Genomic DNA, 72,089 nt, shown 5'->3' with positions numbered 1-72,089 from the left:
CTAGAATTGTATGGTAATCTAAAATTAGAAAATAAAAAATTGAAGATAGAAATTGAAAACTTAAAAAAGACCATGCATGCTTGAATTGTGCATATGGTAGTAGTGCTTACCGTAGGGGATCGGTGGTCAACTAGAATGGGGAGTTGGATAGTTAGGTCACCCCCAATTCACTTTATTCTCTACACGGTTAGTTTGTGCAAGTAAAAATAAAACTAAAACAATGAAAGCAATAAGTAAGAACACAAAGCTAACACGATTCCTTTATGTGGTTCAGAGATTACTTGCTCCTACTCCACGACGTATCCTTGAGGTGGACGAACCCTTGATCCTTCGATGGATCAGTCCTCGGTAATCTCTGGCTAGAGCTTTCTCCTTCTCGGTGGAGTAGACCTCTCACAAAAGATCTCTTCCTCTTTACAAGATGAAGATTAGGTTTGGGAGGAAGATAGTAGGCTTTGGAAGCTTTGAGTAATGACTAAGGAGTTATTCAACAAGTATCAGTAACCTCCTTTATACCCCAAAGCTTCCTATAAATAAGAGGAAAGAGTTGATCATCATATCAATTCATCTCGGCACCAATCAATTGGTGCTACCGTTGGAGGTAGCCAACGACTATTTCACAGTGCCAACAATTTACCAATGGCTACTTACCAATCGACTGGTTGCTACTGGCTGAGCGAACAGAATACTTCTATTCACTTTCAGTCAACTGCATAATCGACTGGATTAGTAGACTGTCACTTCTAGCAGTCGACTGGTCCCGGTTACATACTCACACTCATCCTCTCCTGAGTTACCCTTGAAACCCTCCTCCTCGACCTTCGTGTTGGGACCAAATATGTAGCTAGAGGGGGGGTGAATAGCTCGTCGTGCTCCTCATGCTCTTCGTTGCTTATTTCTTCAATGATATGCAGCGGAAATACAAGAAACAAAATATACAACGCTAACACAAAGGATTTACTTGGTATCTGTTAGGACCGAAAAGTAGCTAGAGGGGGGGTGAATAGCTCGTCGCGTGCTCGTGGTTGGCATTGCTTGTTTCTTCAAAGATGTGCAGCGGAAATATACAAGAAACAAACTCACACAACGCTAACAAGGATGGTTTACTTGGTATCCACCTCACAAGAGGTGACTAGTCCAAGGATCCACACCTACTCACGGACCCTCCACTATGAATAACACTCCTTTATGGTAACTACCAAAGGCGGAGAAGCCCTACAATACTCTCAATACAAGAAGAAGAAAGGAAAATACAATATAAGCAAAAGCTTACAAGATGTACAATAAAAACCCTAACCCTAACTTCTTCTTCTTGCTTTTGATCCGCCTCTTGACTTGGAAGAGCCTAGAAGAATCTTCAAGAACTGGCGATCTGGAGCTTGGAGAGAGCTGTAGAGGTGCTGGAGAGTATCGGGAGTGAACAGTGCAAGCAAATCCCGAAGGAAACAAACGTCTGCGGCTTTAATCGACGCTAACAGTCGGATCCCGATCGATTGGATTGCTCCCAATCGATCAGGGAGGCTTTGGATCGATCAACGGATCGATCCAGAGCGCCTCTGTGCTCTAGGAATTTGCCTGGATCGATCGGTTGATCGATCCAGGGCTTACCGCGATAAAACGCACCTTCCCAATCGATCCACTGATAGATTGGGACCTTTGGATCGATCAGCTGATCGATCTAGAGGCGTTCTGTGCGCTCGCGACTTCCTCCCAATCGATCCACTGATCAATTTGGACGAAGGCTTCTCGCGGGGACACCCCAATCGATCGGCCGATCGATTGGGCTCCAGCCAATCGATCGCCTGATCGATCCAACTGCTGACTTTTGCCCAAAATCAAGTCCCAAAGCCCCCAAACCAACATCCGGCCAAACCATGACCTGTTGGTTCATCATGCCTAACATCCGATCACCCTTTATCTACTAGGACTCCCTCACCAAGTGTCCGGTCAATCCCTTTGGCCCACTTAGACTTTTCTTCATCATGCCAAGTATCCGGTCAATCCTTTTGACCTACTCGGACTTTCACCAGATGTCTGGTCAACCTTGACCCATCTGAATTTCCCTGTACCTGGTTTCACTCACCAGGACTTCCCTTCTGCCTAGCTTCACTCACTAGGACTTCTCTTCTGCCTGGCCTCACTCACCAGGTCTTTCATTCTGCCTAGCTTCACTCACCAGGTCTTTCACCTAGCTTCACTCACTATAATTTTCACCTGGCTTCACTCACCAGGACTTTCGCCTGGCTTCACTCACTAGGACTTTCTCACTGCCTAACATCCCAGTTAGGACTTCCCAGTCAAGTATCTGGTCAACCTTGACCTACTTGACTCTTCTTCAACCAAAACTGATCAGACCCTGATCAGAGGGGAATTTCATCAAACAATCTCCCCAAATGAACAACTACATTATCAAACATCGAAACCCAAACCAAGACTCAAGCTTGGTCAACTAGGTCAACCTTGACCTGAGGGATATTGCACCAACAATCTCCCCCTTTTTGATGTTTGACAATACCGTATTTAAGTTAGGCTAATCCCATAGCCTTAACCTCCTTCATGCCACTAGGTAATGAAGGCATAAGTTAAACCCTTCATTCTCCCCCTAAGAGGGCAAACTCCTTCTAGGTAATGAAGTCCTAACTTAATCCCTTCATTCTCCCCCTATTGACACACATCAACAAATGCCCCATCTTTGGGCACACATCAACAAATTCACTTGTTGAAAACTCTCCCCCTGAAGAGTTGCTCATCATTGTTCACAACTTCATTCGTTGTGAGCAACATGATAATGAAAGTCTCATACCATTCATTATCCTTAACCCTACATTCTCCCATTAATGTAGTCAAATGCTCATCCTTGAGCATTTTTAACTTAAACCACTTGAACAATGAGGATATCCACTTCCCATTAAAGTTCAAACGCTCAACCTTGAGCATGTTCTGAAAAGAAGGTTAACCACTTTCCAAGGTTCATGAAAAAATAGTTTTCATGTCTTTAAAGAGTCCCTCCCCCTAAAGACATGGTGGTAACTTCTGTCATTGCACCAACAATGACTTGGAATCCCTAAACCTTTAGGAAACCCAAATTTAGAAGTTTTGAGGTTTAAATATTCAATATTTGAAGCAAACCTCAACCTAAACTTCTACTTAGTCTCCCTTAACCAATCCATCCTTGTTTTCAATATGAAAACACCCTTTTTATGTATACAAATGTATTTTTAAGGGTTTGGAATGGATACCTTGACTAACCATGGTTCAAAAATACTGAAATCAGGCTTTACCAGCCAAAATCAACAACTTCGATCGATTAGAGTTGGGTCCCAATCGATCGGACCATGCTGAATCGATCCACTGATCAATTCAGGAGGGCTGGATCGATCGGTGGATCGATCCAGACGGCTTCTGTTCACGAGAAGCCTGTTCTCAATCGATCACCCGATCGATTGAGACCCTTCAATCGATCTGTTGATCGATTGAGGTCTGATAGTTGTTGAAATTTTATTTCAGTCAACTTCAGAAATCCCTAGAAAATTCTACAAAATTCCAAAAATCGTGAAAATTTGTATAGACATTATTTAGGACATATATTTTCAAGGAAAAATAGTTTTCTAAGAAAATACATCATATTTTCAAAGATTGACACAAACTTAAAAACTTACAAAAACTTTAGTGTTTTCTTCAAGTTTGTGTCTAACTATTCAATGATGAGTACTATCAAAAGATAGCTTTCACCAAGGTTTTCCAAAATCATTTTAAAACCATTTTCAAAACCAATATCCCACCATGTTCCTTGGGCTTAATGCACACGACTTGTACATTAGCTTTCCCAATGATGGGAACACACATACTATGTGTTTTGATGAACTTAAAAACTCAAAAGAATGCACTAAATCAACATCTTGAGTTTTGTTCATCATCCTAACATTTCACTTGTATCTAATGTGCACTAAAACACATACAAGTCATCTTATAGGTCTTTGTGAGATGTAAAATTTGGTTTTGCCCTACTCTAGGGATCATGCATATCTATCTAGGTATTTTTAGTGGTAAACATCCACCAAGGATGTTACTTGTTGATTCCACTTGTTTATAAATGCCTATAAATGCCTTTTGTCCTTAATTTTAAGGAAATAAACATAATGCATGACAATGTTATGGAGTACATCAAAATGAAATAGCTTTCAAAAGAAATATTCCTATAACTACATGATGTATGTATGACATGACATGATTTTTTTTTTCATAATAAAAGATGAATGCAAAATACAAAACTAAATATGATGTCATGGCATATAGTGAGCAAGCAATCATGGCAAGGTTTAGCATAAATAAAATACCTAGATTACCTATCTAAGTATCCTTAAACCTTAGCTAAATTAAAAATTAAACCTAGATTTCCCTCTAAATGCTCTAAGAAAATGCCAAAACCTAAATTGGCATTTCTAATTCTCTTGATTAATTTATGCCAATTGAAATTAAGCATATTCCTCAAGTGTTGGCATATTTTATTTTGCCACAGGAGTAGCACTTTAAATTAAGGCTCAAATTGCCTTTAATTTCCTAAGAACATACCAAAATCCCAACTTGATAGTTCTTATTATTTTCCCAATATGTGCCATTTTAAAATAAAATCAATACTTCTCAAATTTGGCACATTTTACTCTTTCAAAGAGTAACTCGATAAATCCATTTCATTTTCAAAGGTTAATAATAACCTTGAAAATGCTCCTTGAGTGTCAATTTCTTCAAAGTTGGGTTAACTGCCCTTCTTCTTAGAGTTGACACTCTCTAACCCATCTATGGGGTAGAGAAGATGCTCCTAGGAACCCAAAACCTATTGGTGCTCCTTGGATGCTCTAGGTATTCACTAGGGATAACTTCCCTAGATACCTTCCTAGTGACCTTGTTTAGCTTCTTAGAAGCCTTGGTCACATTTTCTAAGTCAACCCTAGGGATTGCTTCCCTTGTGACTTTCTTTGTGACTTTCTTAGACTTCTTAGAAGTCTTAGTCACATTTGTTGCAAAAATACCCTTATGGATGACTTCCCTAGTAATTTTAACTTGCCCACTAGGCCTAGGGTTGGTTCCATAGCCATATGGAACCTTATGGTAAGAAATTACATCCTTCTTGGTTTTAGGTTTGTATCCCAAACCCTTATGACCATTGGATAACTTTGATACTTCTTAACCTAGGTTTTGACTCTTGGACCCTTGTGTCATATTTGTGATTTTTCTAAGGGTACTATCTAATTTATCAAGTCTTGACTTAAAGACTTGATTTTCCTTCCATAATTCTTCAACCTTGGGTTTTTCACTAAAACTTTGAGTTTTCTTCTTCTTAGGCACATACCTAGAATCCTTAGGGATCTTGCCTAAGTTCCTATCCACCTTTCTAAACCTAGGTTGAGAGGTCTTAGCATGATAAGCTACATGATTTTCTTTAATTTTATCATGCCTCCTATTTTCATGGTAAATAAAATTAAGATGATATAAGTTAGAACTAGCATGCTTTTTACCATAATTTAAAGGGGTAGGCTCAATAAAGGTTACCTTTCTTTTTACCTTGGATGCTCCCCCTTGAATTGAGCTTCCTCCTTGAGCCTTGACCACCTTCTTCCCTTTAGGGCATTGACTTCGGTAATGCCCCTTTTGATTGCACAAGAAGCATACAATGTGCTCTTTGCTCTTCTTTGTTCCGGGGATGGTCTCCTTGGGCTTCTCCTTGCCCTTGGGTGCCACTTGGCCCTTCTTCTTGGCCAAGTTGGGATACTTGCTCTTGTAGTGCCCATTCTCCCTACACTCAAAACATATAATGTGATTTTTATTTTCAATTGAATTGTTTATACCTTCACATGTAGGGATGGCACTTGGTCCTCCATGTGATGTGGATGTAGAGGCTTCCTCTTGATCCGATAGTGATGCTCCTCCATTTGGTTTAGCTTGACTTGTGAAGGTGGAAGCTTCTTCATCCTCTTCTCTTCTTGACCCAGATGTGGAGACTTCTTCTTGCTCCGGGGTCACCAAAAATTGCTCCCCCTCAATCCTAGAGGTGGAGGCTTCATCTTCTTGTACATGGAACAAGGAGTATGCTACCTCCTTGTTCCCTTCATTGCATTCCCTCGAAGATGAAGCTTCTTCTTCTTGAACTTCTTCTTCGGAAGTTGAGCATCTCTCAACTTCAGAGTCCTCCTCTTGGTCTTGCTCCAATGAGTCACCCTCTTTAGATTCGTCTTGGATTGGTGCAGTGGAGGGGATCTCATGCATTGATGTCAATTTGCTCCATAGCTCCTTGGCATCCTTGAACTCTCCAATTTTGCATAGAATTGTGCTAGGCAATAAATTAACCAATAATTTGGTTACCTTGTCATTTGCTCCGCACCTTTGAACTTGCTCCGGGCTCCATTTGCTCCTCTTGAGAACTTTTCCCTTTAAATTCATTGGAGCTTTGAAGCCTTCCATAAGGGCAAACCATTGCTCTATTTCCACCATTAAGAAGTTGTCGATCCTTGATTTCCAAAGATCGAAGCTTGTAGATGTGTACGGTGGAGCCACCCTTGTGTCAAATCCAAGTCCATCTTGGAATTGCATCTTGAAGTTGAGCTTCTTGAATTCTTTGACTTGATGAATTTGCTCCAACTTCTTCACCCTCTAGCTTTGCTTGTTTTGTTTGCCCCTTCCGGCGATGATTCCGGTGAAGAGTGACCTCGCTCTGATACCACTTGTTGGGATCGAAAAGTAGCTAGAGGGGGGGGGGGGTGAATAGCTCGTCGCGTGCTCGTGGTCGGCGTTGCTTGTTTCTTCAAAGATGTGCAGCGGAAATATACAAGAAACAAACTCACACAACGCTAACAAGGATGGTTTACTTGGTATCCACCTCACAAGAGGTGACTAGTCCAAGGATCCACACCTACTCACGGACCCTCCACTATGAATAACACTCCTTTATGGTAACTACCAAAGGCGGAGAAGCCCTACAACACTCTCAATACAAGAAGAAGAAAGGGAAATACAAGATAAGCAAAAGCTTACAAGATGTACAATAAAAACCCTAACCCTAACTTCTTCTTCTTGCTTTTGATCCGCCTCTTGACTTGGAAGAGCCTCCAAGAATCTTCAAGAACTGGCGATCTGGAGCTTGGAGAGAGCTGTAGAGGTGCTGGAGAGTATCGGGAGTGAACAGTGCAAGCAAATCCCGAAGGAAACAAACGTCTGCGGCTTAAATCAACGCTAACAGTCGGATCCCGATCGATTGGATTGCTCCCAATCGATCAGGGAGGCTTTGGATCGATCAACGGATCGATCCAGAGCACCTCTGTGCTCTAGGAATTTGCCTGGATCGATCGGTTGATCGATCCAGGGCTTACCGCGATAAAACGCACCTTCCCAATCGATCCACTGATAGATTGGGACCTTTGGATCGATCAGCTGATCGATCTAGAGGCGTTCTGTGCGCTCGCGACTTCCTCCCAATCGATCCACTGATCAATTTGGATGAAGGCTTCTCGCGGGGACACCCCAATCGATCGGCCGATCGATTGGGCTCCAGCCAATCGATCGCCTGATCGATCCAACTGCTGACTTTTGCCCAAAATCAAGTCCCAAAGCCCCCAAACCAACATCCGGCCAAACCATGACCTGTTGGTTCATCATGCCTAACATCCGATCACCCTTTATCTACTAGGACTCCCTCACCAAGTGTCCGGTCAATCCCTTTGGCCCACTTAGACTTTTCTTCATCATGCCAAGTATCCGGTCAATCCTTTTGACCTACTCGGACTTTCACCAGATGTCTGGTCAACCTTGACCCATCTGAATTTCCCTGTACCTGGCTTCACTCACCAGGACTTCCCTTCTGCCTAACTTCACTCACTAGGACTTCTCTTCTGCCTGGCTTCACTCACCAGGTCTTTCATTCTGCCTAGCTTCACTCACCAGGTCTTTCACCTAGCTTCACTCACTAGGATTTTCACCTGGCTTCACTCACCAGGATTTTCCTCTGCCTGGCTTCACTCACCGGGACTTTCCCCTAGCTTCACTCACCAGGACTTTCTCACTGCCTAACATCCCAGTTAGGACTTCCCAGTCAAGTATCTGGTCAACCTTGACCTACTTGACTCTTCTTCAACCAAAACTGATCAGACCCTGATCAGAGGGGAATTTCACCAGACAATCTCCCCAAATGAACAACTGCATTGTCAAACATCGAAACCCAAACCAAGACTCAAGCTTGTTCAACTAGGTCAACCTTGACCTGAGGGATATTGCACCAACAGTATCCACCTCAAGATGAGGTGACTAATCCAAGGATCCACACACACGAGCACTCTCCACTATGAAAGCACTCCTTTACGGTAACTATCAAAGGCGGAGAAGCCTTTACAAACTCACACAACAAACAAGAAGAGAAAAAGAAGCAAATACAAGTAAATCTTACAAGATTGTGTACAATAAACCCTAGCTAGCTTCTTCCTCTTGCTTGGGATGCCTCTTGACCTTGGAAACGCTGCTCCAAGAAGCTTCAAGAACTGGCGGTGAGCTCTGGAGAAGAACCCTCGAAGATCACTATGCAGATTGGGAGTGAACAGTGCGAGCAATAGCGAAGGAATCGCACGCCAACGGCTTTATCCAGCGCCAACGGTCGGATCCCGATCGATTGGATTGCTCCCAATCGATCGGGGAGGCTTTGGATCGATCATTCAATCGACCCAGAGCGCCTTTGTGCTCTCGGGAATTGCCTGGATCGATCCAGGGCTTATCGTGCGAAATCGCACCTCCCAATCTATCGCCCGATCGATTGGAGGCTCCCAATCGATCGGTTGATCGATTGGGAGGCTTTCTGTTCACGCGACACTTCTACCCAATCGATCCACTGATCGATTGGGAGGAGGCTTGTCGCGGGGACTCCCCCAATCGATCGGCTGATCGATTGAGCATGAGCCAATCGATCGGCTGATCGATCCAGCTCATGATTTCTCCTAAAATCAAGTCCAAAGTCCCCTAGACCAACATTCGGTCATCCATGACTTGCTGGTCCATCATGCTTAGCATTCGGTCACCCTTGACCTGCTAAGACTCCCTTACTAAGTGTCCGGTCAATCCCTTTGACCCACTTGGACTTTTCTCCCCGTGCCAAGTGTCTGGTCATCCTTGACCCACTTGGACTCATCTTTATCAGGTGTCCGATCAACCTAGATCCACCTGGATTTCCCGTGCCAAGTATCTGTTCAATCCCTTTGACCTACTTGGACTTCCCAACACTAGATGTCTGATCAAACTTGATCCATCTGGATTTCCTGTGCCTGGCTTCACTCACCAGGACTTTCACATAGCTTCACTCACTAGGATTTTCCTTCTGCTTAGCTTCACTCACTAGGACTTCTTATTTGCCTGGCTTCACTCACCAGGACTTTCACCTAGCTTCACTCACTAAGATTTCCCTTCTGCCTAGCTTCACTCACTGGGACTTCTCATTTGCCTGGCTTCACTCACCAGAATTTTGCATATTGCCTAACTTCACTCACTAGATCTTTCACCTGGCTTCACTCACCAGGATTTTCCTTTTGCCTAGCTTCACTCACTAGGTCTTTCCTTCTGCCTGGCTTCACTCACCGGGACTTTCACCTAGCTTCACTCACTAGGATTTTCCTTCTGCCTTGTTGGTGCGGTTAGCACTAACGATTTAACCCAAGTTTTGATGAATGACAAATAGGTTAAGTTAGGTTTGTCGTTATCTAATACTTTGATCGAGTATGCAGGTTAAGTCCAGACAGGTCGAGGGGCTGACCGGATGTCTGGAACGAAGTCCAAGCGGGTTGACGGGCTGACCGGACGCTTGGCGAGAAGTCTAGCTAGGTCGACGGGTTGACCAGATAGCTGGCACGAAGTCCAAGCAAGTCGACGGGCTGACAGGACGCTTGGCACGAAGTCCAGCTAGGTCGACGGGCTGACCGGATAGTTGGCACAAAGTCCAGACGGGTCGAAGGGCTGACCGAACGTCTGGCAGGTAAGTAAAGGTAAGTCACTGGAGGAGAGTGACTGTGAGGACGCATCCCAGTTAAGGGACAGTAGGTGTCGGTTCAGTTTAGGTCCATTTTGGATCCCTAAATTGAGACCCTAACTAGGTTCTGGTCTCGGGAAGACAGGACCTAACTCATAAATCTATATAAAATGTCTATACATATATTTTTCTAACTCTATTTTGTAGATACAAATGTAGAGCTTCAAATTCTGCACGCGTAGCAACTGATAGAGCTTGATTCTGAGTTCGGAGTCAAAAGTTATGACCTTTGGAAGATGACTGTGTCAAACAAGTAGTTGGAGACGACTCGGATCAGCCAGATTCGAACTCTCCTCATCTGATCCGAATTTTTGGGATCTGATAAGCTCTGGAGACCCCTCTAAAGGGCTATAAAAGGAGGGGGTGAGCAAGCTTCAAGAATACAACTCTCAGAATGAAGAATTTGCTTCCTTGTGCTTCTGCTGCGCTGCGATTTCCGACAAGCTTTTCCTTTCTGTTCTAAGTCTTTTTATTGTCGGTAATTTTTCCTTATTAGCAATATTGTACTTAACTTGTAATCGATATTTCGAATTGCTAGTGAATTTCCCAACGAAAGTACTCACGGAGTACGGGCCTTCGAGTAGGAGTCGTCACAGGCTCCGAACGAAGTAAATCCACTGTGTTCAATTTTCTTATTCCGCTGCGTTTATACTCGTTGTTTTTCGAATTGATATTCACCCCCCCTCTATCGACGTTTCACGATCCAACAAGTGGTATCAGAGCAGGTACCGCTCTGATTTGGAGCAACCACCAATCAGACAGGGGGAGAAACATTTCTTTTAATTTTTTTTCGGCTTTCAGTTTTTCGCATAACTCCAAACTGGTATTATTACCTTTTTGAATTTTTTTTTCGTAATTAAAACTAAATTGGTGCAACACTGATTTAGCTCTTTTTCATTACTCTTCTTTCTTCCCGCACTGCTAATCCAAGACAAAGTCTTGGCACCACTTTTTAGTTTTCCATCTTCAACATTCAATGACTCTTCTAGAAGGACGGAACCCTCACGAACCACCACCATACGATCAAGATTTCAACTACTGGAAGCGATTAATGGAATGCTTCTTAGGAAGCTTAGATTTCGATTATGTGCTAATATTGAGAAAACCCTCTCAGGACTCGGAACTGAACAAAAATGTAAGTAAAATTATTTGCAGTGTTTTACCTAACAATGTTTTATGCAGACTAGAAAAGTGCAAGAATGCGTGTGAGCTTTGGACCCAATTGATCAAGCTTCACGAGAAGCCGTTGGAGTCAGACGATCAAGCCAAAATTGAATCCGAAGTCGAGTCAGATCCAACGGAGAAGCCTGCTGAATTAGGGGTTGCGCTCAAGGTTAGTAATATATACCAAAACACCCTTGCTAGTAGTAGTTTAAAATATGTGCATGTTAATTTGGATATGTCTGAAAGTATATGTGAAAATAGTGTACATGACAATACCTGCAAAAATACCCCTACGATATTTTCTGATAAAACAAATATAATTAATTTAGAAAATGTAAAAAATCTAAAAAAAATTAATAAATCTAAAAATTCGAATTTAAACCTAAAAAAATTTGAAAATTCAAACAAAAAAGATGACAAGGTCAATATTGATCTAGATAAAATTAATAAATTATTTAATCTAGACAATATTAATCTGGAAAGTCTTATTCAAACTCGAGATAATCTAATTAACAAAAAATCAAATATTAAAGATAAAACTTATTTAATAAATTCCACTAATTATATCAACTTAAAAGGTAAAGAAAATATAAGGATAAACTCAAACACTCTGATAAAATCAAAAATAAATTTAACAAATTTAAAATTAAATGTTAAAGATAATATATTAAACAAAGATAATCTGAAAATTTTAAAATTAACGATTAATAAAATATTAAAAGATAAACCTTTAAAGAAATATAATTTAATTAATTCAAATTTAAAAATTAATAAAAACTCAATCGTTAACGATAATCCATTAAATAAAGACAATTCAATTAATTTAATAAAATTAAAATTGAAAGAAAATTTAAATATTAAATACACTCTCTTAAAGAAGGATAATTTTACCAATTTAATTAATTCAAAATTAAAAACTTAAATCTAAATTACAAATTAAAACTAAAACAAAAAAAATCTTAAAAGGAAAATCAATAATTTAGGGGAGGCTCCAGAATAGCTGGCACATCCAAAACTAACTTACCCGACAGGGTAACAAATAACTAATGTACCTGGCAGGGTAATTAGGACTAGTTCAAAAGAGATAATAGTTTAACTTGATCAACGGTACTGGTGAAGTCTTGGATGATAGTACGTTAGGGAAGCTTAGTCTATGCATGTCTAGGAAGATATGACTTCGACCTGGTGCATTTGACTAAGTGGAACTGACCGAAGCTACCCTTTATGGATCCTAACCAGTTAGACCAAGGTTTTGTACTAAGTCCAGTGGATAGAACTATTTGGAAAACCTCGAAGGCATGGTTACTCTAATGATGTCCAAGTGACTCACCATAGCCCAGAAGTTTATCCAAATAATGTTTATTTGTTAGATCCAAAGCTAAACCTGAATCTAATACAAAGTTAAACCAAACCCTAAAATGGAATCTAATTCATCTCACAAAATAACAGGATTCCCTGATTGATAATTTAGATAAGGTGAGATGACTAAGGACTTAAAATTAAATTAAACTTAGAGAAAATTAAATTTAAATTAAAATTACAATTAATTTAAAATTAAAGTAAAATTAAAATTAAAATTAAAATTAAGTTAAAATTAAAATTAAAATTATTTTAAAAATATTTTTAATAAAAAATTAGTTTTAAAAAAAATTAACTTAAAAGAAATTATTTTCTTTAAAAAAAATCATTTTACAAACCTTTTAAAAACCCTTTTAAAACTATTTTTAAAATCATTTAAAAAATCCTTTTAAAAATTATTTTTTTTTAAAAAAAATCTTTTAAAAATTCTTTTTGAAAAAAACTATTTTAAAAATCCTTTTAAAATACTTTTAAAAACTATTTTTGAAATTATTTTAAAAATCTTTTTAAAAAAAACAATTTTAAAAATCCTTTTAAAAACTATTTTAAAATTATTTTAAAAATCTTTTTAAAAAAACTATATTAAAAATCCTTTTAAAAATACTTTTAAAAACTATTTTAAAAATCTTTTTTAAAAAAACTATTTTAAAAATCCTTTTAAAAAAATACTTCTAAAAACTATTTTAAAAATTATTTTAAAAATCTTTTTTAAAAATTTAAAAATAGTTTTAAAAATCCTTTTAAAAATAGTTTTAAAAAGTATTTAAAAATTATTTTAAAAATCTTTTTGAAAACTATTTTAAAAAACCTTTTAAAAATTCTTTTAAAAAAATACTTTTAAAAATTCTTTCAAAAATTATTTTAAAAATAAATTCTTTTAAAAATCTTTTTCAAAACTATTTTAAAAATCTTTTTAAAAACTCTTTTAAAAATCCTTTTAAACATCCTTTTAGAAACTATTTTAAAAATTATTTTAAAAATCTTTTTAAAAATCCTTTAAAATCCTTTAAAAAATTATTTTAAAATTATTTTAAAAATTATTTTAAAAAACTCATATAAAAATCATTATAAAAACTCTTAAAAATTATTTTAAAAAACTCTTTTAAAATCATTTTTAAAAATTATTTAAAAACTCTTTTAGAAATTATTTAAAAACTCTTTTAAAAATCCTTTTAAAAATTATTTTAAATTTTTTTCTAAAAATTATTTAAAACTCTTTTAAAAATTATTTTAATTTTTTTAAAAATTTATTTTAAAACTCTTTTAAAAATTATTTTAAAAATTATTTAAAAAACTCTTCTAAAAATCATTTTAAAAATTATTTAAAAATTACTTTTAAACTCTTTCAAAAATCAGTTAAAAAAAGAAGAAGTCTTTTAAAATTAAATCTTTTTTAAATCATTTTGAAAAATTCTTCTTAATATTATTTTTCATTTTAATAAAATTTTGTTAACTTAAAAAAAAATTATTCTTATTGATTATTTAAACTTTAAAAATTATTATTTAGATTTTAAACTTTTTTTACCTTAAACATTATTTTAATCTTAAAATTATTTTTAAACTTAATTTAACCTAACTGAAAATTAAAACTTAATATTGAAATTACAATTAAAATTTAAAATTTTAACTTAAAACTTAAAACGTAAACCTAAATTAATCACTGATATTAATTTAAATCTAAAATCAAAATTGAATTGAACGTATGTTAATTGCCATTAAATATTTTTAAAAATCATTTTAAAATCCTTTTAAACACTATTTTAGAAATCCTGTTAGAAATCCCTTAAAAATAATAATAATAATAATTCTTTTAAATCCATTTAAAACATAGACACCTAACTTAAAAACTTAAATTCCGTTAACTTTAACTTTAAACTTAATTATATAATTAATAAGTAGAACTTAACTGTTTAAGTTTAACTTCATTTGAGAACTAAAATTGACTTGAATTAAACCTTATTTAACTGTGTCTAATAATTTTGACTTCATGCTAACTTCAAACTAAATTAATCCCACTTAAAAGGAAGTAAAAAAAAATAATAATTATAACTAACACTTTCATTGACAACTCAATCAATTAATATGAAATTTAAATTATTTTATTAAGTATTAAATTATTAAATCAAGTAAAAATTAATCAATAAATTATTGATAATGGCCAACTGTTTTTGATTTAATAAAGTTTATCTTATTAAACCTTAAACTGAAGCTTAAGCACCTGAATCTAATATTAATTATTGATTAATCAAACTCAAATAAACAATTATATCAAGGATACAGAGATAAATATGTAAATAATATAAGTGTTACCAAATCCCCTATAACACTTAGGTAGACAAATGTGTTAGGGCTTGAAATTTAGCACACTCAAACTTTAGCATTATATTAAGGGGGAGTAATAAATAAGGAGGATTAATAAATTAAAGGAGTATCAAATTCAGGGGGAGGTTTATTTTTTTAATTATCTCCTTAAGTGTTATTTTTTAATCTTCTCTTTAAAATCTCTCTAGAAAATTCTACCTCATTTTTTTTTTAAAAAAAATTCTACTTTGAATATTTTTAGCGAATATTTTTAAAATTTTATGTCAGGTTCAGGGGAGGATTTAATTAAAATTTTCCCTTTATTTAAAATATTTTAAAATTTGTGTTTGAAAAATGTTTTCTTAAAAATTTCTTAAACCTATTTTTGAAAACTAACTCTTATAAAACTAAGTTGTTTTTAAGAATTAGGTTTTACTTTTTATTGAAAATTGATTTTGAAAATTAGATTTAACTTAGTTTTGAAAATTGAATTTAAAAATCTAGTTCTTAAATTTTGATTTTACTTAATTTTGACAATTTGATTTGAAAGTTAAATTTTACAAAAATTAGTTTTCAAAATTGCTTTGTTATTGAAAATTATGGAAATTAGATTTTTCAAAACTTAAGTTTACAAACTAAGCTTCTCAAAATCATTTTCCTTAATTTTGAAAATTGAATCTTTTACAAACTTAGTGTTGAAAAATAAATTTCAATCAGTTTTGAAAAATAGATTTTTGAAACTTAGTTTTGGAATTTTGATTTTGAAAACTTATGTTTGAAAACTTGAATTTTTAACTTTGACCTTAAAAACTATACTTGAAAAATTAGCTATCTTTTAAAATTACAAAGTTATAAATCAGCTATCTTTCAAGACTTAGTTTTTTTTTTCAAAGATTTAAGAAATAAAAGCAAAATAATCTATGTTTTAAACTCCCCCAGATTAACTTGACATTATTTCTTACTTTGTCTGAAGTCTGTATTTATGCTTACTTAATCCATGCTTACTTTTAATGAATGCCAAAGGGGGAGGGTTAGGTGGTTAAGTTAGCTAAACCAAACTGAAAATACAAACTAACTTAAAAACCACATAAATACATGTTGTTACTTGTTTTTTGTTTTTTCTTGCATATGTTTTCACTAACTTAACCAGGTTGTCATTCCATCAAAAAGGGGAAGATTGTTGGTGCGGTTAGCACTAACGATTTAACCCAAGTTTTGATGAATGACAAATAGGTTAAGTTAGGTTTGTCGTTATCTAATGCTTTGATCGAGTATGCAGGTTAAGTCCAGACAGGTCGACGGGCTGACCAGATGTCTGGCACGAAGTCCAAGCGGGTTGACGGGCTGACCGGATGCTTGGCGAGAAGTCCAGCTAGGTCGACGGGCTGACCAGATAGCTGGCACAAAGTCCAAGCAAGTCGACGGGCTGACCGGACGCTTGGCACGAAGTCCAGCTAGGTCGACGGGTTGACCGGATAGCTGGCACAAAGTCTAGACGGGTCGAAGGGCTGACCGAACGTCTGGAAGGTAAGTAAAGATAAGTCACTGGAGGAGAGTGACTGTGAGGACGCATCCCAGTTAAGGGACAATAGGCGTCGGTCCAGTTTAGGTCCATTTTGGATCCCTAAATTAAGACCCTGACTAGGTTCTGGTCTCGAGAAGACAGGACCTAACTCATAAATCTATATAAAATGTCTATACATATATTTTTCTAACTCTATTTTGTAGATACAAATGTAGAGATTCAAATTCTGCACGCGTAGCAACTGATAGAGCTTGATTCCGAGTTCGAAGTCAAAAGTTATGACCTTTGGAAGATGACTGTGTCAAACAAGTAGTTGGAGACGACTCGGATCAGCCAGATTCGAACTCTCCTCATCTGATCCGAATTTTTGGGATCTGATAAGCTCTAGAGACCCCTCCAAAGGGCTATAAAAGGAGGGGGTGAGCAAGCTTCAAGAATACAACTCTCAGAACGAAGAATCTGCTTCCTTGTGGTCCTACTGCGCTGCGATCTCCGACAAGCTTTTCCTTTTTGTTCTAAGTCTTTTTATTGTCGGTAATTTTTCCTTATTAGCAATATTGTACTTAACTTGTAATCGATATTTCGAATTGCTAGTGAATTTCCCAACGAAAGTACTCACGGAGTACGAGCCTTCGAGTAGGAGTCGTCACAGGCTCCGAACGAAGTAAATTCACTGTGTTCAATTTTCTTATTCCGCTGCGTTTATACTCGTTGTTTTTCGAATCGATATTCACCCCCCCCTCTATCGACGTTTCACGATCCAACATGCCTAACCTCCCAGTTAGGACTTTCACCTGGCTTCACTCACTAGGATTTTCCAGTCAACCTTGACCTACTTGACTCTCCTTCACAATCTCACCACACGAACAATTGCACCTGCAATCTCCATGTCTTGTCTTCATGTATTGTCAAACATTGAAACCCAAACATCAAGACTCGAGCTTGACCCAATTCAAGCTCAGTCAACCAGGTCAACCTTGACCTAGGGAATATTGCACCAACAATCTCCTCCTTTTTGATATTTGACAATACCACTTGTAAGTTAGGCTAATCCCATAACCTCAACTTCCTTCATGCCAATATGAGAATGATGGTTTCCTTCGTTCTTCTCCTTTCCTAGAGGACACCTAGAGGGCAAACTTTCTCTTTAGGTAATGAATGCCTAACTTAACCACACATTCTCCCCCTATTGGCACACATCAAAAACTCTCCCCCTGAAGAGTTACCCAACGTTGTTGACAATTTCACTCGTTGTTCACAACACAATAACGAAGGTTCCATACCCCTCATTATTCTAAACGCTCATCCTTGAGCATATACCACTTGGTATATTCACACACGATTCAAATGAAGGTCCCATACCCTTCATTTTCATCAAATTCTCATCTGTGAGCAAACACCACATCAATAATGAAGATATCCACTCTTCATTACATTTAAACGCCCAACCTTGAGCATTTTCGCTAAAGAAGGTTAATCACCTTCCAAGGTGTATGAAAAATAAATTTTCATGTCCTTAAAGAGGAACTCCCCCTAAAGACATGCACGTAACTTCTGTCATTGCACCAACAATGACTTGGAAACCCTAAACCTTTAGGAAACCCAAATTTCAAAGTTTTGAGGTTCAAAAATTCAATATTGAAACCAAACCTCAACCTAACTTCTACTTAGTCTTCATTAACCAATCCATCCTTGTTCTCATCATGAAAACTCCCCTTAAATGTGTATAAATATGTTTTGAGAGGTTAGGAATGGTTACCTAGACTAAAGATGGTCCAAAATGCTGAAATCAGGCTTTACTAGCCAAAATCAACATTCCCAATCGATTGGAGTTGGGTCTCAATCGATTGAACCTGCTTGAATCGATCCTGTAACGCCCGAAAATTCTCAAACTTGCATTAGAATTATTCTATGATTTTTCTGGAATTTTTAGATATTTTTCCGGAATTTTCCGAGTAGCGGAAGTAGCAAAAATAATTAGACGAATAAAAAGGCTTAAGCGGGAATCGAACCCGGAACCTCTCGGGTCCGCTAAACCCTTAGTTAGCTTTAGTAACCGGTGAACCCAGCAGGGCCGTGCTGAAAGAAAGGAGAATCAAATAAATTTATGTTAGAGTTGGGTTCAATTGAACCACTTAATATAAATTAGAAATATAAGTTGGGTTGGTTTTATTGGTTCGGCAGCCCCTCCTCACAAAGAAAACCTCACGCAACTCTCCTTCTCCCGTTTCTTTCTCTCGGCGCCACCAACAAAGCAAAGGAGACCTAGGGTTCCTTCCCTAGGATCGTGTGTTCACTTTCCGGCGACAACACCAGCATGAAGTCGGTTCTTCTCTACGAGAGGAACGCGAGGACGTAAGCGGTTCGTCGGACGGAGCAGTTTTCCGGAAAACCTAGCGGTTAGAATCGTAAGAAAACCTTGCGATTGAGGTACGAAACTCCTCACCTGCAGTATAATTGCTCTCGCTTGTTAGTTTTGCCGTTAGTTCAGTAGTTCTATAGTTTTCAGTTTTAGGGTGTGCTTTTAGTGCACACCAAGCATTCGGTAGAATGCCCAGTTCAGAAGGATGCACCAGTAGGCGTCCTAACAGCATGTAAAATATATTAGAAACATTTTATTCAGCTTGTTACCAGTTATTACAGCTATATGGATCAGATATCCATTGGGTGGGCTCCCACAGTAGCCTCTAGGTCCAGATAACCTAGCTCTAGATTTAGATAACCTAGAACAGCAAAGTAAAATAAAACAGTATTCAGTATTTTACTTTTATTCAGTTGGCACTGTACTTCGATCAGATATCCATGGGCTGGACTCCCACAGTCGTCCCTAGGTTCAGATAACCTAGTAATCCTGCTGGATTCGGAACTTGCAATCCCGGGTCTCGTAGGGATGCGCGCACAGTAAGTACAGTTGCCAGGGCCCCAGCAGCATGTTTAGTATTTTCATCTATTATTATATATAGTTTTCCAAATATGTAATCAGTGATGGAAACACTAACTTAGTTCAGTTTCAGTTAATTATCTCAGTTAAGTTTCATGATTTGAGTTCATGACCAGTTAGATGTATATGCATGATCAGTTCAGTATTCATGCTTAGTTTCAGATATAGTATGCTATGCTCAGCTTGTTTGTATGCCATGAACAATTCAGTACATGTTTGTATGCCATGCCATGTTGCCATGCTCAGTTCAGTTTTCAAACAGCATGTTTTAAAAACATAATCGCATCGTTGCATGTTTTTGTGAGGTAGATGGTTTCTTACTAAGCTCTTTAGCTTACAGGTACTACTTTTCTTATACTGCAGATACAGGTAAAAGAAAAGTGGACTAGCGGAGGCTGGAGGACAATGCTATGGAGGTGTGTGTGTGCAAGGGGTTTGGAATAAAGATCCTAGGGGTCTAAACAGCTTAATTCCAGCATTTACGTTGTTAGATTACTTATGGTTTAGTCCTTAGCTTGTTAAATGTTTTAATCCAGTAAAACTATGCACTATTCAGTTTGTCCAGTTTAGGACGCATGTAGGTTAATGTTAGAATGTTTTTCATGTATCTAGAACCTATCTCTGTGAGTTGTGGCACGTTCCAGTGCCTGAAAGTTCTGAAATCAGGAACTCTGATTTCATATCAGAGTTGGATCGGTCTGCCGACCGATCCGTTGCAGTATCAGGGTCCTGGATCGGTCAGCCGACCGATCCAGAGGCATACAGTATCTCCCTGGATCGGTCGTCCGATCGATCCAGCATCGAACAGAAGGCATCCCAACGTCTCCAGGTGCCTGGATCGGTCTGCAGACCGATCCAGACACACCTGGATCAGTCATGCCGACCGATCCAGCCTCTGCTGGATCGGTCCGCAGACCGATCCAGCAGGGCACAGAATCGCAGCAAGTTTGATCGATCCGTGGATCGATCAATAGCTAGCTGGGAAGTTAGATTGAGTTCCTAGCTCAGATGGGAGGTTAAGTATCCTCCTTAGCACATGTACACCAACCGGAAAGGGCCTTGAATCCTTCCTTATAACAGCATGGGTGTATCAGTTGTCAGATCAACAGAGTCAGTTAGTGAAAATTTTATTTTACCCAGTTTTCCGCACAGTACGACACAGTAGCTTCAATAGTTAATGTAGCGATCCGGCTCACAGCCTAGTTCCCAGGAGTCGGGTCGTTACAGAGTGGTATCAGAGCAAATTCCTTACTTCCTACACACACATCAGCATTGTGCCTACAGCTTCCAAGTAAGAACATCTCTCACTCAGTTTGTTTTCAGCTTTCATATCAGTTATATGTGCTTTCATGTTTGCTCTCATGTTAGTAGTTAATTAATTCATGTTTACAGTGATAGTATTTAACATGTTACCAGTAATTAACTATAACATGATAGTCTAGTTATATATATGTGTTCTCTGCTATTTAGAAAATGGTACGAGGACGTCCAACTAAGAAAGCATCAGTGGCTGAGCCCCAGCATGAGGCAGGTAGTTCAGTGCCTCCCCGAACAGCAGCAGGAGATAGCCTCCTTAAAGGCTAACCAGCAGACTACTCCCCCAGTCACTCCAGTACCGAACCTCATGACTCCAGTAATCACAGAGGTTGTACCAGCTCAGCCTGCAGTACCAGTCCTAGTAGCCCCAGTAGCAGGGGCTAAGAGAGAAGCTTACCTTATCCAGTGGCAGAGAATTAAGCCCGAGAACTTCTCAGGCACTAGCGAACCATGGGATGCTCAGGCATGGTTTAAAACACTGGAAAGCACGATGGAGCTTCTAGACTGGCCAGAGCACGAAAAGGTGAAGTGTGCCTCCTTCTGTTTAACAGGAGATGCACGCATGTGGTGGGAGCGGATTAAACCGAAGTGGCCAGTAAACCAGATGACATGGGCCAACTTCGAGAAAGAATTCTTCGAGGAATTCTTTCACATGCAAGTCACGAACCGACACTATGACGAGTTTACAGAATTTCGTCAGGGCAACCTATCAGTTCAGGAGGCCGTGAAGAAATTCAACAGGTTGGCCCGTCTGTGTCCAGAACTAGTCAGCTCAGAGAAGGAACGAGTACGCTTGATGCTGAAGATGCTCAGACCAGAGATCGCAATGAATGTGGCGACCACAAACCACAGAGGAGCTAGTGAGTAGTGCTCGATCACCGAGCACTATCAGCACAGCATCACCCAGCAGAAGCGGTTTCACAGAGCCCAAGGGACAAGCGGGCTCGGTACTCAGCAGAAACAACAGGGACATAGCTCCAACTGGAAGGGGAAACGTAAAGCAATGACCCAAAAGGAGGACCAGCTGGAAAACATTCCAGACATCCCAAGTGTGCTACTTGTGGGAAACATCATCCAGGAGTTTGCCGCAAGGGTACGCGAGGTTGTTTTGAATGTGGATGGAAGGCACATGGCTAAGCAGTTGCCGAACAAGAATCTTCCTCACCTCACCGATACAAGATGGAGCTTCGCTACACGATGTATGTCGCCTTAGATGGTCCAGATCGATCGAGGCGATTAGAAGCTCCCACAGCTATCCCGAACGCCAGATTTTCTCACCGACTGAGAGGACGAGCAAATGCCTCGACATTGTCACAGTCAAATCGATTTTACAAAGATAATGCAACTGTCTTATTCGATATCCGGGGCAACCCACTCTTATGTATCCAGGGCATTTGCCGAGAAATTAGCAACACCTCGAGAGTTACTCAATAGTCGGTTTCTAACAACACTACCCTCGAGAGACATTATGGCATCTACGATCGGCTCGGGCTAGTCATTATAGCGTGGAACTTTTGGTGATCGATAGTGCTAGAAATGATGACTACGATGTCATCTTTGGAATGGATTTTCTGATCCGACGCTTCTATAGAGTGCCGTAAATAGAAAGTCATCTCAAGCAAAGATTTCGAACTCGAGAAAAGATGAAGTTTCTCTCAGCATTGAAAGCACAACAGCTATTGGATTCAGGATGCATGGGATTTTTAGCAAATGTAGTCAACACCAGCTAGGACAAGAACCAACAGCTATCAGAGGTTCGAGTCGTTTGCGACTACCCAGCAGTCTTCCTTGAAGAGCTACCAGACTTAGCACCAGACAGGGAGATTGAATTTGAGATAGAGCTCATTCCCGGCACAAATCCAATTTCCAAGGCACCGTACCGCATGGCTCCAGCAGAACTGAAGGAACTTCAGGAGCAATTACAGGAGCTTCTTGACAAGGGTTTCATACGCCCTAGTCACTCACCATGGGGAGCACCTGTGTTGTTCGTGAAGAAGAAGGATGGAAGCATGCGCCTATGCATAGACTACCGTGCCTTGAACCATGTCACAATTAAAAACAGGTACCCTCTCCCCAGGATAGATGACCTGTTTGACCAGCTAAAGGGAGCCACAGTGTTCTCTAAAATTGACCTCAGATCAGGATATCACCAGGTTAGAGTCAAGAAAGGTGATATACCTAAAACAGCTTTCAGGACCAGATACGGACATTATGAGTTCGTAGTCATGCCTTTCGGCGTGACAAATGCTCCAGCTACTTTCATGGACCTCATGAACAGAGTATTCAGAGAATACTTAGACAAGTTTGTCATCGTGTTCATCGATGACATTCTTATCTATTCAGGCACTCAGGAGGACCATGCAGAGCATCTAGTTTTGCAGATCCTTCAGCAGAACCAGTTGTACGCCAAATTCATGAAATGTGAATTTTGGCTGGACCAGGTAGCCTTCCTAGGTCACATCATCTCCAAGGATGGTGTTATGGTAGACCCCAAAGAAGATAGAAGCGATAAATCGGAAGAGACCGAGAACGCCGGTGAAATCGAAGCTTTACGGGATTAGCGGACTACTACAGAAATTCAGAGGACTTCTCCAGGATAGCCTCCCAACCGGCTCTCACCAGGAAGAACAAGAAATTTCAGTGGACGGAGCTTCAGTGAACTAAAATGGAGATTGACCAGTGCTCCTATTTTAGCTATACCACAACTTCGACATCTACAGTGACGCTTCTAAATTGGGATTAGGAGCGATGCAAGAAGGCAAGGTGATCGCCTATGCCTCCAGACAACTCAAGGATTATGAGAGGAACTATCCTACTCACGACCTTGAGCTTGCAGCAGTGGTGTTCGCTCTCAAGATTTGGAGACATTATTTGTACGGAGCTCAGTGCAGAGTGTATACAGATCATCAAAGTCTGAAGTATTTCTTTACTCAGAAGGATCTGAATATGCGACAGCGCAGATGGTTAGAGCTGGTCAAGGATTATGACATAGATATCCTCTACCATCCAGGGAAAGCTAATAAGGTAGCAGACGCACTCAGCAGGAAGTCCAGTGCTACCTTATTATCTTTAGCAGCTATGTCACCACCCCTAAGGAAGGAGATTACAACTTTTAGTCTCGAGCTTATAGTCGGGCAGCTTTCCACTATGTCCTTAGCATCTACCTTGCTTGATGATATCCAGACAGCTCAGGAGCAGGATCCTGAAATCCAGAAAATCAAGCAAGGGTTAGCAGAATCAGAAAGTGGAGAGTTCAGAGTGTCCGCCAGTGGGGTAGTGTATTGTGGTGACAGACTTTGTGTTCCAGATCAGGAGGAACTACGAAAATAGATTCTAGACGAGGCTCACAGGACTCCCTATGCGATGCATCCTGGTTCCACCAAAATGTATCAGGATCTAAAGAAACGATTTTGGTGGCCTGGGATGAAGCGAGATATCGCCAGATACGTCAGCATCTGCCTAACCTGTCAGAGGGTTAAGGCAGAACATCAGCGACCAGGAGGAGTTCTGCAGCCGATCCAGATTCCAGAATGGAAGTGGGAGGATATCTCTATGGACTTCATAGTGGGATTACCCAGAACCACGAATGGTTTTGATGCCATCTGGGTAATAGTCGACAGGTTGACTAAATCAGCCCACTTCTTAGCTATCAGAATATCCTATTCCATGGAGCAGCTAGCTCAGTTGTATCTCAAGGAGATTGTCAGGCTGCATGGAGTCCCACGAACCATTATATCAGACAGAGATAGCAGATTTACATCACACTTCTGGAAGTGTGTACAGTCAGCTATGGGCACCCAGTTAAAATTCAGCACAGCCCTCCATCCTCAGACAGATGGTCAGACGGAGTGAGTAAATCAGGTACTCGAAGATATGCTCCGGACTTGTGCCCTAGATTTCAAGGGAAGTTGGTGTAAATATCTGAGTCTAGCAGAATTTGCATACAACAACAGTTATCAGGCCACTATCGGCATGACACCTTATGAGGCACTCTATGGGCGGAGGTGCAGATCACCAATCTGCTGGTATGAGAGTGGTGAACAGAAGGAACTAGAGCTTCAGACAGATCTAGTAGCAGATACCACAGCAGCCATACAGCAGATTCGCCAGAGGATAGAGACAACACAGAGTCGTCAGAAGAGCTATGCTGATACACGACGCAGACCCCTTGAGTTCTCAGTTGGGGATACAGTTTTCCTCAGAGTAGCTCCCATGAAGGGAGTCATGCATTTTGGGAAGAAGGGCAAGCTAGCTCCCAGATATGTGGGACCATACCTTATCACGAAGAGAGTGGGCAAGGTAGCATATGAGCTAAAGCTACCTCAGGAGATGTCAGCTGTCCACAACGTATTTCATGTCTCCATGCTGAAGAAGCATATTCCAGACGCCACCCAGGTGATTGAGCCCCAGTTGGTACAGGTCCGTGATGATCTCAGCTATGACAGTCGGCCTATTCAGATAATAGACCGAGCAGTAAAGAAATTATGGAACAAGGAAGTACCATTAGTCAAAGTCAGCTGGCAAAATCACACAGCAGTAGAGGCGACTTGGGAGACAGAGGCCAGCATGAGACAGAAGTACCCAGAGTTGTTTTAAGTTCGGGGACGAACTTTTTATAAGGTATGGGGGATTGTAACGCCCGAAAATTCTCAAACTTGCATTAGAATTATTCTATGATTTTTTTGGAATTTTTAGATATTTTTCCGAAATTTTCCGAGTAGCGGAAGTAGCAAAAATAATTAGACGAATAAAAAGGCTTAAGCGGGAATCGAACCCGGAACCTCTCGGGTCCGCTAAACCCTTAGTTAGCTTTAGTAACTGGTGAACCCAGTAGGGCCGTGCTGAAAGAAAGGAGAATCAAATAAATTTATGTTAGAGTTGGGTTCAATTGAACCACTTAATATAAATTAGAAATATAAGTTGGGTTGGTTTTATTGGTTCGGCAGCCCCTCCTCACAAAGAAAACCTCACGCAACTCTCCTTCTCCCGTTTCTTTCTCTCGGCGCCACCAACAAAGCAAAGGAGACCTAGGGTTCCTTCCCTAGGATCGTGTGTTCACTTTCCGACGACAACACCAGCACGAAGTCGATTCTTCTCTACGAGAGGAACGCGAGGACGCAAGCAGTTCGTCGGACGGAGCAGTTTTCCGGAAAACCTAGCGGTTAGAATCGTAAGAAAACCTTGCGATTGAGGTAAGAAACCCCTCACCTGCAGTATAATTGCTCTCGCTTGTTAGTTTTGGCGTTAGTTCAGTAGTTCTACAGTTTTCAGTTTTAGGGTGCCAAGCATTCGGTAGAATGCCCAGTTCAGAAGGATGCACCAGTAGGCGTCCTAACAGCATGTAAAATGTATTAGAAACATTTTATTCAGCTTGTTACCAGTTATTACAGCTATATGGATCAGATATCCATTGGGTGGGCTCCCACAGTAGCCTCTAGGTTCAGATAACCTAGCTCTAGGTTTAGATAACCTAGAACAGTAAAGTAAAATAAAACAGTATTCAGTATTTTACTTTTATTCAGTTGGCACTGTACTTGGATCAGATATCCATGGGCTGGACTCCCACAGTCGTCCCTAGGTTCAGATAACCTAGTAACCCTGCTGGATTCGGAACTTGCAATCCCGGGTCTCGTAGGGATGCGCGCACAGTAAGTACAGTTGCCAGGGCCCCAGCAGCATGTTTAGTATTTTCATCTATTATTATATATAGTTTTCCAAATATGTAATCAGTGATGGAAACACTAACTTAGTTCAGTTTCAGTTAATTATCTCAGTTAAGTTTCATGATTTGAGTTCATGACCAGTTAGATGTATATGCATGATCAGTTCAATATTCATGCTTAGTTTCAGATATAGTATGCTATGCTCAGCTTGTTTGTATGCCATGAACAGTTCAGTACATGTTTGTATGCCATGCCATGTTGCCATGCTCAGTTCAGTTTTCAAACAGCATGTTTTAAAAACATAATCGCATCGTTGCATGTTTTTGTGAGGTAGATGGTTTCTTACTAAGCTCTTTAGCTTACAGGTACTACTTTTCTTATACTGCAGATACGGTAAAAGAAAAGTGGACTAGCGGAGGCTGGAGGACAATGCTATGGAGGTGTGTGTGTGCAAGGGGTTTGGAATAAAGATCCTAGGGGTCTAAACAGCTTAATTCCAACATTTACGTTGTTAGTTTACTTAGGGTTTAGTCCTTAACTTGTTAAATGTTTTAATCCAAGAAACTATGCACTATTCATTTGTCGATTTAGGACGCATGTAGGTTAATGTTAGAATGTTTTCATGTATCTAGAACCTATCTCGTGAGTTGTGGCACGTTCCGGTGCTCGAAAGTTCTGAAATCGGAACTCGATTTCATATCGAGTTGGATCGGCCGACCGATCCGTTGCGATATCAGGTCTGGATCGGTCACCGACCGATCCGAGGCATACAAGATGCATCAGATGCTATCTCGATCGATCGTCCGATCGATCCAACATCGAGCAGAGGCATCCCAGCGTCTCCGGTGCCGGATCTGCAGACCGATCCAGACACACCTGGATCGGTCATGCCGACCGACCTTTGCCGGATCGGTCCGCAGACCGATCCAGCAGGGCACAGAATCGCAGCAAGTTTGATCGATCCGTGGATCGATCAATAGCTAGCTGGGAAGTTAGATTGAGTTCCTAGCTCAGATGGGAGGTTAAGTATCCTCCTTAGCACATGTGCACCAACCGGAAAGGGCCTTGAATCCTTCCTTATAACAGCATGGGTGTATCAGTTGTCAGATCAACAGAGTCAGTTAGTGAAAATTTTATTTTACCCAGTTTTTCGCACAGTACGACACAGTAGCTTCAGTAGTTAATGTAGCGATCCGGCTCACAGCCTGGTTCCCAGGAGTCGGGTCGTTACAGATCCACTGATCGATTCAGGAGGGCTGGATCAATCCAGGAAGCTTCTGTTCGTGAGAAGCTTGCTCTCAATCGATCGCCAGATCGATTGAGACCCTTCAATCGATCGGGTGATTGATTGAAGCTATGAAAAAGCTGAAATTCCATTTCAGTCAATTTCAGAAACCCCTAGAAAAATCTACAAAATTCCAAAAATCATAAAAATCGTTGTAGACATTATTTAGGGCATATAGTATCATGGAAAATAGTTTTCTAAGAAAATACTTCATATTTTCAAAGATTGATACAAACTTGAAAACTTATAAATACTTTAGTGTTTTCTTTAAGTTTGTGCTCAACTATTCAATGATGATCACTATCAAAAGATAGTCTTCACCAAGGTTTTCCAAAAGTATTTTAAAATGATTTTCAAAACCAATATCCAACCATGTTCCTTGGGCTCAATGCACATGACTTGTACATTAGTTTTCCCAATGATTGGAAAACACATAACTATGTGTTTTGATGAACTTAAAACTCACAAGAATGCACTAACTCAACATCTTGAGTTTTATTCATCATCCTAACATCTTACTTGTATTTAATGTGTACGAAACCACATACAAGTCACCTTATAGTTCTTAGTGAGATGTAAACTTTTGGTTTTGCCCTAATCTAGGGATCATGCATATCTACCAAGGCATTTTGAGGTTATGAACATCCACCAAGGATGTTATTTGTTAATAAATGCCATTTGTCCTTAAATTGTAAGGAATTAAAATGGTGCATGATATGTTATGGCATACATCAAGAAGAAATAAGTTTCAAAAGAAAATTTTCTATAACTACATGATGTATGTATGACATGACATGGTATTTTTATATTTTTCATAATAAAACATGAATGCAAAAATAAACATGATGTCATGACATATGATGGGCAAACAAAGCATGACAAGTTTTAGCATTAATGAAATATACCTAGATTACCTATCTAAGTATTCTTAACCCTTAGCTAAATTAAAATTTAACCCTAGATTGCCCAAAAAGCCCCAAGAAATTCCAAAACCCAATTTTGACATTTCTTTTGCTTTTCCTAATTTGTGCCAATTTAAATTAAGCAAATTCCTCAAATTTTTGACACAAATTACTCTTTTAAAGAGTAACAAATTGAAATAAGGCTTAGATTTGCCTTTAACTTCTCTAAGAACATACCACAATCCCAACTTGGTAGTTCTTATGATTTTTCAAAATGTACCAAACTAATTATAAAATTTTAAATTTCTCACATTATGGCACATCTTACTCTTTCCAAGAGTAAATGAAAATCCACTTCATTTTCAAAGGTTAATAGTAACCTTGAAAATGCTCTTAAAATGCCAACTTTATCATGATTAGGTTAACTACCCTTTCAATTTAGGTTGACACTCTCTCACCCATCTAAGGGGTAGAAAAAATGCTCCTAGGAACTCAAAACCTATTGGTGCTCCTTGGATGCTCTAGGTATTCATTAGAGATAACTTCCCTAGATACCTTCCTAGTAACCTTGTTAAGCTTCTTAGAAGCCTTGGTCACATTTTCTAGATCAACTCTAGGGATTTCTTCCCTTGTGACCTTCTTTGTGACTTTCTTGGACTTCTTAAAAGTCTTAATCACATTTGTTGCAAAAATGCTCTTAGGGATAACCTCCCTAGTGTTTTTGACTTGACCATTTGACCTAGGGTTGGTTCTATAACTATATGGAACCCTATGGTAAGAAATTACATCCTTCTTAGCCTTTGGTTTGTATCCCAAACCTCTATGGCCATTGGATGACTTTTGTTGTCCTAAACCTAGGTTATGCTCATTTTGTCCTTTTATGATATTTTCCATCCTTTTTAGGGTCTTTTCTAATTTATCAAGTCTTGACCTCAAGACTTGATTTTCCACCATTAAGTCTTTAGTTTTTGGTTTTTCATTAAATCCATGAGCATTTTTGTTTCTAGACACATAACTAAAATTCATTGTTTTCTTGCCTAGATTTTCATCTACCTTCCTAACCCTATGTGTGGTAGTTTTAGCATGAAAAGCTACATGTTTTTCCTTAATGCTATCATGCTTCCTATTTCTATGGTAAATAGCATTAAAATGATAAAAATTAGAATTGTCATGCTTCTTACTATTATTTAAAGGAGTAGACTCAATAAATGATACCTTTTTTTTTTACCTTGGAGGCTCCCCCTTGAGTTGTGCTTCCTCCATGAGCCTTGACCGCTTTCTTCCCCTTGGGACATTGGCTCCTATAATGTCCCTTTTGATTGCAAGAGAAGCACACAATGTGCTCCTTGCTCTTCTTTGTTGTGGGGATGGTCTCCTTGGGCTTCTCCTTGCCCTTTAGTACAACTTGGCTCTTCTTCTTGGCCAACTTGGGGCACTTGCTCTTGTAATGCCCATGTTCCCTACACTCAAAACATACAATGTGATTTTTATTTTTAATTGAATTAGTTATACCTTCATGTGTAGGGATGGCACCTGATCCTCCATTTGATGTTTCTTGATTTTTGGAGGATACATCGTCTTCTTCTCCATTTGACTCGGATGTAGAAGCTTCTCTTTCTTCTTGATCCGGCGTCACCAAAGGTTGCTCCCCCTCAATCCTAGAGGTGGAGGATACTTCATCTTCATCTTGTACATGGAACAAGAAGTATGCCCTCTCCTTGCCCTCTTCATTGCATTCCTTTGAAGATGAAGCTTCTTGGACTTCTTCTTCGTAAGATGAGCATCTCTCACCTTCGGAATTCTCCTCCTCTTGGTCTTGCTCCAATGAGTCACCCTCTTTGGATTCTTCTTGGTTTGGTACAGTGGAGGGGATCTCATGAATTTTTGCCAATTTGCTCCATAGCTCTTTGGCATCTTCAAAATCTCCAATTTGCTCCAAGATGTTGCTTGGCAATAAATTGACCAAAAGCTTGGTCACTTTGTCATGGGCCTCACATCTTTGGATTTGTTCTTGGCTCCACTTGCTCCTCTTGAGTACTTTGCCCTTGGAATTTGTGGGAGCTTCAAATCCTTCCATTAGAGCAAACCATTGCTCTATCTCCATCATCAAGAAATTCTCAATCCTTGATTTCCAAAGATCGAAGCTTGTTGAAATAAATGATGGAGGCACCCTTGTATTGAATCCAAGTCCGTCTTGGAATTCCATTGAAGTTGAGCTTGATAAAATCTTTGACTTGAAGAATTTTGCTCCAACTTCTTCACCCTCTAGCTCTTTTCCCTTTTCGACGATGATTCCGGTGAAGAACAACCTTGCTCTGATACCACTTGTTGGGACCAAATATGTAGCTAGGGGGGTGAATTGTAATGCCCGCCCCTCCTACTAGTAGGGTGCGGGGTTACGTACTTAACCATTTCTATTTCTATTTGCGGAAGCGTATATGCATATTAAAATTTCTTTTGAAAATAAAAACACATAAGAATATCTTGGAGTCATACGGACAATAACATAATACACTAGTCCATGTTAACATAACCAAATAACTTAAGCAGGTCTTCATTTGCCTTAGCCGAGCCACCACCACACACATCTCCTTGCCTCTCCTGCAGCTCCCTTAAGTCATCCATTCTTTGCCCTTATCTGTGGTACAAGGAAAGTAAGCTATAAGCACACAAGCTTAGTAAGATCCTTTGCTACTCACAAAATCCGTATATCAATGCATAAACACATAAGCATACAACCATAAAAATATGATCATCTAACATCATAAGGGCATAGCATGTTATATTATAAATCATAAGGAACATCATGCTAAATCATATCATAAATCCAAATATCATAAGAGCATAACATGTCATATCGTAAATCATATCATCTCAATTCATAAATAACATCATGCTATATCATATCATAAATCATCATGTCCTATAAATCACATCGTATCATGAAGATGTCTTTTAAAACATATGTCATGTTATATGCAAGATGTTTTAAAACATAGCATATAGTACTTGAACATAATATCATCATGAGGGCCCGGCTTGTACCACATACATACATAAATGCGCACAATCCCTAGGACAAGGTAGCTAGCCCCGAACCTACTAGGGATCTAGGTCCGTTCATAGTCCGTCGACCTAGGGCCGTACTAAGGAGCTCATCCCTTTACTAGACCCTTTCATAGTCCGTCGGCCTAGGGGCGCTTATGGAGCCCACCCTTGGTACAAGCCATACAAAATAAAATATCATAACATAACCCATCTTATCTTATAATATCATGAGGAGTAAAGCATGCATATTTGGGCACACAGCACATGCATGGATCATAAACATACATAATGAACATGTCATTTATCACATCATAAAACATGCATATTTGGGCACACAGCACATGCATGGATCATAAGCATACATAATGAACATGTCATTTATCATATCATAAGACATGCATATTTGGGCACACAGCACATGCATGGATCATAAGCATACATAATGAACATGTCATTTATCATATCATAAAACATGCATAATTGGGCACAAAGCACATGCATGGATCATAAGCATACATAATGAACATGTCATCTATCATATCATAAAACATGCATAATTGGGCACAAAGCACATCATAAAAGACACAATCATGCATAACATCAGTAAATAACATTTCCTAATACATAACACATCATGTGAGGCATATCTAAGCTTTTAAACTCATAATGGCCAAACCACTCATAAGGAGAAAACCAAGCTATAGGCAACATGCAAGTGTGAACACCTAGCTAAATTCATATCATATTATCAAGAGGTACATGAGCATGCTAGGTTAACTTTTTAGCTTCTCTAAGCCCTAGTTTGGTTCTTGGCCGAACCTTACATGAAGGGAAAACTAGGTTTTAAATCAACATATAAGTATAATCACCTAGCTAAATTCATATCATATTATTAAGAGATACATGAGCATGCTATGTTAACTTTTAGCTTCTTTAAAACCCTAATTTTGGTCTTGGCCGAAACACTCATGAAGGGAAACTAGGTTTTAAATCAACATATAAGCATAATCACCTAGCTAAATTCATATCATATTATTAAGAGATACATGAGCATGCTAGGTTAACTTTTAGCTTCTTTAAACCATAACTTTGGATTCTTGGCCGAATTCCATTGAAGTTGAGCTTGATAAAATCTTTGACTTGAAGAATTTTGCTTTAACTTCTTCACCCTCTAGCTCTTTTCCCTTTCCGGCGATGATTCCGGTGAAGAGCAACCTTGCTTTGATGCCACTTGTTGGGACCAAATATGTAGCTAGGGGGGGTGAATAGCTTGTCGCGCTCCTCGTTCTCTTTGTTGCTTGTTTCTTCAATGATATGCAGCGGAAATACAAGAACAAAACATACAACGCTAACACAAAGGATTTATTTGGTATCCACCTCAAGATGAGGTGACTAATCCAAGGATCCACACACACGAGCACTATCCACTATGAAAACACTCATTTACGGTAACTACCGAAGGTGGAGAAGCCTTTACAAACTCACACAACAAACAAGAAGAGAAGAAGAAGCAAATACAAGTAAATCTTACAAGATTGTGTACAATAAACCCTAGCTAGCTTCTTCCTCTTGCTTGGGATGCCTCTTGACCTTGGAAACGCTGCTCCAAGAAGCTTCAAGAACTGGCGGTGAGCTTTGGAGAAGAACCCTCGAAGATCGCTGTGTAGATCGGGAGTGAACAGTGCGAGCAATAGCGAAGGAATCGCACGCCAACGGCTTTATCCAGCGCCAACGGTCAGATCCCGATTGATTGGATTGCTCCCAATCGATTGGGGAGGCTTTAGATCGATCGTTCGATTGATCTAGAGCGCGTCTGTGCTCTCGGGAATTGCTTGGATCGATCAGCCGATCGATCCAGGGCTTATCATGCGAAATCACACCACCCAATCGATCGCCCGATCGATTGGAGGCTCCCAATCGATCGGCTAATCGATTGGGAGATTTTCTGTTTGCATGACACTTCTCCCCAATCGATCCATTGATCGATTGGAAGGAGGCTTGTCGGGGGGACTCACCCAATCGATCGACTGATTGATTGGGCATGAGCCAATCGATCGGTTGATCGATCCAGCTCATGATTTCGCCTAAAATCAAGTTCAAAGCCCCCTAGACCAACATTCGGGCATCCATGACTTGTTGGTCCATCATGCCTAGCATCCGGTCACCCTTGACCTGCTAAGACTCCCTTACCAAGTGTCCGATCAATCCCTTTGACCCACTTGGACTTTTCTCCCCGTGCCAAGTGTCCGATCATCCTTGACCCACTTGGACTCATCTCCACTAGGTGTCTGATCAACCTAGATGACCTGGATTTCCCGTGCCAAGTATCCGGTCAATCCCTTTGACCTACTTGGACTTCCCAACACCAGATGTCTGATCAAACTTGATCCATTTGGATTTCCTGTGCCTAGCTTCACTCACCAGGACTTTCACCTAGCTTCACTCACCAGGACTTTCACCTAGCTTCACTTACTAGGATTTTCCTTCTTCCTAGCTTCACTCACTAGGACTTCTTATTTGTCTGGCTTCACTCACCAGGACTTCTTATTTGTCTGGCTTCACTTACCAGGACTTTCACCTAGTTTCACTCACTATGATTTCCCTTCTGCCTAGCTTCACTCACTAGGACTTCTCATTTGCCTGGCTTCACTCACCAGGACTTTCCATACTGCCTAGCTTCACTCACTAGGTCTTTCACCTGGCTTCACTCATCAGGATTTTCCTTCTGCCTAGCTTCACTCACTAGATCTTTTCTTCTGTCTGGCTTCACTCACCAGGACTTTCACCTAGCTTCACTCACTAGGATTTTCCTTCTGCCTAACCTCCCAGTTAGGACTTTCACCTGACTTCACTCACCAGGATTTTCCAGTCAAGCATCCAGTCAACCTTAACCTACTTGACTCTCCTTCATAATCTCACCACATGAACAATTGCACCTGCAATCTCCATGTCTTGTCTTCATGTATTGTCAAACATTGAAACCCAAACATCAAGACTCGAGCTTGACCCAATTCAAACTCAGTCAACCAGGTCAACCTTGACCTAGGGAATATTGCACCAACACTTCGTCCCTCAGATGCACCCGAGCCCGCGGGTTCTCTCTGTGGCATCCTTCACGTTGCCTTGAAGTTCGGTTCCTTCGGCTTCACTCCGTTGCTCCTTGTTTGACAGCCCCTCGGATGTCTTCCACACCATCCTTCACCGACTAAAGGATTCGAGCCCTTAGATGAGCTTCCCAAACTTGGCTGCACCAAGTTCCTCATGTGTTTCACCAAGTCCTGCAAAACTCAAACACATATGAAAGCCTAACTTAAACTCTTTGACACACACATCAAAACTATGATTGTACCGATCAAACTTAGGTCAATTACACCAACAATCTCTCCCTTTTTGATGTGTGGTAATATGTTTAAGTTAGGCACAAATAATAACTTTGAAAATTACAAGTATAGTATAAACATAAAGCATAAAGCCAAGCTCTCCCTTAACATATGCTCTATCACCCAATTTTCAAGTTTAGAGAAATAAAAGTTTCTAACTTAAACCTTCCCATTTCTCTCCCTTTGACACCATAAAAAAGATTGCACCTATCTTCCAAGTACACTATGATATCAATGTTAACTTGAAAATACCCAAAATCGGCTTCTGAAAGTACTGGAAGACAGCTACCAATCGACTGATAACTGTTGCAGTCGACTGACACGAAGCCAATCTGGATTTCAACCTTTTAAAGTCAACTTCAAAAATACATAAAAAAATTTTAGAAAATTTAAAAAATCAAGAAATTTTGAAAACATATTTCTTTTAAGGTCCTTTAATTAGGAAAAATATATTTTCATGAAAAGTCAATGTATTTTTGAAAATTTGACCAAAACTAAAAAACTTTGAAAACATGCAATTGTGTATCAATTTGAGACCTAGTTTTACAAGCATATGTTTCAAAATAGCTATACCACAGTAAATAAAATATAGAAATGTTTTTAAAGTATTTAAAATGTCCAACTATAACCTATGAGTAAGATGACCATTAATTAAACATTTACTTTCCCCATAATTGGGCTATGATCACTAAAAATTGATATATTTCATAACTCATCAAAATGTCATAAGCATAAGTGAATTATTTGTATCATCCTATCATCTCACATCTATGTTTAGAAAATAATGCAAGCCATTGTAAGATGAAATAAAGGTAATCTCTACTTAGCCTTCTTTATCATGAATTTTTATCAAGGCTAAGTGCTCCCCCTTAAGGTCTCAAGTCAACCATAAGAAATTTGAATTATGATTTCCATGGTCAACTTGACCTAAAATCCTATAACCCTTGAGGATTGATTTTGGTACCCAATAGAGGTTCTTCTTAATTAGGTTAATCAAGTATTCCTTAGGGATCCATTTCCTATCTATGGTTTTTGTCTTTGATTGCCCCCTAAAAATTAGACAATGATAGGATTTTTCATTGTTGGATTCCTATACCCTAAACCCTTTTTGTTGAAACTTGCCCTTTGACTCCCAATAATCATGTTTAGGGTATTTGAGCCAATTTTAAATTTTTCGAGGGCTTTGGTGAGGTATTCTACCTTTTCCCTTAAGGCCTTATTTTCTTCTTCTAAACATGAATCATTTGAATTTGCAGAAGAAGCATGCATATCATTGTCCTTATAACACATGGATTCTAATTTTCCTTCAAGACAAGTAATATCATTTTTGAATGACTTATTTTTCCTTTTTACCTTGAACAAATCCTCATTTGTACTTTTAATAATCTTAATTAAAACATGAGGAGGAAGATTGTATACCTCACTTATCGAGACGTCCGAATCCGATGTTTGACCTCCCCCTTCACTTGAGCTGTCTTCTTCATCTTCACTTAAGCTCTTTCCCTCTTCATTTTTGGATGAGGTGGAGGCTACATCATCAATTCTCATTAGAGCAAAATGGGACACATGGTGCTCTTCTTCTTTCGATGACGATGGATCATCCCATGTTGCTTTTAGGTTTTTGACCTTCTTCCCTTTTTCTTTTGACTTCTCTTCCTCCTTTTCTTCTTTCTTCTTTAAGAGAGGGCATTCATCTCTCATATATCATTCTCCTTGGCAATTGTAACAAATGACCTTCTTTGTTCTACTCTTGCTTATTGAATTTTTCCTAGCATGGGATTTGTTAGTAGAAAAAGTTTTAAAAACTTTTCTCATCTTCCTTACCATATATGCCTCTTGATCGTCATCCATTGAGGCACTTGACTCCTCAGAATCAAATGATGGTGGAGATGGAGTTTCTTCTTTTTCCCCTTTCCCTTGTTTGCCACATGGGCTACTCCTCTTGATCTATTGGCAAACCGTCGAACCACTTTTATGTTGAGCCTAATAGAGTGTTCAAAAACACTCGGCACTTAATGGTGCCGCTGTACTGGTGCAACAGCGCAGCGTTCCAAAATTTACGAAGGTGATCTTCTGGATCCTTGCTATCATCATACTCTCCAATAGCTGGGGTCTTATACCCCTTCGGTAGCTTCTCTTCAATCACCCTTAAAGAGAAAGGTACTTGCAATTTCTCGGGCAACTCCTTCGACTCCTCTCGGATGATTATGACCTTCCCCTTTTTGGAGTCTCTGGGTGGAAAACTCTCGATCATTGAGGCCTAGTGCTGCTCCTTGCTGTAGTAATCCAAGCAAGGGTCGCGATAGAAAGCTCAAGGGAAATCCAAGGGCTGCTTCCTTTTAGACCCTCTGTCTGAAGCGTGGGCTTGGTAGTTTGAAGCTGCAGGTATTCTTATGGCTATGAAGTGGCGGTATGCCTCTCGGAAGTCGCTCACTTCTTGGCCTCCTTGAATAACTCGTACTCTTAGGATATCATGGTTATGTTGATCTTATCGGCATCCCTCCATCGTCACATTCCAGAACAGGTGGAGAAGATTCCCACAGACAGTGCCAAATTGATCCTGTCCAGAATCTGAGTCAAACGGAGGCCGACGGAGATGGTGTTGGTGTTGACGGAGAGGTAACTTTAATGCACCCTATGTATGTACGTCGGAAAGGCGAACCCCCACGTGGAACCTCCAAAGGTTGTGATTGAAGAACTATGGTACTTGGACTCTGCACACACTCAGACAGGCACACGGAGCGTTAGAGACCAAAAATTAAGGAAAAAGTCCCCAGCGCAAGCCCTCCGACGCTCAAGTCAGATCCTTTTTCCTTAGAAGAACAGTATATGATGGAAAAAAGAACTGTTGAAGACGAGTGCATATGTGTACGTACCTGGCCAAGGAAGAGGACCTCTCTTTTTATATGATGCCGCATACCTTTAGAGCTTGACCATTATCAGAGAATGTCGGGTGTCAGGACCTTTCGGGTGAGAGAAGTTGTATGGTAGCCTTCTATTGGTAGAAGGAAGGTTCCACTCTCAGGGAGTGACAAACCACTAGAATATTTCCTAACGTCTGGCAGTTATTCTCTGACAGGAGGTTACAATTCTCTGACATTGTTAATGCTTAGTGCTTTCCGTCCTGCCTAGGTTCAGCTATAGCCAGCTCAGGACGACTGCTCAGATGTGCTACCAGAACTGAGCCTTGATGATGAGCTGTGGTGAACCAATCAGGTTTTATATGAGACTGCAGCGAGAGACCCATCTTTCATTATTTGACCGTTGAAGGGTTGGTCGGGCATTGTCTCAGTAAAAGTACCAGGACCATCTATAAAGTCTGAGCTGAGGAAGTTCGATCAGTCGGGGGCAGGCCAGGAACTAGTCTAAACTTTGTCTTACGTCTTAGATCTGGGGACCTACCTTGCCTGTGACCGACCAGGAATTATGCGACCGATGACACAAGGCGGTCTAACTCCGTCTCTCCTTGACTATTGACTGTCACGCCCCCTTGACTTTTGACTGTCACATCCCCTTAATTTTTGACTTCCTAGCCTTATCAGACCCCTCCTTTATGCACCGTATCACCAAACACGAAAAAAGCAGGTTAGGCTCATGTCTTATTGGGTTCGGGTCAGGTTCGGATCGACCTGATTAACACGATTAATAAACGGGTCATGTTTGGGTCAACCTGAAATGATCCAATTACAACCTGCGAACCCATTTATAAATATTTTCGAGTATGTTCGAATCGGATTATAGTTGAGTTCGGATTAAAATAAATATATTTTAATAAAATGAATCTTTTCAGATCAAATTCGGATTGAGTTTAGGTTAAAATGAACATAATTTTTATAAATAGGTCATTTCGAATCGGGTCAAATTCAGATTGAATTCAGATTGTGAATCATTTTAGATTGAGTTCAGATCAAATACAGATAAAACAGGTCGAATTCAGATTAAACAATTTATTCTGAAATATTAATCAGGTCAAATTTAGATTTTGATGCTCCAACCTATCAACCCGAAACCCACCAATCCAATTCGAATTACCACCCCTAACTAACATAATGATATTACTAATGCACAACATCCTCCTTTTGGTTGCTTTACTTCCAAGACAATTCATATTTCACCCAGAATGTGATAAACATGAGATACAAATAAAAGTAAACTCCTCATCCAGTTGCGAGGAAAGGGGGTGTCCCCTTTTGAATCTATATAACACGTTTCCTACAGTGAACTTTTTTTATTTACAAATTAACAGGGTAACCAATTGCTGTTCGACAAAGTAAATACCAAAACCCAGTTCATGTCTCATTTATGAATCCTCCAGCGCCAAGGCTTTGCATATTGGGCAGATATTCTTAATCAGCAACCATTGCTTGATGCAGCAAGAATGGAAATCATGCCCGCATTTCAATCTCCCAAGACAATCTCTATTTCTGTATGGTTCCTGTTGGCGATATGGAAATATCGATCAGAACAACAGATATACAAGTGGTGGATCAAAGATAGTAAATATATAATGAAATGAATTAAGAATATAATTACCAAGCATATGATACAGTGTCCTTCCTCGGACTCAACCAATCTTTGATCACAATAGTAGAGTGTTTCCAACAAGCATTTGGAAATAGCATCTTCTGACAAACCCGTGCTTACATTGCCAATTTGTTCTTCCAGAGCAAGTAGTTCCTGTGAAAAAAAATTCAACAGATTTAGGTGGAGACTCTGGTCAGCAAAATCCTCCTTCCTTCGGAATCGGTTGCATTTTCTATAATGATTTACATGACGCTACGTTACAAATTACAAAGAATAGGCAAGTTTCTTTTACCTCATAGTCCATGTTATCTATATCTAGTCTCATGTCATGATGCTCATCGAACAGACTCCTTGGGTCAGTGAAGGTTGATTGATTCCTGATGGCTGCAGTCTGCATTGACAATTCATGAGGAATTATTGTTCTCTCACACAACGAAGAAAAAAATAATGTATAGACTTTAAGCTCGCCTCAGATAACCATCTTCTATGCCCACTGTCTTCATCTCCAGTGTAGTGAACCCTTGTCCTCCCATTCACATAACTTACCGTTGGAAGCTGTCTTGAATACCTTGGAGGAACAACACCATCCGCAGATGGTAGCCACATGTCTGCCAAATTGGCTTCAGGACCAACAGCTCCATAGCTCACACTATCCTGATAACCTACTCCTTGACCATAAATTATTCTGCTATTTACTACCATGTTCCTTGTAGGTTGATTTGGAACAAGACAAAAGTTGCTATATCCATCAATCTCCCCAGTAGTATTCCTCACATAGTGGCGATGCAACTGGTTTATCTCTGTAGAAACCAACACAGGTTCATATCACCAAGATGATAAAATGATTAGCTAAATCGCATTCAAAGGTGCCACTTGGACAAACCTGAAGGAATAAGCCTTGTGTAGGGTTCAAGAGAAAAAGGAGCATGGTTCCATTGGGCAAGAACATTCAGGCCAGAAGTATGTGCCACTGATTGAAGATGTTCTGAAAAGTTATTGGATGTATGTATTGGCAATGAGATATTTCTTGGCTGACGCACATTGACATTATGACATCTAATATTTCTTTGATCTTCCACATAACTAAATGGATTGTTCCTTCTATGATCAGAAATCACGCCAATAGGCTCCCAAGGTAAACAATGAGGACCTGCTGGCTGTGTCGGATCTAAAAGCTCAGCTGAAACAGCATGGTTGGAACTTCCAGCATTAAGGCATGAATTTGTGCTTGCATTCTGAGAAAAATAGTGAATAGTAGGGATTTTCCTTTTATATGTTACTGTGTCAAAACCTGTTGGAGGATGAGCTGCCACATTAATATCCCCAATATTAAATTGAGTGAGACAAGGTTCATTGTGGATATAATATGGTGGGAATTGACAAGAGCTGCAAGAAGACCAGCTATGCATAAAAGGATGCTGAGAAACTCCTGCATGAGCAGCAGCATAACAAGGAACTTCTAGGTTGAAAGTTGGCACAAATGGATGAGTTGTTGGAGAGGAAGTATTGCTATATGGTTCTGAATTCAATCCACAAACTGTAATGTTTTCAGAAGGATGCATGAAAGAGCTGGATCCTGCAAACAGACTCGAGGATGATTATTATTATTATTATTATTATTATTATTATTATTATTATTATGAAAAAAATATATATATTTGAGTGACTATGTGTCACTGCATTTTATTGAGGTCCTAAAGCATGATACAAGAGGCTCTATATTAAATTACTTGATAAAAGTTCAAAAAGTGACAACAATGATGCATGAAACTGACATACCCAAAGTCAAGCAAGGATCATGGCGCGGATGATTCTGTATTTGCTCATGATTCATCGTATGAATAAGAGGCTGACCAAGCAAATTTTTATGTTCCATAGCCTCAAGTCAAACCAAAAATAGCATCTACACTGTAAAGTTTTAAAATAAACTATACTTAAAATTTCATGCTGAATATAAACAAACAAAACATTGAGATTGAAAAATATGTCCCCCAAAGATCTAGCATTAATTTATAGCCGTTAGAAAGAAAAGGTAATCTACTCTTATAGTTATCTTGTTAGTTCCCCTATCTTCAGATTAGTTAGTTATTACAGTCTAAAAATACACGGATTGTAATCCTAGTTGGTAGTGTAAATAGTATATCAAGTTTTCTTTTAACGTGGTATCATTTTCCTTGGGAAGAAGAAAAATATATCTTCAAGTATGACACAAATAGACAGCTATATCATTATGTTATTAGTTAACCTTGTCATGTGACATCCATGCTAAATGATAAATACACAAAATTGCATTCTTCATAAATGTTTCTTTATCATGCCAAACGGTCAATAGATAAAATTCCATTTTTCATAAATGTTGCTTTATCAAATAGCTTCTGAAGCTTTGTAATACTGATACTAGTTTGTTATCTTGGTAGCACTTTAAAGTTAATGAAGGGGCATAGGCATGATACTCTCAACCAATCAATGCTTCCACCTGTTGATCTGTGAAGAAATTCTTAGTCCAATATTTCATAGAATTTCTGCCTGCATTGCTTGTACACCCTAAATTAATGAGAAGCTACAATTTACAGGATATATTCTGAAATATATACTGCATGCATCAATGAATAATCAGAGAGTTAACATTGGAGGGAATACAATTCAAACCATAACAGTGGAGAACAAGGCACGTAGAAGTTTGGGTCTTAGTCTGCTTAAGTCAATAGCTGCAGTCATTTTTATACAAGGAAAACAGAAGTAAATGCAAGGTTATCAGAATTATTTACTTAAAGAAAGAGCCAACATATCCATGGGAGATTGTCCTATGCTTATATATGTTTTCTCATTCATACCCTAATGTGAAAAGCCAAATGTTGGAAGTCTCCTCCCAAAAGATAGAATAGTAATGCTTGGCTTCAGCAAGAAAAAGAACTTCAGAAGCTTGCGTTATCCATTTAGAAGTATTGAATCCTGAGGAAATGAACCTAACTCTAAAATCTAAATATAAAATGGGAAGAAAGATTCATGTACACTACAGTTTAATGAGGGTTCTCAACATACAAATAGAACAGAGTAGTAGGAGAGAGGGAGACAGAAGGTAGTAATAACCATTAACACTGGACAAGAGAATATGAAATAAAGAACAGTGAGAATTCTGCATCAATAGAAACATCATGTGTGTAGGTCTAGCTAGGCTGACTAGAGGAGATGAATAGTCTAAAAAGAAAGTTAGAAATTTCTCTTGCTTTTTGAACAGAGCAAGGACACAATATTAATTAAAATAAACAATTAACATAAAAGCAATAACTTAAAAAGTAAGGGACTCATAAATTTACTTGGTTACAAACTAGGTAGTTATTAATCCAAGACAATTGAAAAGCCCCACTAAAGACTCCTTCGTGAAAGTGGAATAACCTCTTACAAACTTTGAACCCTCAGGAATTGCTTAAAAAATAAATACAAGAGTTGTTTTTAAATTCCTTACTCCAGGGGGCCTTTTATAGCCTCTTGGAAAAAGTTACCGTTGTTTGGAGGCACCTCCAAAAGGATCCAGGGTGCACTTTTATCCGCTTGGCAATGGTCGGCCAACGGCTCCGCCATGTTGACTTCGGAGGCGCCTCCGCGCCTTGACCTAAGGCGTCTTAGCACCTATGCTCGAGACGCCTTTGCGCCTGTGCTCGATGCGCCTTCACGCAACCGAGGTGTCTCAGGTCTTGCTAACTTCAATGGCTCGGGTTATGCTCCATGCGTCCAGAGTTGAGCTCACCCAAACCCAACTTCAATCTTCTCCTTGAGCAGGTTTCCTCCCGGCTTCTCGTCCCTCGAACGTTCCACGCATATTTTTCTCATCCACCGATGTACTCAGCTTTTCGTCCCTCGGATGCACCGAGCCCATCGACTCGTTTCTCGTGCCACCTTCTCGCTTGCCGCATCTTTAGTTTGACTTCTCGTGTTCCTATGTTCCTATACACTTAGACACAAGGCATCAAAACAACAATCTTACTTAACTTTGTTGATCACATCAAAACCAACTTGGGGTACTTATAATCTCTCATTTTTTAACGTACATCAACTCAAGGTAAGATTAGGGTCAAAGTGTCAAACTAACCAGTAAAAAGCAAAAATATGACAATTAAACAGATTTATTTAAGTGGAAAATAAATATGGTAATTTTAAAATAAACCATAAACCCTCTCCCTAAACTTAATATCTAATTATTCTCTCCTTTGATCACTTAAAAAAGAATGAGAAAAATAGAAAATAATAAATAGTCACAGAAAAATGCAAGAAAAATTTGAGGGTCTGATTGACAATATCTAAACTCCTGTATTTTTACCGAAATATTTTGTCACAAAAAATAATTTTCAAAAGAAATTTTTTTTGCTAAAAATAATTTTAAAAATTTATATTTAAGTTGTGACAAATCCTAAAAACTTTTGTCACTGATTTTAATGAACTGTTCAGATCAGAATAAAAATTTTCACAAAAATATTATTTTTTTATTTTTAGAACAGAAATATGTATTTTTGAAACTTAACCACAAAAAAATAGTTTTAGACTTTGAAAAATCGTGATAATTTTTCTGAGCATATAAAATATAATATTTTATCCACGGAAAAATTAAATTTTTCAAAAATAAGTTTTTAAGAATTTTTAATTATTAAAACATGATTTTCGGTAAAAAAATTCATAATAATTAATATAACAGTAAAAAATTTTGAGATATTTTCTAACAACAAAAAAATAATGTATTATCACATAAAAATTAAAATTTTCAAAAATTAATTTTAAAATAATTTTAATTTTAAAAATCTGACTTTTTATAAAATTCATAAAAATTAATTACTGGTCGAAAATTTTTAAAAGTTTTTGTACTAATAGCTAATCCATTTGTGTCACAAAAAAAAACTTCAACACAAAACATGAACAGTAAGTATACGAAATAATTAATTATACTAAACATGTTAATAATTAAAGAAAATTTAATTTAAGGATACATATAAAAATACTTTAATAGTGTAGAACAGATTTAGGAACCTAATATAGATTTTACCTACTGGGCTAATCAAATATTTTCCTGGAATATAATTTTTAGGCATTATTACAATTTGACCTCTATGAGATCTAATGTACCAATTTAGTTCTCCAGTATTTCTAAAGTTAGACATCATGCATAATTCTTTTTCAATGTTTCTATTTGTTCTTTTAATTTTACATTTTAATCCTTCAGTTTTTCAAATTCTTCTTTTAAACATGCATAGTTATTTTTTACATTTATATACTTTGTCATATTCTTACATAGACTTCTAGATAACATTTGAATTGCATCATAAAGCTGGTCGGGAGGTAGGAGTCATACATCACTTACCATGTCGAACTCATCATTTGAAGCTTTCATCGCTGCTCTCGATGCTCATCTCGAATGTGCTTTGGTCGTCTTCTTGATAACTACTTGTTAGAGCTAGTCCGAGGTATTGCTCCGTCTCAGATTCGGATAACAACGATTCGTCCCACGTCGCCTTTAGGTTATTGTGCTTTGACCGCCTTGCCCCTCTGTCCTTCTCCTTTTTGTTTTCAACTTCAGACAATTATCCTTGATATGCCCTTCTTCCTGGCAGTTATAGCACCAGACGTTTCTTTGCTTCAGATTATCTTAGTTACCTGTTTCTTATTAAAATTGTTAGTTTTTAAAAATTTACTAAACTTCTTTGCCATGTAGGCTTATTCGTTTTCGTCAAGCAATGATTCTGACTTTGGCTCGATCTTCTTGGCTTTGAGTGTCAGGTTTTGAGTTGACCTTTCTTCTTTATTTTTTAAACCTACACATCTATACTCATGTAATTTGAAACTAGAAAATAAATTCTTTAAAGTACTTACCTCGAGGTCCGTGGAGATGTAGGAGTCTACTATAGACATTCATTCGGGTGTTCTCGGAAAAACATTAAGCACATACCTTAGCAAGTCCTAATTTGTTACCATTTCTTTGAGATTCGTGAGTCCGGTGATCGACTCTTTGATCCTTTGGTGTAGATGAGCTACCAATTCTTCCTTTTCCATTCGGAGGTTGCTGAGTTGGTTCCGAAGCTGGTCCCGTCTTGTGAGTTAGGCCTCCGAGGTCCCTTCATGCAACTCTAGGAACTTCTCCTAGAGTTCTTTTGCCAAGTCGTAGCTACTGATCCAGTTGTTGGAACTCTGCTTTGTCATTCGTCACGAAGTCATTTTGCTCCTTTTTGCTCCAGAGGTGTTCTTTTTCCTCTCCGTGTTAATCTCTAGGCACTACAAAACTATATTTGATAGTAAGAAGAATTTCAAAATCAGTCTTGAAGAATACTTCGATACGACGTTTCCACGGTGCGAACTCCCCCTTAAACTTTGGTGAATAGATGCTTGATCCGACCATCGTCTTCTTGCTTTAGCAGACAGTTAGTACTTCTAGAACGGTTTGGCTCTGATATCAATTGTAGATCCAGGTAGGCCGGTTAGAGGGACGGTGAATAATCTAAAAGGAAAGTTAGAAATTTCTCTTGCTTTTTGAAGAGAACAAGGACACAATATTAATTAAAATAAACAATTAACATAAAAGCAATAACTTAAAATGTAAGAAGACTAAGAAATTTACTTAGTTACAACCTAGGTGGTTGTTAATTCAAGACAATTGACAAGCTTTACTAAAAGGCTCCGTGAAGGCAGAGTAACTTCTTACAAACTTTGAATGCTCAGGAATTGCTTAAGACATGGGTAGAAGAGTTGTTTTTAAATTCCTAACTCCAAGGGACTTTTTATAGTCTCCTGGAAAAAGCTATCGTTACTTGGAAGCACCTCCAAAAGGATCCATGACGCCTCCAAGCGGATAAACTTTTATCTGCTTGGCAACGGTCGACCAATGGCTCTGCCACGTGGGAGGCACCTTTGCGCCTTGACCTAAGGCACCTTAGCGCTTGTGCTCGAGGCGCCTTCACACCGTGTGCTCAAGGCGCCTCCAAACAGCTGAGGCGCCTCGGGTCTTGCTGACTCCAATTGCTTGGGTGATGCTCCATGCGTCCAGAGCTAAACTCATCCGAATCCAACTCTGATCTTTTCCTCGAGCAGGCTTCCTCCTGGCTTTTTGTCCCTCGAACACTCCGCACACGTCCTTCTAGTCCACCGATATACTATTCCGCAGCTTTTCGTCCCTCGGATGCACTGAGCCTGTCAACTCGTTTCCCTTGCCACCATTATCGCTCACCGCGTCTTCCGCACGACTTCTCGTGTTCCTAAATTCCTACGCACTTACACATAAAGCATCAAAACAACACAGGACCTAACTTAACTTGGTTGATCACATCAAAACCAACCTGGGGTTGATCGCATCAAAACCAACTTGGGGTACTTACAATATATTCTAAAAACATTTGCTTTCTCTCAAAACATGTAGATAGCAACACAACCAAGAATGAGCCCTATCAGGTAGCCTCCCAAGGAAATTGCAGTTTGGTCTGAGGTGCAGCACAATGAGCAGTGAAATTGGGGATAAACTCGGAGGGTAGGATGGAGAGTGATTAGAGGACATGGTGATGTTCTCTCAAACTCAATAGACTAAATCTTATCTTTCTAGCTTGGACACACAGAACAAGTTGGAGATTGCTTAACCCGGAAAACTTGCAAAATCTAATTTAAAAATAAAAACTAAATAAAAAAGCAAGAAAAATACTGAAGAAGTAATCACATCCTTAGGAATGCAATCCAAATTGCTTAAAGTGAATAGCTAGAAACTAAGTCTGGTAAAATATTATGTATCTGCAAAAAAGGAAGGAATTCACAAGTTTAAAGAACCTCTCTTTAAGGAATTCACATCCTTAGGAATGCCACATCACTCCTTGCAGTCTCTCTGTGAAGAATTTCTTCGAGAGTACCACAAGATAAAGATGAACTTAAGAGCCCTATATTTTGTAGAATTTCTGTCTGCATTGCTTGTAGACCCTAAATTAATAGGCGCACACACACTGCATGCAGTGGTAAATAACCAGAGGAGTCAACTCTGGAAGGAATACAATTCAAACCATACTGTAGGAGAATAAGGCAGGCACAGAGACCTCTAGTTCTTGGTCTACAAAGTCATAAGTTGCTTTATAATAACTGCAGTAATTTTTAGCATTGTACAAGGAAAATAGAGGTAAACAGAAGGCTATCAGAACGTATCTATTAAAAAGGAGCTGAATGTATCGATGGGATATGGTCTAATGCTTATATATGTTTTCTCATTCATTGCCCTAATCCAAAAAGTCAAATTTTGAAAGATTCACATTTATGAAGGTAGAATAGTCATGCTTAACTTCAGCAAATAAGGAGGAACGTCAGAAACGCATTATAAACTTAGAAGAAATTTGAATCTTTTGAGGAAGTGGATCTACCGATAAAATCTTAATCAAATAAGAAGAAGATACATAGATTTGGTGTACAATACAGTTTAATGAGGGATCTTAACATACAAATATAACAAAGTAGTAGAAGAGGGGGGTAACAGGAGGTAGTAATAAACATCAAAATGGGCAACAAAATCTGAAATAAGGAACAGTGAGAGCTCCACATTGATAGAACACGGTATGTTCTAAAAATTATCTGGTTTATCTAAAGCCTGATTCTAGCAACACAACCAAGAATGAGGCCATCATGTGGACTCCCAAGGAAATTGCAGTAAAGCCTGAGACACAACGCACTCATCAGCAAAATTAGGGGAGAAACTTGTAGGATAGGAGGGAGAGGGATTAGAGGACATTATGTAATAACACCTAAATAAGACACCCAAATTTAGTATGCTATTTTCACAAACTTGATAGGCTAAATCTTATCAATATCGCTTTAATACACTATACAAACGTTGGAAATTACAAAACCTGGAAAACATCCAAAACCTAATTTTAAAAGGAAAAAGTTAGAAAAGAAAGAAAAATATTGGAAAAGTAATCACATCCTTAGTAATGCTATCCAAATTGCCTAAAATGAATAGCTAGCAACTATGTTAACTTAAATACTATGTGCCCCACGTAGACAAATCATAAATTAATTTCTGAATGATACTCAAAACTATTCAAATGATGAACGGTTGGATTGGTACAATCGAATGAAAGAATTAGCTCGAACATGAGTGTGGTTCATGGAGAAAATGCTATAATTCGATTATGCATAAGTGTTAAATCTCGTGAGACCACTAAGGGTATAAAATTGACGAAAAAAATGAGATCAACAAATCCAAAATTGGGTTGCAAATGGAGACTGAACAGATCAAATTTAATTAGGAATGAACTAATCTCCATTAAATCAATATTTTAATTAAATTAATCTCAATTAATTTAATTCAATAGGCATGATAGTGTTAACAACTCGTGCATTCACATAACAATCCACGAAATTGTGTGCGCTCATGCCATTTGAGAAGCAAACATCAAATCTCATGGCTTGAACCAACACGCTTGATCTGGCCTGAGATCGAGGGATGGGTCAACTCTTGTCAAATTGTCCTTTGTTGACTTTTGTTGAGTCAACCGCTGCTGAATAGTTCTCTAGACGATCAACTTTATCTGGGTTGGCTTATAACGGGTCGACTTCGAGTGGATCTACATCTGGTGAATTGGCGTTAGGCAAATAGAATCGGTGTCTACGGAACAGATCAACAAGAAGATTAGAAGGGGGGCCAAGGCGCAACTTAGCGTGACCCCTTCTGATGCTCAATTCAGAGTTTGGAGAGAATAACGGAGAATAGTAGGAAAATTGTAATAGCAAGTATATTGTGCATGCCTTTACTGAAATTGCTACCTTATATATATTGAAGGAGAAGAAGAGACATCGGATCAATAAAGAACCTCCTCCCTAGAACGGTTGCGCTCCTCTCCTTTATTTGATGTCATCATTCCAGGTGGTTGAATAACTTCCTACATTTGTAACCGACGAGCCTCTTGATCTGACGCCCTTCCTGCAACTAACGCATCCCTTGCTTTGCCATATTTGAACCTAGCCTTAAATTCTTAAATTACTCAATTCTCAAATTGTGATCATAAACATCTATAAGAGTAATATAATTTTAAAGAGAGCTTCAACATTGAAATACTCCTATCTAAAGGGATAAAGCTACCCAAAAAGGTGTGTCAACATCTGAAGAGATGACTTAAACAACAACAACAACCAAGCATTTTCCCACTAGGTGGAGTCGGCTGTATGAATCCTTTTACGCCATTGAGCTCTATCTCCTATTATATCATCATCTATATTTAAATAAATTTTATCTTGTTTTATTGTTGCTAACCAAGTCTTTTTTGATCTTCCTCTTCCTCGTTTGATATGCATGTTTATCATAGTTTCACATCGCCTAACTGGAGCATTTATTGGTCGTCTAAGTACATGTCCGTACCATCTTAAACGTGTCTCTCGGAGTTTGTCCTCAATAGATGCAACTCCGACTTTCTCTCTAATGCTCTCATTCCTTATTTTGTCCATCTTCGTATGTCCACACATCCACCTTAACATCCTCATCTCTGCAACTCTCATCTTATGCTTATGTGCTCGAGTCATAGCCCAACATTCAACTCCATATAACATAGCAGGTCTAACAGCAATTTTATAGAACTTACCTTCAAGTTTAAGAAGTACTTTACGGTCACATAAAACACCTGACGCTCCCCTCCATTTCACCCATCCTGCTTGTATTCTATGTAAGACGTCTCTCTCAATCCCTCCATCATTTTGTAAAAGTGATCCTAAATATTTAAATCTCTCAGTTCCGGACAACTCGTCCTCTCCTATCTTAATAATTGTTTCATTACTTCTAATATTGCTAAAATTGCTAAAACTTAAATTCCAACAAAATTAAATCGATGACTATGGTACCAGAAGAGATACTATCAACCACCCTTGAAGGGGTATTTGATGACTACCATCCTAAAGGGGTAAGTTAACCCACCGAAAAAGTCTCTCTACAACTGAAAAAGCGTATTAAGAATTTAAAGGAACAGCATTCACGCTGCAGTAGTAATGTCCTATCAGTTTGAGTCGCACACTTACCGGACCCAAACCACTTGACCTGAACCAGTTGGAAAAATATTTCAAAATTTCTTCCGACAACAAATCATGGCGAAATATATTCAGAGACAGTAGTTCTCCAGATTTTCTATTTTATTATGCATACTGAAGAACGACGGAAAATATTCAGAGATAGTAGTTTTCCTGCTTGGAACATCGATCTGACAAATCCAACATCAAATCGCGTTGTGCTTCGATTCATCCTAGTCGATGGAATCGTCATCAAACTTATCATGAAAAAAAAAATTAGCTTGATGGTCCCTTACATCTACCTAAATTTAAAGATTTGACCTTTTTAACTGGCTAAATAAACAAAGGAACAAGAAACACAAAGCGAACAGACTATTAACACACAATCAGCACGATCAGGAGGCCACAGTCGCAAACAAAAAACGAAAATTTTAAAGGTAAAAATGCGGTGGATCTGGATGAGTCGTGCCATACCGTGGAAGACTACTTCAGCAAGTCGATTTTGACAAGGACTTGCTCCGCGCCGTCAAGATCTGCTACAAAATCAGGTAGAAAAAAAAAAGGGGGGAAAGAAAAGGAACTTAGCTCCACGGCTTCAACATTAATCAGCTGCAAATAAAGGAACCAGAGAATCTAAAAAACGCAGAGGCAGAACGCATTACCGGCGGAAGCAACCGCTCCTCCCAGCTCCTAAATCAAAATCCAGTTCTCAATCCAGCTCGTGCCCCAAATCCGACACAGTGAGCTGAAAAAGGAGATGTTATCAGAACGCAGTACGGCTTTGGATTTACTCGGAAAAACATAGAGCCTTCTGAAATTACTAAAATCTAAAAGGGTCAATTTACAATTAACTCCATTTCAACGTTAACTCACTATTAACTTAATAATTGTGAAAGCTAAACGTGACGTGGCATTTTGTGCCAATGGTACTTTTTTTTAATGAACTACATGCCACAATAAATCTTTATTTAATTAAAATTAATATTTAACGTTATTACTACAATATTCGTTTGATATTGTTTCTAATGATTCCTCCTCACTTTTGTTTTTCTTTTTCCATATTTAATTGATTTTACTTGTCGACTCATGCTGTAGACTTATTCTGATCACCGTAAAGCGAAGAAGCACAGCTCGAGCTTTGGCTAAAAGTGCCCAGATTGATTAGACGACGACAAACTGATACACATCGACAAGATCTCTAATCTTCAGAAAATTATTACAAACGTAGAAATATTATTTTCAGAAGATTAGTACCGAGTTATCATTAATATGTTAATTGAAAGGAAATATTTTTTTTTGTTAAGAGATCCATCAATTAATTAAATAAGTCAACCCACGTCAGCTTTGCTTGGCGTTATCCACATTCCGTAACCCATTCCCATCTCTTCATACACCTACCCAAAAAAAACCGGAGGTGGTCCCCGCCGGCCCGCATGCTTGACTGGGTCCGCGACAGCCTTATCCCCGGTATGTAATTAACTCCCAACGTTTCTTTTTTTAATTCGCATCGTTAAAAACCAGCAACTGAGAAAACAACGAAATTCAAATTAGCCCCTGTAAATTTCACCTCATGTTGAACGTTTCTTGAATAGCAGAATAGGTAAAGATAGGGAGTTCAAACTCAAACATACATATCTACAATATTTTATTTAAATATTCATGAGTTATTCATGAGCTTTTGTTTAATTTTATTTTTGAATCAGTAGCTTTGTGATGTTAATTTTTAAAAATTAACACTAAATTTGATTCGTTCGTTTGCACGGAGACACTCTTCGTGGAGGAGCAAAATTTGGATTTTCTAAAGGATAAGGTTGATATTATCAAATTTGAGGGGTTAATAAAAATTTCAAGCGCGATAAATTTTGCGATTCCTGAAGCACCATTTTTGTTCACCGGTTCTTCTCGATCAGACGGTATTCTATCTCTTTCTTCTCCGCCATTTCTGTTCTCGCTTCATCTCCGCTACGATTCCGCTCTCCCATTGGAGCACACTTGTTCCTTTCCTACTTCGAGGTTTCATGTCTCTTGAAGAAGCGCCGGACCTCGGTTGGTCTCGTGTATAGACTCGGAGCCGGCGACGAAAACCCTAGCGTGGGATCGATCTTGCTGTTTTCTATCCATGTTATCCGCACCGGATCCTCTGGAGGGCGTCCTCCACGCCTTTCGGGATGCTGTAACCCCGCTAGAGTCCGCAGCCAAGGGTTTGGAGTCTCACTGGCTGAATTTGACGGGCGGTGCCAGGAACGTGGAGTCCACTAAGAGGTATCGTGGATCGGTGAAGGGGAACGTAGTTACTGTGGTGGCTTCCGAAGAGAGGAAAAAGGATCCTTTTAAGTGTTTTTTTGATGGTTTATTTCCCATCGTTTCGGGTGAGAATGACGTCGGAAGTCCGGGAGGGATTTCATCGAAGAAAGGGAGAGTAGAAGAGGAGCCACATGGATCTTGTGCGAATTGCTCGCCCTTTTCTTTTACTTGGTCGTTTATGTTAGACAGTTTCCTGCAGGCGTTCCCGAAGCCGCTTAAATCAGCAAGGAAGTGTTTCGGGAAGCAACGTCGTGATGATGACTCCCCTTCGCGTGCGAAAGCTAGAGGGAAAAGGTCATTCAAGATCATGTTTTGGGATAAAATCGAGAAAACTGCAGGTGAGGGAGACGCGTTGCCTGTCCAATTGATTCTTTGCTTTGCGTTGGACAGTTTGGGTCAGAATCTCCAAATGTTTAATTGGGGTTTCCAAGGGAACAACACAAATCTAGCAGCTTCCGAAGCTCAAGAGTCTGATTACTTGAAAATAATAAAGGGATTAGTTAACGGAAAGAAAGCAGATTTTGATGGATTTCTTTCGAATCTGAGTTTTGCAAGGGTTGGAAGCGTACCTGCTACTTTGGTAGAGGATGCACCATCTGTCAAAGACAACGGTGAGAATCATGACAATGGTGATGATAAGGAGGGGCCTACAACTAGCACTCCTCAGAAGATTGCCAGTGGTTTACTGAGCATTCCATTGTCAAATGTTGAGCGTTTAAAATCTACACTTTCCACTGTTTCTCTGACCGAATTGATTGAGTTTATACCTCAGTTGGGAAAATCCTCCACCGACCATCCTGACAAGAAGAAATTGTTTTCAGTGCAGGACTTCTTCAGTTACACTGAGACAGAAGGTAAATTTTTTTTAGCATTCCTAGTTGTCAAGGTTTTGTAGAACAGTATATTCACTTCTTTTATCACAATGCAACTGAGTTAAAAGGTAATATTAGGACAATTAATAGTATCTTTATCATATAATTATTCTACTGGAGTATTGGACCAGTATAACTGCATCCTTATGTAATGATGGACCATAACATACATGTTATTATCATGTTGTAGAATCAAGAAAAAGACCTTAATTGACAGAGAATCATTTGTATTTCAAATAATATTTCCCTTGGTTGATTTTGATTGTGATTAGGTGTTATTTCTTTTGCTATTCTTCACTCTAGATAAACAGAATATAAAAAGCTCTAATTTTATTAGCAGAGAATCAAAAAAGCACTCCTTATTATTCATTATCATCAGAAAAGCTCTCCACTTTAAAAATATATCAAAGCAGCACCCCACTTATAATTTTTTCCTGAAATATTTCTGTGTGTTCCACCTTGGAGTTGCTTTGACCAAAGTAGCTAGAAGGTGGTGATGTTTTATACAAAATAACTCTTAAGGTGGTTTTGCTTTGTACAAAACAGCTCTCAGGTGGAGCGTAGAAGGGTATTTTGGATAGAAAATTATAGATAGGCATTGTTTTGCTAATTTTTTAAAGTGGGGTGTCCTTTTGACAACATGGATAAAAGGGTGCTTTTTTTATTTTTTTCCCTTGAAGTAAGATGATGTAAGATTTATGTCAATAATAAGATTTAATTTCATGTTTTACTTTATGCTTACTTGTTACTTGTACTCAATGAATAAATCATTCTTTAATGATACTAAGCATCATCTTTGAGGCTACAAGTTGTTAGAAAAGGTAAAAATTGCAAGTTACACACCTCATTTTTTGACATGGATAGAATCTGTATGTGTGGCCTCTGTTCGCACTCCCCTTAAATTTTTGCCTCCCTTTAAACCAACATAAGTTTTTTTTTTTGTAATTTTTAATAAAAAATATATATCTTTTTTACTATTTTTCCCTCGAGAATATTAATGAAATTTGTCACTTGCAATTGGTATTCCTGGGTGGAAGGAGATCCTTGGCGCAACGGTAAAGTTATTGTCACGTGACCTTATGGTAATGGATTCGAGTTATAGAAACAATCTCTTATAATGCAGGGTATGACTGCATACAATAGACATAGTGTGGTCTGACTCTTCTCCAGGACCCCGCATTGGTGGGAGATTTGTGCACCCTTTTTTTTAATTGGTATTCCTGGTACTTCATGAATTACGTAAGCTTCCAGTTAATTTGGTTGTTCAGAAGATTGACAACTCAGATTTGTGTATTCAAACGCTTAAATAACAATGAAATTTAGACTTTGCTATGATGTGCCAAAATTTAGAATAATGTGGTCAGAGAGTTAGATTTGCCAATTGCTATTTAAAGCTGCAAAGACTGGTTGAGCCTGATAAAATATAACAGAAGAATCCTTTGCTGGTCAACTTCACTGATATTTAATGGTTTTGGATGTCTCTGAGGATAAAACCACATTTCGATGCTATGTTTCTTGTACTATTTTGCAGGAAGGCGATTTTTTGAGGAGTTGGATAGAGATGGTGATGGCCAAGTTAACCTTGAAGACCTTGAAATTGCAATGAAGAAGAGAAAACTGCCAAAGCGATATGCCAAAGACTTTCTGCAACGTACAAGAAGCAACTTGTTTTCAAAATCAATTGGGTGGAAACAATTTCTGTCCTTAATGGAGCAGAAGGAGCCAAAAATTCTTCGAGCATATACAAGCCTATGCCTTAACAAATCTGGAACACTGCAAAAGAATCAGATATTGGCATCACTAAGGGATGCAGGACTTCCTGCTGGTGAAGATAATGCTATTTCTATGATGCGTTATCTCAATGTGGGCAGTGAGGGATCAATTTCATACAGTCACTTCCGTAATTTCATGCTCTTGCTTCCTTCAGAAAGGCTTGAAGATGATCCTAGGTACTACTGCACTCAAACATATTATCTAGATTACCAAAATTAATATGAACACTTTAACTTCTAGATGATACATTGTTGTGATGCACTGATTCAATATATTGGCTATATTATATGATGAACTAAATTTTCCTTTTATATCTATTGGAATGATTGATGGAACTTAAGTTTAGAACATGCTTCGTTTTGTAGATTACCTACAGGCGAGTGGTTAGGAATGACTGAATGACGGATTTAATTCTGCAAAGGGGACAAGACCATAAGTTGTTTCTCTCTTTCTGTCTCTCGATAGGGAGGTGTCCTGAGTGGAGGAGGTTGTCGCCAACCTCTAATCATATATGTGGATGAGGGGCTTGAAGAGGCATAAAGTTGAGCCTTAACCCTCTAAAATGGCCTAGCTGAGGACCAGGGAAGGGGCTTTGCATTCACCCTGAGAGGAGGGGACAAGGGATGGGTTTGTTAAAAACTTTTGAATCCTCACTCATACCTTTTTTCTAATATCCTGGATTGTGCCTCTCGATATTGATTTCATTTTTTCTTCATGATGATCTTTCCTCGTACAACCGGTAACCTTGGGCTTATGAATATTATCAGATATTCACTTCTACCTTTTAGATACTTTAGTTAATTTAAATATTTTTCTTTCTGAAATTATTTGCTTGTAACAGAAGACTTTTAGCTTAGCTACTCATTTGATGACTGTTTTTTTCATATAAATTTGACTGCCATGTTATCATAAATTTTTTTATTAAGTTTAGGTTATCTTGGCGCAATAGTAAGTTGTTGCCGTGTGGTCTAGAGGTCATGGGTTTGAGTCTCGAAAACATCCTCTTGCAAAGCAGGTAAGGCTATGTACAATAGACCCTTACAAGAATCCTTCATGTTGTGTTCAAAAGAATTTAGATATCTTCACAATGGTATGATATTATCCACTTTGGGCCTAGCCCTCATGGTTTTCTTTTTGTGTTCTACCCAAAAGGCCTCATTCCAATGTAAATATCTTCATTCCTTTTAAACTCATAATCTTTTTATGCCTTTTTAATGTGGGACTTTGATTGTATTTCCAACAATCCTCCCCTTAAACGAAGCGCCACCATTATTCTCATGGTCCAGGCCACCCCACAAGCATCCTGTCACTTTGACCTTCTCCAGAGTTCCCTGCAAACATCCGGTCACTCTTGACCTACTCCGGGCCTTCCCGCAAGCATCCGGAGGGTCACTCTCGACCTGCTATGGGCCTCCCGCAAGCATCCGTATCCAGTCACTCTTGACCTGTTTCGGGCCTTCTCACAAGCATTCGTCACTCTTGACCTATTTCGCCACCCCTCAACTTCATTCAAGACTACCCCACATGGCATCCCATCTGGACCATTGCTCTAGTACCATTTGTTGTGTCCAAAATAATTTAGATATCTCTACAATTGTATGATATTGTCCACTTTGGGTCTAAGCGCTCATGGTTTTATTTTTGAGCTTTACCCAAAACACCTCATTCCAATGGAGATATCTTCATCCCTTTTAAACTCATGATCTTTTTCATGTCTTTTCAATGTGGGACTCTGATTGTATTTCCAACGCGTCATTAGTGGGAGCTTCTTGCACTGCGTTTTGCCCCCCAAAGTTTAGATTGTCTCCTGCAAGATCAGTATTCACTAAGTTATGTCCAGGAACAATATTATCTGAACCATCAAAATTAAATAGAACCTCATGCGCATTCTAGTGTCTAGAAGATACATCCTCGTAGAGTAAACATATTGGTTATATTTTGTGAATGACTTAGGGGGCGTTTGGTTCTTTCCTAGGAATAGGAATCGGAATGGGAATCATTGTATTGTGGAATGGGAATGAGTATGAGCATGGATATCACTCTTAAAAGCAATGTTTGGTTAGTTGTATATCTTCTATCGGAATAAATCAAAGTTTCCTTTTTTACCCTTAAAGGAAAATAAGAGAAAAAATTAGACGTGAGAGAAAGATGAATGTGAGAGAAAAATATGATGAAAGAGAATGATGAGAGAGAAAGTATTATGAGAGAGAAAGTGTGATAAAAAAGAATGAAGAGAGAGAAAATGTAATGAGAGAAAATGAAAAAAGAGAGTGTGATTGGAGAGAGCATGATGAGAGAAAATATGATGTGAGAGAAAGTATGATAGGAGAGGATGAAGAGAGAGAAAATATAGTGAGAAAAAAATGAGGAGAGAGAGTGTGATGAGAGGGATTGAGGAGAGAGAAAGTATGGTGAGAGAAAAAGAGAACAGTGAATATGATGGGAGAGATTGAGGAGAGAGAAAGTATGATGAGAGAGAAAGTGTGTTGAGAGAGAAAGTGTGTTGAGGAAAAAAGGAGGAAGTGTGATAAGAGAGATTGAGGAGAGAGAAAGTGTGATGAGAAAAAAGAGAAAAGAGAGTGTGATGGGAGAGATAGAGGAGAGAGAAAGTGTGATGAGAGAGAAAGTGTGATGAGGAAAAAAGAAGGAAGAGAGTGCGTGGAAGAGATTGAGGAGAGAGAAAGCGTAATGAGAAAAAAAGAGGAAAGAGAGTGTAATAGGAGAGATTAAGGAGAGAGAAAGTGTGTGATAAAATGATGAGAGAGAAACTATGATGAGAGAGAAAATATAATGAGAGAATAAGAAGAGATAAGTGATATGAAAGAAAAAATAAATAAATATATTTTAATATTTGATATTAATGTAGAAAATTTTAGTTTTAAGTCAAGGGTATTTTTGGAATAAGGGAATATTTTGATTGATGAAATTAGGGTAATGGCTCATTGAAGGGGAGGTACATGGGAATGAGTTATTACCCAATTTCAAAGATTCATTCCATTATTTGCATTCCTATTCCTATAATCCAAACATTAACAATGGGAATCAATGATTCTCATTCCCATTCCCCACTCCTATTACCCTAAACCAAACGTCCCCTTAATTTTCTTTTTAATATCTTCTTGTGTTTTTCCTTCCCCACTTCTGATATTGAAGACTTTGTGCTGGTACCAGATCTTTCTTAATGCAACCATTGACCTTCAGGCTTTTTACTTGCGATTCACTATAATATGTTGTAAGATGTTGGCTTCTATCTTTAGATACTTTTATTTTTAATATTTTTCTTTCACAAAATTATTTACTTGTAACAGAAGGCTTTAGTTTAGCTAGCTACTTAAGAATTACATCATTCATGTAAATTTTTACAGCCGTGTTAATTTTATTTTTGCATTCTTAAATTCAGGTTATGCCCAGGAAGATCAATAATACATATTCGCTAGCTTTAATGATATTTCCTCTTTTCTTTTTTAATTTCTTCTTTGTGATAGTGTCACTTGAGAATTTAAACTTTATCTGATTGTTCGATGTGTCTAAGAAAGAGAAATTAATTGTAAGAGCTGCCGGTAGATAATTTATTGATTTTGTTGAAACAGAACACAGTCGGTTCAGTTAGTTTCATCTCGCTTATTTCAAATTTTCATTGTTGTCCTAGGTTCTGATATTTGAAAATATGTTAGGATTGAGAGAAGTAGCAGTATATGGAGCCATATACAGTTTAAGATATTTGCTAACTCGGTGGCATTAAATTGCAGGACCTCATTATGTTTTCTAATTTCTAAATTTAGCTCCAAATTTGTATATTCTCCTGGTTGATTGAGTCTATCAGTTTTGCAGCTATGCCTAGTCTGATTAGCAAACATTAACCTGAAAATTGTTCTGCAGTTGCTGAATTAACTGCTTAATTTCATGTTACAGAAACATTTGGTTTGAAGCAGCTACTGTGGTTGTTGTTCCCCCACCTGTGCAGATATCCACAGAAAATGTTCTTAAGTCTGCTTTGGCTGGAGGTCTTGCTTGTGCACTTTCCACTTCAGTATTGTATCCTATTGATACCATGAAGGTAATGCTATCTGCCTACTAAAAACTCAAAGCATAGATTAGTAAAGCATAATGATTAGTAACTTCATTTTCTATTACAAATAAATTCACTTTTTTCTGTTGACTTGAAATTAAAGAACAGTCTAGCATTTTGTTTTATGTCAAATTTTACTATTATTTGATATTTCTTTTAGCTTTTGTTCAAGTCGCTCTGTTTTTGTTTAGTTTTGAGACTGCCCCTAGTGTTTGCTATTCCATTCTGCAGAATCAATGGGTGGAGATGTGGAATGATTATTGCATTTTAATGTCTACTGTGTTTATCTTCTTTTTTTTTTCTTTCTGTACCAGACACGTGTGCAAGCATCGACGCTCTCATTCCCAGAGCTCATATCAAAGTTACCAGAAATTGGTATTCATGGGCTATATCGTGGTTCAGTTCCAGCAATCCTAGGACAATTCTCTAGGTGAGTTCTTTCTTCTATGCTAAATCTGTTTAAGCATGATTCATCTTTGTTTTAATTTTTTACAGCCATGGACTGAGAACTGGCATCTTTGAGGCAACCAAGCTTGTGCTAATAAATGTTGCTCCAAATCTCCAAGATCTCCAGGTATACATACAATAGGGGATACACATATTTTTTGTCCTGGGTGAGATTGATTCAATTCAGCAACTTAAATTTGCATATTCTTTTAAAATGATCTTTCTTCATTATTCTATGACTGAAATATGGCTGATAGACATTAACAGCAGTGCTAGTTTGCTAAAATGGTATCCTTTATACTAAAAGCATTGAACAGTAGTATTTTGCTAAAATAAGCATTGATTTGGCACAAAGATTTACAATGTCCATTGTAATGTAGGTGCAATCCATGGCATCTTTTTGCAGCACAATCTTAGGGACAGCAGTTCGAATCCCTTGTGAAGTCATGAAGCAGAGGTTACAGGCAGGCATCTTCAATAATGTAGGAGAGGCAATTGTGGGTACCCTACATCAAGATGGTTTGAAAGGATTTTTCCGTGGGACTGGTGCCACACTCTGCCGAGAGGTCCCATTTTATGTCGCTGGAATGTGTCTTTATGCTGAATCTAAGAAGGTAGATAAATTCCAACGACTGTTAAGTTCTTGTTGGATTCATAAATCTTCAGACTACCTGTGTAGCCTTTTACTCCTATGTTTCGTTAGCATCATCTCTTAGGTTGACTCTGCAAGCTTGTGTTCGTTTCGTTGATACGTTACTTCAATTGCTTGGGTAGGCTGTACAGAACCTTCTGAACCGAGAACTGGAACCCTGGGAGACTATTGCGGTGGGGGCTTTGTCTGGCGGACTTGCTGCTGTGGTTACTACACCCTTTGACGTTATGAAGACACGAATGATGACTGCACCGCCAGGTTTTCCAGCCTCAATGCAAATGGTGGCATTCTCCATTCTTCACAAGGAAGGTCCTCTAGGCCTCTTCAAGGGAGCTATTCCAAGGTTCTTCTGGATTGCACCTCTTGGTGCTATGAACTTCGCTGGATATGAGCTAGCAAAGAAGGCCATGGACAAGGCCGAAGACGTGCCTGGTTAGATGCTTTGGTTCGTTTAGGGTTTTGTATTTTTTTTTTTACTTCAAAAGCTTCGATTTTTTTTTTTTGGAGCAAATCATGATCAACTTAGACAGGTTCATCGTCGACCATATGTGTAGATATGGCTCGAGCTCCTCTGCAAACTTTCATTTTTGCAAAGAGGGAAAATTTTCTATTTTGGATACGTGATTGTATCACGACGCGTGAACAAAATTGAAAAACAATTCATTAGTTTCTTGTTCAGGACATCATTGGTGTTTTTGTGTGCCAACTGTTTCCACTATCGAATCAGTTGGCTTTAAACGGTATCCGGATCTATTGTATTCACCATTTTTGTCAGGAGAAGGAAAACCCCTCCCCTCTTTAGGATCTGGTCGGAAAGGAGTGTCTCCTCGCATTTCTTTGGTCTGAAATCAAGCACCATCACCCCTCAATATGATTGAATACCGTGTGAGGATTCTTGCATGTGGAAGGGAAGGCAATGGCAGAGAAGAGTGGCGACTGTGAGGAAGTGGACATGCCTTAGACCAATATAAACGAGATAAATCACACTAATTGAGGAGGTAGGGGGATGAGGGGTTGCAATTGAGGATATATAAAAAATAATAATTAATCAAGTTGGATAACGTTGAGCCTGACTTGACTAATTCGGTTCCACGAAATTTTACCATCGGTCATCATGGTAAATCAGTAAATCGGGAAACACTTGCGACGGGCGCAGAAGCCCGGCATCTCTTAGTTGCAAGTCTTATTTGGAGAAAAAATCTCTGCAATTAAAAATATATATGTAGCAAAAGGCGATTCGCTCGGCCCCAACGCCCCCGCCAACCCATCCTTGGGCCAACACAAAGGAGGTAAATCACAGGTGGCTACTAGCCATTAGTGCAGATGGCTAAGACATAGGGGAAGACATGCTCGAGCGCGCTAACTTTCGACCCCAAGACCTTATGTAGCAACACCCGATGTTTTAACTACCGCACCACCCCGAGGGGATTACAATAAAGAATATATATGTGGAAAAAGACAATTCGCTCACCCCCAGCGTCCCCGACAACCCGTCTATAGGCCAACACAGAGGAAGTAAATCGCGGGTGGCTACTAGCCATTAGTGCAGATGGCCAAGGCATGAGGAAGGCATACACGAACGCGTCAAGTTTCGACCCCAAGACCTCATGTGGCAACATTAATCACTGTATCATCCTGAGGGGACGTAATTAAGAATATATATATATATATATATATATATATATATATATATATATATATATATATATATAGCAAAAAGGCGAATACGCTTTCCCTCAGCGTCCCCGCCACCCCACCCCATGACCAACACGGAGGAGGTAAATCACAATAACTGAGAAGGCAAGTGGCAGTTGAGGTGAGTTTACACAGTGTGGAGGGATTTACGCTCCGCCAACCCCGTGATTTCACCCTAAGACCTCATGTGATAATCAACCTACTATTTACCAACTTAGCTAAGCCCATGGAGGCCTAATTAAGAATATATATATATGGAAAAAGGTGAATATCAATTAAGAATATATATGATGGCAAAAGGCGACTACACTCGCCCCCTCAATTAAGAATATATAGTGGTGGCAACATGCGACTACACTCGCCCTTAGCACCCCTGCCAATTCGTCTCAGAGTTAACACGGAGGAGGTAAACCACGGATGGCTACTAGCATTTGGAATTGTGACTAGTGCATGAGGGAGACATTTACCTCGGATACGCCGAGATTCGAACCCCAGACCTCATAGTGGCAGCACCTCATGCGCTAGCCGCTAGATCGTCCCGAGAGGACCTCAATTAAGAATATATATGTGGCAAAAGGCGAATATGCTCGCCCCTAACGCCCCTGCCAACCCGCCTCAGGACTAACACGAAGAAGGTAAATCACGATGACTGAGAAGGCAAGTGGCAGGTGAGGTGAGTTTACACGAGTTGCAGGGATTTACACCCCGCCAACTCCGAGATTTGACCCCAAGACCTTATGTGGCAATCAACCTACCACTTACCAACTCATCTATGCCCATAGAGGCTCAATTAAGAATATATATGTGGCAAAAGGCGAAACACGCTCGCCCCCAGCACCCTTGCCAGTCCGTCCTAGGACAAATACAGAGAAGGCGAATGACGGTGACTAAGAAGGCAAGTGGCAGGTGGAGAAAGTTTACACAGGGTGTAGGGTTTTACGCCCTGCCAGCTCTAAGAATCAACCCCAAGATCTTATGTGACAATCAACCTGTCACTTACCAACTCAGCTAAATCCGTGGAGGCTCAATTAAGAATATATACTGCAAAAGACGAAATCACTTGCCCCCAGTGCCCCCGCCGCACCCAACCCAAGGTTATCACGATAGAGGTAAATCACAATAGCTGAGAGAGCAAGTGGTGGGTGGGGATGAGGTACATAGGGTCCGGAGATTTACGCCCCAATATCCCTATGGTTCGACCCTGTATTCTTAGCTGCAAACATAACCATCACTTACCATCTTGGATAACCCCATGAGATTCTCAATTAAGAATATATAGGGTGGCAAAAGGCGAATACGCTCGCCTTCAGTGTCCCCGCCAATCCGTCCCAGAGTCAACACGGAGGACGTAAATCACGGGCGACTACTTGTAAAATACCGAAAATAGACGAATATTAGTAAGGGAATTTTTCAGAATTTTTGGAAATTTTTTTGGGAATTTTTCGGAGCTCGTACGGACGAGTTAACGGGGATAAAAACGGGGCCCGGAAAAGCCTGTTTAGGTTACCCTGTTTTAATGAGGAAAAGTTTCATTTTTCTTTTCCTTTTCTTTTTCTTTTTCTTTTTCTTTTTCTTTTTCTTTATATTTTTCTTTATTTCCTCGCCGTTTCTTTTCTCACTCGCGCACTCGAGCACACCCTTTCTCCTCGCGCCGACGCCTCTTCCTTGTGCTCGACTGCGTGCCCTAACCGCCGGCCACTCGGCGGTTCCCTCCTCTCCTCTCCCACGCGTGCATAAGCCCCGGACCAAGGGAGAAGCCGACGCCTTCTCCTCTCTGTGCTTGTGATCGCGCGACACTGCCGGTCCCTGTCCGCTGCCCTAGCATCTCCGCCACATCGCCGAGCCTCACACCTGTTGTACACTACCGACTTCACTGCCGGCGCCACCCGATTGCTGACCGCTCGTGTCTCCTCTCTTCTTCGGCCATCTCCGCACGGACGCACCTCGGTAGAGCACCCCCTTCACTGATCTCTCTGTCAGTTTGATCGAGCCGGCACCGTGTGTTCATTTCACGTGCCCTAATCGATCTTGGGAGGTAAGTTAGTTGGAATTAGGTTAATTCTTGGCAGGAATCTCCAATCTTGATCGTGATCTTCTCTTTGCTACTAACTTAGGTCACGGAATTGGTGAGGAAGTGGGGTTGTGGCATTATTTGATCAGCAATAGTAGACTTAGTCCACAGAAGTGAGGGCTGTGAATTGAAGGAAGAATTACAGTGGGTTTCTGTGTGCTGTGGATCAACAAACAAGTTCTTGTTCAAATTTCAGCAGTAAGCAACCTTCACCGTAATCTTTTGGATTGTGAATTAGGGTAAGGATTAGGTGTATTTGAGTTCTGTTGTAGATCATGTTCTGAATTGGAGGATTTAGTTAGACGATCATGTGTATATTGATTATGTTTATGTGTTTTTGGTTTAGGGTTTTGCCTAGATAGTTTTAAGGATTCTATTTAGCAATTCATTGGAATTTTAGCTAAATAAAATATATCTCTGTTGGTATCACAGGACCTTGACGTGAGACGAGTTTCTCGACGTCCGGATTTGGACGGATTGGACCATTTCTTTTGGAGGCGGGTACTTTGACTTATGTCTTTTGATATGCATAATAAAGTGTTTAACAAATAGCAATGATTGTGTTTCCCATTTATTGCGGTTGGTCACTACATGATCTGATACATATTTGCTTGTTTATTTATTATGCACTGCGTGTTATTATTTACCTGACCATACATGTTTTAGGTAGTGACCCAACCAAATGATACATTATGTTCAGGACCTAGGGTTTATTTGATACCCTATCTGTTTGTGTACCTTTCATCTGATACATTGACTTGAGGTACACCTTTTATTTATGTATGGATCTTACTATGCTATTCATGATATTGCCATGTTTAGAGTCATGCATCATCTTCCATGATTGTATGCTGTGCGATTGTCTGCTCCATTATTGTCGAGCACATCGCCAATTACATGTATCTGTACACACCACCACTCATGGGTTAGTGGTATATCAGACAGGTGTGTAGCAGTTCTGCTGTTTGGCTCCGTTGGTCTGGTGACTCAGCGTGGTAGCCGACAGTCAATTCCGCTCTATTTGGCTCCGTTGGTTTAGGGTAGCAGCGTTGTAGCCGGCAGGCAGTTGGACTTTGTTTGGCTCCGTTGGTCCGCTCATGGGTAGTGTGACTCAGCGTGGTAGCCGGCAGAGAGTCCTCCCCGTCATCGTGTACCGGGAGATGAGAGCATTGCGCTCCCCCATTTATGATTTGGGGTAGGAGTATGTATGTACTCTGACAGCATCCCGTCCACTCGGTCACTCATCAGGAGCAGTGATGTCAGAGTGCACGGTTGTCACAGCCCTACCCACTCGGACTCATCATTGTGTGTGAGATGGCTGACTGGCGTCAGGGGTGACAATGTCATTGGCATCATATGCATGATGCATTTATTGTTTGTGTTTGCTGCATTTTCTTGTTGCATTTATTTGGATGCATATGATTGACATGCATACAGGATTATGACACTCTCGGTCTGATGACCCAGTTACCTTTATACCTTGATCCTGGTTAATACAGTTTTCTCCTGTTTTTGTTCCAGTTGTATTTATCCTTCTCGTATTCAGGAGATTGTACGCATGATTAGTGTTGTATGTTATTTGCTTTATTTTGCATATCAGTTGTACCTGCTGAGTGTTGGACTTACCCCGCCTCCATTGTTGTTATATTTTTTTTCAGGTTGAGGCTGTCCGGAGTAGTTCCAGTCGCTAGTCCCCATCTGCACGTAGTGCCAGTCCTTTGCTGGTCTTTAGTTGTTATTTATCCTTAGTTTCTCTATCAGACTTTGTTTTTAGTCTTGTATTATTTTACTTATGGATATTGTATGGATTCATATCATTTGATGGATTTTTGGTATGATTTGGATTTATTCTACTACATGCCTACCTGGACGGCAGAAGAGGTGAGTTCATCGGATTTGAGCTTTACGAGTGTAGTTGAGTAGGGTTGATTTTGAGTCATGGTATTACTGCTTTGATTTGCTTATATTTATATAAACTGCGTGGTGATGTTTTATTTACATGTTATTATTCCAGTCGCATGTGGCTAAGGTATATGAGGATGTAGAAAAGTTTCAGATTGTCCGTCGTACAGGGGAGATGTTGCCGAAATTTTCTCAGACAGAGACTCCTCCGGGGCGTGACAATTTATTTGGTATCAGAGCTTAAGTTTTACGATCGTTGTTTTCGTATTATGGATATTTGAGATAACCTGATACCTATTGATATGGTATCAGAGCGACAAAGTTTGGCGATACTTGTTTGGTTTCCGTGTGTTGGATTTTTGAGATTTATCTGATACCAATTTAGTGGTATTGGTATCAGAGCAGGGTGTGATACCTGCTTTTAGTATTCTGGATATATTGTGCTAGCCCAAGTTTGTGAGTCAAACTGGGTAGTTATTTTGGTTGCATGGAGTTTCCATTACGTATATGTTTTGGACTTTCGTTTCGGATTTTATTATGGATTTCCGGCGATTTTCTCGTTCGGAATTTTGAGGTCAAATTGGGGACTGGACAGCGACGGAACATCTCCAGACGGCAATTAGGTATGATGCTATTTTGGTAGTTGGTTATACTGGTAGTAATAACTGTAATATAATTTAACAGGTATGAGGCGATCTACGCGTATTGCTGCGAGACGTGGTGCTGGACGACCACGTACGAGGACCGCTGGATCTCTGGATATGCCAGAGATGTCTTCTGTTGATGAGCCTGTCAGTCAGAGACAGACTCAGCCTACTGTGGGTGCGTCGGGCTCTCAGACCCTGACAGCTCCCTTAGAGGTACCTACCTCAGCTGCACCGACAGTATCCACTCCTATTGTATTTTCGATGCCACCAGGGGTACCATTGGCATACCCGACACCTGCTCCAGTGCAGCCTACGGTGTACCCGGCACCACCGCCACCTGGACACACCGTGTATCCGGCACCAGCAACACCTGTGCCCCCAGTACATACAGTGTACCCCGCAGCACCTGTATTAAGGATACCGGCTGCTCCACATCCGGTACCATTGCCTACCGTACATCCAGCCACGGCCACTTTAGTTCACCCGACAGTGCCACCGACGACATATGCTCCAGGTTACCCAGCAACACCGGGAGTACCTCCTCCGGTTTATGCACCAGTACCACCTGTAGCACCAGCTCAAGTGTTTCCGCCAGTCCCGACAGCTGTTCCGACACATATCACTGACATTTTTGCGGCACAAGCCAAGATTCCAGTGTTGGCAGAGTCGATGAAGAGTCGATTCACACTCTTCCGAGGAGACTGAGATCCGAGTGTGGCCTTGTCTTGGATTGAGACTATGGAGCGGACCTTCTTCTATATGGCTTGCTCCGAGTGGGAGAAGGCAGAGCTGGCTACTTTTCATTTACGGGACGCGGCCGACACCTGGTGGATTACTCAGCGTTCCATCATCGGTGAGCAGAACATCACTTGGGCCAGATTCAAAGAGGCTTTCGAGAGCCGTTTCTTTCCACGAGCTTATCAGATGGCTCGCCGGTAGGATTTTCTGAGTCTGCGACAGAACAATCGGACAGTGTCTGAGTATAATGCAGAGTTTGACAGATTGGCCAGATTTTGTCCAGAGCTAGTTGCTGAGGACAGTTCACGTATGCAGCAGTTCATTCAGGGGCTGGATGGACATTTGCAACTAAGACTTGTCGGTCTTGGTATCACATCTTATGCGGAGATGTTGGACAGAGCCCTCATTATTGAGTCAGCTCAGCAGAGAGTTTTTCCGGATAGGAAAAGGAAGCAGCCGAGTCAGACATCTGGGCAGATCCAGCAGCCTCAGGCTACACCACTGCAGAGCAGGCGTAGTCGATCAGATCAGGGTACATCTGGGGTATCACGTAAACCTCAGAAATCCGGGCAGTCTTCTTTAGGACGTTTCCGGTCTTCCCAGCAGAACCGGAAACAACCCGCCAGCGACATTCGCTGTTTCAGATGTGGGTCCAGAGATCATGTCACTTCAGCATGCTCTCTGGGACAGTCAGTTTGCTTTCATTGCAAACTGCCTGGGCACCAGAGCCAAGATTGTCCGCAGAAGACTCAGCATATGACTTCCGGAGGGTCTGATCATGGAGGACAGTCCAGTCAGACCGGAACTTATCGAGGAGGGCGAAGAGCCCAACCTTCGCATGGCTAGCAGCGGAGTGCTTCACCTGCAGCAGCAGCATTTGGCATGCTTGGACAGGAGTACTCCAGTGCTTCCATAGCACCCCAGAGTTCTGTTCCAGGACCTTATTATCCGACGCAGGGGCAGTATCAGATGCAGCCTCAGCCTTTAGGCCAGTACCAGACTCAGTCTCAGCTAGCTGCACAGTATCAGTCACCGTCTTCTCTGGCACATTATCCTGCACCACCGCAGTGGCAGGCTTCTGCCCAGCCGCAGCAGCCGCTGGCAGCGTTATCCCCTCCTCCGCCAGAGACTGGTCGTATACATGCGATTACCAGAGAGGATGCGCAGCGAGCCGACGGATCCGTTTTCCGCGGTATGATTTCCATTTATGCATTTTTCGCTGATATATTGATTGATACTGGTAATTCGCATTCTTTTATATCCCGTACCTTTATGCGAGAGATTGGTAGATTACCTACTGTTAGACTGCAGCGATTGACCGTCTCCCTACCGTCCGGAGATACTTTAGACGTCACCCAGGAGGTCAGAGGTTGCCCGTTAGACTTTGGCAACATGATACTTACGGTAGATCTTCTAGTATTGGAGATGGTCGAGTTTGATATTATTCTTGGCATGGATTGGTTGTCAGTATATCATGCTACCGTTGATTGCCAGACGAGGGTGGTCACTTTCCGGCCTCCGAACCAACCCTCGTGGGATTTCACTAGCATTAGAGACGACGGCATCTCGATTATTTCAGCGATTCAGACGCAGAAGCTGCTGTCTCACGGCTGTCATGGTTTTCTATTATCTTTGATTAGTATTGAGGACAGCAGTAGTTCGCAGCACTCCGACGTTCCTATAGTCCGGGAGTACCCAGATGTATTTCCAGAGGAGCTGCCAGGTTTGCCTCCCAGAAGACCAGTGGAGTTCGCTATTGAGCTGATTCCGGGAACCGCGCCGACATTGAAAGCTCCGTATCGTATGGCACCAAAAGAGTTGAACGAGCTGAAGGTTCAACTCCAGGAGCTTTTAGACAGGGGATTTATTCGCCCTAGTGTTTCACCATGGGGTTCTCCAGTTCTGTTTGTCAAGAAAAAGGATGGTACTATGAGGTTATGTATTGACTACAGGCAGTTGAATGCAGTTACCGTCAGAAATAAATATCCTTTACCACGGATCGAGAATTTGTTTGATCAACTCAGAGGTACATCAGTGTATTCTAAGATTGATCTGCGATCCAGATATCATCAGCTGCGAGTCAGAGACTCAGATATTCAGAAGACAGCTTTCCGTACCAGATACGGTCATTATGAGTTTTTGGTAATGTCATTTGAGCTTACCGATGCTCCAGCGGTGTTTATGGACTTGATGAACCGCATCTTTCTGGAGTATTTAGATCAGTTTGTTATCGTCTTCATTGATGACATATTGATCTCGTTCTGAGGAGGAGCATGCACAGCATCTTCGTATAGTCTTGGAGATTCTTAGACGACATCAGCTGTACGCGAAGTTCAGCAAGTGTGTATTCTGGTTATCCTCAGTCGGTTTTCTAGGACACGTGGTTTCTAGCAGAGGTATTTCAGTTGATCCTCAGAAGATCGAGGCTGTCACCAGTTGGGAGTAGCCGAAGTCAGTTCAGGAGATCCGCAGTTTTCTGGGATTGGCCGGATATTACCGACGTTTTGTCGAGGGTTTCTCGCGTATTGCGATGCCACTGACACGCCTTACCAGGAAAGGCGTGAAGTTCACATGGTTCGAGGATTGCGAGACCAGCTTTCAGGAGCTGAAGCGGAGATTAGTGTCGGCTCCAGTTTTGGTTTTACCTTCTGGAGAGGACGGATTTGTACTCTACACCGACGCTTCTCTACATGGTTTGGGTGTTGTTCTGATGCAGCACGGCAGGGTAATCTCCTATGCTTCTCGACAGTTGAAGGAGCATGAGAAGAACTACCCCGTTCATGACTTAGAGTTAGCTGCCATTATCTTTGCTCTGAAGCTTTGGCGATATCATTTATACGGTATTACATTTGAGATTCTCACTGATCATAAAAGTCTCAAATATATTTTTACCCAGAAGGAGCTTAATCTTTGACAGAGGAGATGGATGGAGTTCCTGAAGGACTACGATTGTACCATTAGCTACCACCCGGGAAAAGCAAATGTCGTTGCCGATGCACTCAGCAGGAAGTCCAGAGGGACTTTGGCTTGTCACCGGACTTCAGTCACGGACTTGATTCAAAGTTTTTCTGAGTTAGACCTTGAGGAGCAGGGATCTACAGAGCAAGGTATTCTTGTTACTATGGTTGCTCAGTCGTCGATCAGGATGAAGATCCGAGAGGCACAGGCTGGTGATCAGCATTTGCAGTTCATTAGCAGTCAGATAGCTTCCAGGCAGCAGACCGAGTTTACACGAGACGAGGAGGGTATTATATACTTCCGAGGCAGATTATGCGTACCTCAGTCTCATCCGGTCTTACAGGAGCTACTCCAGGAGGCACACCGTTCTCGATTTACAATCCATCCAGGCGGGACCCGTATGTATCGAGACTTGAGGCGTTCTTATTGGTGGAACGGTATGAAGAAAAACATCGCAGATTTCGTAGCTAGATGTCTTGTTTGTCAGCAGGTGAAGGCTGAGCACTAGAGACCTGCAGGGTTACTTCAGTGGATTCCTATTCCTGAGTGGAAGTGGGATCACATTACCATGGACTTTGTGGTAGAGTTGCCGAGGACACGACGAGGCCATGACGCGATTTGAGTAATCGTTGATCGATTAACCAAATCCGCGCACTTCTTAGCGATCCGAAGGACTGATTCTTTGGATCAATTGGCAGATCTGTATTCCTGAGAGATTATCAGACTACATGGTGTTCCGTTGAGTATCATTTCGGATAGAGATCCACGGTTCACGTCTCGTTTCTGGCAGAGTCTGCAGCAGGTCTTGGGCACACAGCTCCGTTTCAGTACAGCCTTCCATCCACAGACAGATGGACAGTCAGAGCGGACCATTCAGACTTTAGAGGATCTGCTGCGATCGTGTGTTATGGATTTCGGAGGCAGTTGGGAGGACCATCTGCCGTTAGTAGAGTTTGCCTATAACAACAGCTTTCATTCGGCTATTCAGATGGCATCGTTTGAGGCGTTGTATGGTAGACCTTGTCGGGCACCCGTCCTTTGGGATGAGGTTGGAGAGGCCCAGTTGTTGGGACCTCATAGAGTTCAGCAGGATGCAGAGATGGTCCGTATTATCAGACGGAGGATGTCAGAGGCGCAGGACCGTCAGAAGAGTTATGCTGATCGGAGACGCAGACCACCAGAGTTCTCTGTTGGCGACCATGTGTTTCTGCGAGTTTCACCCACGAGAGGGGTGAAGAGATTTGTCCTCAGAGGTAAGCTAGCTCCGCGGTATATTGGCCCTTTCGAGATCTTGGAGAGGATCGGAGCGGTAGCTTACCGACTGGCACTACCACCGTCCCTGGCAGGCGTTCACGATGTATTCCACGTATCTATGTTGCAGAGATACGTGCCCGACCCGACGCATGTGCTGACAGATATTTCAGTTCCAGTTCAGCCTGACATTACTTATGAGGAGGTTCCGGTACGGATTCTCGACCGGAAAGAGCGTCA

The 72,089-nt window shown here is 39.9% G+C and overlaps 2 protein-coding genes across 11 annotated transcripts; one reads left to right on the top strand and one right to left on the bottom strand.

The window, feature by feature from the left end:
- Positions 1–39,019: 39,019 nt before the first annotated feature.
- Positions 39,020–51,280, bottom strand: LOC122000992. 10 transcript variants are annotated; one of them, XM_042555518.1, is made up of 9 exons: positions 51,133–51,280; positions 50,945–51,003; positions 44,808–45,896; positions 41,246–41,374; positions 40,350–41,042; positions 39,935–40,266; positions 39,759–39,857; positions 39,476–39,619; positions 39,020–39,377 (listed from the first exon to the last, which is right to left on the bottom strand). In XM_042555518.1, the coding sequence occupies exons 4-9, from the start codon at positions 41,340–41,342 to the stop codon at positions 39,243–39,245; spliced, it is 1,500 nt and encodes a 499-aa protein (XP_042411452.1). In that variant the 5' UTR covers positions 41,343–41,374; positions 44,808–45,896; positions 50,945–51,003; positions 51,133–51,280; the 3' UTR covers positions 39,020–39,242. The 10 variants fall into 10 exon arrangements, with proteins under 10 accessions (XP_042411452.1, XP_042411454.1, XP_042411457.1 ...); XM_042555520.1 differs by having other exon boundaries at positions 44,817–45,896; XM_042555523.1 differs by lacking the exon at positions 44,808–45,896 and adding an exon at positions 42,301–42,418.
- A 1,051-nt stretch (positions 51,281–52,331) lies between these two features.
- On the top strand, positions 52,332–61,268 carry LOC122000990 (mitochondrial substrate carrier family protein C-like). Its single transcript, XM_042555516.1, has 7 exons — positions 52,332–53,628; positions 55,178–55,595; positions 59,332–59,476; positions 59,803–59,918; positions 59,984–60,062; positions 60,316–60,549; positions 60,710–61,268. Exons 1-7 carry the CDS (start codon positions 52,590–52,592, stop codon positions 61,022–61,024), a joined length of 2,346 nt encoding a protein of 781 aa, XP_042411450.1. The 5' UTR covers positions 52,332–52,589; the 3' UTR covers positions 61,025–61,268.
- The last annotated feature ends 10,821 nt before the right edge of the window (positions 61,269–72,089 follow it).

Source organism: Zingiber officinale, chromosome 7A, assembly GCF_018446385.1.
Source record: "Zingiber officinale cultivar Zhangliang chromosome 7A, Zo_v1.1, whole genome shotgun sequence".
Classification (NCBI taxonomy): domain Eukaryota; kingdom Viridiplantae; phylum Streptophyta; class Magnoliopsida; order Zingiberales; family Zingiberaceae; genus Zingiber; species Zingiber officinale.
Note: the sequence above shows the minus strand (reverse complement) of the source record. Positions and strands in the feature narration are given on the sequence as shown.

Bases quoted from the DNA above. Each gene is read 5' to 3' on its own strand.
- LOC122000992 (XM_042555518.1), bottom strand. From the start codon at position 41,342: ATGGAACATAAAAATTTGCTTGGTCAGCCTCTTATTCATACGATGAAT. The intron at 41,043-41,245 runs GTATGTCAGTTT...GTCTGTTTGCAG, and splicing joins TGATCCTTGCTTGACTTTGG to GATCCAGCTCTTTCATGCAT. The intron at 39,620-39,758 runs GTAAAAGAAACT...TTTTTTTCACAG, and splicing joins TAGATAACATGGACTATGAG to GAACTACTTGCTCTGGAAGA.
- LOC122000990 (XM_042555516.1), top strand. From the start codon at position 52,590: ATGTTATCCGCACCGGATCCTCTGGAGGGCGTCCTCCACGCCTTTCGG. The intron at 59,919-59,983 runs GTGAGTTCTTTC...AATTTTTTACAG, and splicing joins ATCCTAGGACAATTCTCTAG to CCATGGACTGAGAACTGGCA. The intron at 60,063-60,315 runs GTATACATACAA...ATTGTAATGTAG, and splicing joins CAAATCTCCAAGATCTCCAG to GTGCAATCCATGGCATCTTT.